Consider the following 72,089-nt stretch of genomic DNA (forward strand, 5'->3'; position numbering starts at 1 on the left):
AGACGAGACATACTCAGATAAAGGTTTGGGGCAGCCACCTGTATAATCTGGTATCCTGGCTGCAAAAGTCATTTTTATGTAAATAAACAGCACTGGTGTGCATACAATTGAGTCCAAGACAAGACTGAGGAATTAGGACAAAGGGCAGGGTTTTAAAGGGGAAGACAGGAAGTGAGGTCATAAGGATCAGGGACGTGTTCGTTCTCCATTGGTTCAGGCCCGGACGTGACGTCAGAGGGGCGGGAGCCAGTAAGGTCTCCTTCCATTGGCTCGGTCCCAGAAATGATGTCACGAGAGCCAGGTAGAATCTCCCAGGAATGGTCTGCAGGCAAGAAAGAAAAAGACTCAGTCCACCTCCCGGCATATCTCAGAACTGCCGTCACTCAAGCCCTTTAGCTGCCTCCCATGCGCACGTGTGTGACACAGTACAAATGCATAATATGTTGCAGATACCAGTGAAGATGGTTATTGTACTATAACATATCTTCTCTTTATTAACGAAAACAAATGTATTGGAAAACATGTTCCAAAATGTATTTGCTAATACTTCAAAAACGTTAAAAATGGATTGCATCTAGAAGAAACTTTGAACCAGGAGACATTTTTATGAGAGTCAACAATACTGCACAATGCAACTCTTGGGTCTCTTGGGTCAAGACATCAAGACAATTCCAGACATAAATGGTGCAGGAAGAAAATTTTCTGTGCAGACAAAAAACAGCACTGACAGACCTGTGAATAAAGTATGTCTGCTATAAGAAACAACAAATAATTGAAAGGATAAACATTTCTTTGTGTTTTTATGACTGAACCTGTATCTGTATTACAGTTTATAAATAATTTCTGGCTCTTATTACGTAAAGTGTAGTAATTGTCTGTGATCCCTGCATAAACAATTAAGGTCCGGAAATGTAAGAGACAAATCCCTTAAGTTAATCTTAGTGGTAAATTTAGTTTTGTTTTTGCTTAAATTAAGTAACTTTCACATAGATAATGGAAGATTCTGCTTACCCCGTAAGCTAATAAATTAATGGAATGTTCTTAATGTTTAGCCCTATTTCTGTATTTAGTTAATGGAATGCTCTCAGATTTAAGTTGGACAGCCAGAAAGAAACACAAACTGTTAGACAGAAAGGCATTAAATGCATATAGATTTCTGACCGCATGTACTTATGTGTGTATCTCAAACGTAGGTCTTAGTGGACATAACAAGATTTAGAATCTTGAACAAATATACCTAGACACTTAAGCCTTAAATGGAACATCATAGACAAGAACATTTTTTCTTTTTTTGTGTATTATCAGCTTTATTCTTATTTTTGTGTAAACTGTATGCTTTGAATTCCACTAAATCTTTTAAAATGAAGACACTTGGACTATGGAGTTTTTTTTGTATAATGAGTCATACTACCTTTCAGGTAACTTTGGAACCATTTGGAAATCTTTCAACAAACGCACTACACTCAATAACAATAACAGGAAGCAGACAAGAGAGTTCATTGCCACTGAGTGTTTTTTGCAAGCTGTCCCTAAGTCTCTCTTTGGTTCAGCAGAATACTTGTAAAATCTTGTAAGAGTTAATCAAACCAGTGTTCAAGCATCATTGAATATTAGGGGGTCAGAAGTTGGAAGGGGATGTCTCAGATCACTAAGATGACAAGAATTTTTAGTGAAAGAAATCAGAGCCACGCTCACACTCTATGGAGCAGTTGAGTTTTGTAGATCCTTTGGATGGATCTGAGGACTAGTGGAGTGACTATACCTTCTCTTCTCCCCCTCCATCCTCTCATAGGTTTTTTTCTTTCCCTCTCCCTTCTAAAAAGTTAGTCTGCTTTCTTTATGCTGAATTACACAAAGCATCCTTAAGATACATTCCTTTAAGATATATTTGGCAACAAGACTTTTCTCCTAATTCGACCATATCAGGGAATACCATTTTAAAAAATATTCATAAAAATCCAAATTATCAACATACACAATTTCAAATTGTATCTAAACAATATATCACACCAGGCAAGCACTTTGCCATGGGTCTTTCTCCTAATCCTTTCTGTAAGGTTTGCACAATTAAAGTCTCTGATACATTTCTCAGTATTTTCTGGAGCCGCTATTCCAATTCTCAATACTGGTCTCATGTTTTGTCTTCTCTCTGCTCAATTTTGGCCAAAAATATTCTTTTCTTCCCTGATATGTATCTCTTACTGGACCTCCTTTACTCTCTCTCTCACTTTTCTTCAGCAGTAAATCTTTTCTTTCACCACTTTAGCTGCCAAATGTGCCCTTGCATTTCACTAACTCCACGAATCTATGGAATTCCTCCTTTTATAAATTTTTGCTTCTCGAACTATCAGCTGTAAGAATTAAGGAATCCTCAAAATAAAATATATTCAGAGCTGTGATATCTAATATTAGGAATAAGATGACCTTAGAGAATCATCTAGATCTCAATCTTGCTGCACCCACAGGATTTCGAGGGGTGGGGTCTTTTGGTTTGGTTTCAAGATCCTTTCTTCTAATTTTTTTCTGTTAATCTTTTCCAACATAGTTTCCTTCTTTTATATTAAAGATAAAAAACAGTTTTTTGTAAATTTTTTGCTGGTAAATATTTTACTTTTTCATTGTTTTTATTAAAATATGACCACAAAAACAAAATCAACTGAAATCAATAATACAACACATTTGGAACTTTTATCAGACATTGCATATGGTTTCTGACATATTGTTTTGAATGCTCATCCTAAATGACTACTTGTTTGTATATATTGGATTCAGGATAAGCATTGGTATTTTGTATAGAACGGCAGGTGATCATTGAGTGAGGATTAAGTGTTAGTGCACTGTAATATTCTGATATACTGTATTTCCTTATCCTTATATTATTGTTATAATATGGGCTCACCACCTGTAGGAGGGGCCAAGGAGGTTGGGTGCAGTGTGAGTTGGGTGGTGGCCGAAGGCGGGGACCTTGGCAGTCCGATCCTCGGCTACAGAAGCTGGCTCTTGGGACGTGGAATGTCACCTCTCTGAAGGTGAAGGAGCCTGAGCTAGTGCGCGAGGTCGAGATCGAGAGGTTCTGGCTAGATATAGTCGGGCTCACCTCGATGCGCAGCGTGGATTCTGGAACCAGTCTCCTTGAGAGGGGCTGAACTCTCTACCACTCTGGAGGTGCCCCCGGTGAGAGGCGCCGAGCAGGTTTGGGCATACTTATTGCCCCCCGACTTGGAACCTGTTCATTGGGGTTCATCCCTGTAGACGAGAGGGTAGCCTCCCTCCGCCTTCAGGTGGGGGGACGGTCCTAACTGTTGTTTGTGCGTATGTGCCGAACTACAGTCTTGAGTACCCACCCTTTTTGGAGTCCCGGGATGGGGTGCTAGAGGGCATACCTTCTGGGGACTCCCTCGTTCTGCTGGGATACTTCAATGCTCACGTGGGCAATAACAGTGAGACCTGGAAGGGCGTGATTGGGAGGAATGGCCCATCTGATCTGAACCTGAGTGGTGTTTTGTTATTGGACTTCTGTGCTCGTCACGGATTGTCCATAACGAACACCATGTTCAAGCATAGGGGTGTCCATATGTACCCCTGGCACCAGGACACCCTAGGCCTCAGTTCGATGATCGACTACATGGTTGTGTTGTCAGACTTGCAGCCACATCTCTTGGACACTCGGGTGAAGAGAGGGGCGGAGCTGTCAACTGATCACCACCTGGTGGTGAGTTGGCTTCAATGGTGAGGACGGAAGCCGGTCAGGCCTGGTAGGCCAAAACATATTGTAAGGGTCTGCTGGGAACGTCTGGCAGAGTCCCCTGTCAGAAGTAGCTTCAACTCCCACCTCTGGCAGAACTTTGACCACGTCCTGAGGGAGGTGGGGGACATTGAGTCAGAATGGGCCATGTTGAGGCGGCTGACCGGAGCTGTGGCCATAAGGTGGCTGGTGCCTGTCCCCAATCCCGTTGGTGGACACCAGTGGTGAGGGATGCTGTCAAGCTGAAGAAGGAGTCATACTGGACCTTTTTGTCCTGTGGGACTCCATAGGCAGCTAATAGGTACCTGCAGGCCAAGCAGAATGTGGTTTCGGTGGCTGCTGAGGCAAAAACTCGGGTTTGGGAGGAGTTTGAGGAGGCCATGGAGAACGAATTCCGGACGGCTTCGAGGAGATTCTGGTCCACCATCCAGCGTCTCAGGAGAGGGAAGCAGTGCAGCATCAACACTGTACAGTGGAACCTTGGGTCACGACCGTAATTCGTTCCAAAACTCTGGTCATAACCCAATTTGGTTGTGACCCAAAGTAATTTCCCCATAGGATTGTATGTAAACACAATGAATCCGTTCCAGACCGTACGAAATGTATGTAAATATTTTTTTTTAAAGATTTTTAAGCACAAATATACAGTAGTTAATTATACCATAGAATGCACAGCGTAATAGTAAACTAAATGTAAAAACATTGAATAACACTGAGAAAACCTTGAACAACAGAGAAACTAACATTGCAAGAGTTCGCTCTATAGTGCTACGAACCGCTCGTTAAAACCTTTTTTTTAACCAGTTTTAAGCACAGTGAAAAAAATGAACATTGAAAAATCCGTAATTTAATAAACAATCAAGAAAAGTAACATTGCAACAATGCACGCTACAAACCGATCGCTGTAAACAGAAGTGAAGTGGAGGTTAAAATCCAATAGAAAAAAGTCTTCATTAAATACAACGAGGTTAAAACAATGCTCGAATCAGTCTCTTTAAAAACAAGCCAGGTGCATTCTTTAACTGCCTTCTCAGCCTTATGTGGCCAGCCATCTCTCTCGCGCGCGTGTGTATGTGTCTCTCTCGCGCCTGTGTCTCTCTCTCTCACGTGCGCATGCGTGTGTGTGTGTGTGTATCTGTCTCTCTCTCTCTCTCTCTCTCTCACTCGCTGCACAGGGAATGCACAGGGAGAGATTGAAGACATGTGGAAATCATCAGCGCGCACAAACCGAAAGGGAAACAGGCTTGTTCATATACTGAGTGTGGTCGTGAACAGATGCAAAAGTTTGGCGAACTTTTTGCTCGTAACCCAATTTGTATGTATTCAGAGACGTTCATGAACCGAGGTTCCACTGTATATGGTGGGAATGGTGTGCTGCTGACCTCGACTTGGGACGTTGTGGGTTGGTGGGGGGAGTATTTCGAAGACCTCCTCAATCCCACTAACATGCCTTCCAATGAGGAAGCAGAGCCTGGGGACTCGGAGGTGGGCTCTCCCATCTCTGGGACTGAGGTCACTGAGGTGGTCAAAAAACTCCTTGGTGGGAGGGCCCCAGGGGTGGATGACATACGCCCGGAGTTCCTCAAGGCTCTGGATGTTGTAGGACTGTCTTGGTTGACATGCCTCTGCAACATCGCATGGACATCAGGGACAGTGCCTCTGGATGGGCAGACCGGGGTGGTGGCCCCCCTCTTTAAGAAAGGGGACTGGAGGGTGTGTTCCAACTACATAGGGATCACACTCCTCAGCCTCCCTGGAAAAGCCTATTCGGGGTTCCTGGAGAGGAGGGTCCATCAGATAGTCGAACCTCAGATTCAGAAGGAACAGTGTGGTTTTCGTCCTAGTCACGGAACAGTGGACCAGCTCTACACCCTTGGCAGGGTCATGAAGGGTGCATGGGAGTTTGCCCAACCAGTCTACGTGTGTTTTGTGGACTTGGAAAAGGCATTCGACCGTGTCCCTCGGGGAATCCTGTGGGGGGTGCTCGGGGAGTATGGAGTACTGGACCCCCTAATAAGGGCTGTTTGGTCCCTGTACGATCGGTGTCAAAGCTTGGTCCGCATTGCAGTAAGTTGAACCTGTTTCTGGTGAGAGTTGGACTCCGCCAGGGCTGCCCTTTGTCACCGATTCTGTTCATAACTTTTATGGACAGAATTTCTAGGTGCAGCCAGGGCGTTGAGGGGGTCCGGTTTGATGGGCTCAGGATTGGGTCACTGCTTTTTGCAGATGATGTTGTCCTGTTTGCTTCATCAGGCCGTGATCTTCAGCTCTCCCTGGATCGATTCGCAGCTGAGTATGAAGCGACTGGGATAGAAATCAGCACCACAAAATCTGAGACCATGGTTCTCAGTCGGAAAAGGGTTGAGTGTCCTCTCAGGGTTGGGAGCGAGATCCTGCCCCAAGTGGAAGAGTTCAAGTATCTCTGGGTTTTATTCACGAGTGAGGGAAGAATGGAGTGGGAAATCGACAGGCAGATCGGTGCGGCGTCAGCAGTGATGTGGGCTCTGCATCGGTCTGTCGTGGTGAAAAAGGAGCTGAGCCGTAAGGCAAAGCTCTCAGTTTACCAGTCGATCTACGTTCCTACCCTCGCCTATGGTCATGAGCTGTGGGTAGTGACCGAAATAATGAGATCGCGAATACAAGCGGCTGAAATGAGTTTCCTCCACAGGGTGTCTGGGCTTTCCCTTAAAGATAGGGTGAGAAGCTCAGTCATCCGGGAGGAGCTCAGAGTAGAGTCACTGCTCCTCCGCATTGAGAAGAGTCAGATGAGGTGGCTCGGGCATCTGATCAGGATGCCTCCTGGATGCCTCCCTGGTGAGGGAAGACACAGTACATGCTGGAGGGACTATGTCTCTCGGCTGGCCTGGGAACACCTCGGGATTCCCCCGGAAGAGCTCGTAGAAGTGGCCGGGGAGAGGGAAGTCTGGGCATCTCTGCTCAAGTTGCTGCCCCCGCAACCCAATCTCGGATAAACAGATGAGGATGGATGGATGGATGGATTGTTAATTATGTTGACAAAAAGCTATATATCTTTTTGGCTTATTTAATGGTTCCTGCTATAACTATATTTACTTGAATTGGGGTGGGAAGGAGTCAAAGACTGGTACAGGTTGGTGTTCATTAACCTTGTCCAACCCCCTATCAGTTGGTGATATATGTTCATCATAGTCCTACTGTTATACATTTTGAGAAGATAGTCATCAACTACATTATCTATGATAGTGTGACATGAAGATGTGACCAGGTGATGAGGTCTTATTTAAAATATTCTAACAGATTTCTAAAGTAGGGCAGCACGGTGGCGCAGTGGTAGCGCTGCTGCCTCGCAGTTAGGAGACCCGGGTTCGCTTCCCGGGTCCTCCCTGCGTGGAGTTTGCATGTTCTCCCCGTGTCTGTGTGGGTTTCCTCCCACAGTCCAAAGACATGCAGGTTAGGTGGACTGGTGATTCTAAATTGGCCCTAGTGTGTGCTTGGTGTGTGGGTGTGTTTGTGTGTGTCCTGCGGAGGGTTGGCACCCTGCCCGGGATTGGTACCTGCCTTGTGCCCTGTGTTGGCTGGGATTGGCTCCAGCAGTCCCCCGTGACCCTGTGTTCAGATTCAGCGGGTTGGAAAATGGATGGATGGATGGATTTCTAAAGTAGTATTGCTTTGGTAAAGAACTTCAAATTATTCTGTAATCATGATTTTTATCTATGTAGACTGCTGTGAAAAATGATCAAATTTAAGATCATGTGCAAGAAAAATTATAAAAATAATAATACTTGTACTTATTCAAGTTAATCTCATAATATGAATCTCTATAGAACTTGAATAATACTTTTAGCACATATGGAAGTGAGAATAAATCAGTATTATAAACCAACAAGCAAAATACACGAGCTTCGCAACAGAGAAGTAGTGTGTTAAAGAAGTTATGAAAAACAAAAGGAAACATTTTAAAAACAAAGTAACATGATTGTCAATGTAATTGTTGTAGGCTTATTTTAGTACTGAGACTGAATTTGATGATTGTAAAGAGTTTAATTTATGATTGTAAATGTTGTGTATGAGAAATGCACATTTTTAGGATGTAAGGATCTCTTTGTAAATGACATGAAAAGGCAGGAGTCACCAGCAGGAAGACATGAAGCAAGGCGAACAGTAACAGGCTTGAAGCGGTGAAGTAAAGAAGAAGGGAGCAGTGAGCATGACAAACAGCTGAGGAAAGTAAGGAAGCGAGTGAGGAGGCACATGAGTGCTGGATGTCATTAATGTATATAGGCAGGGAGCCAACCACGTGGTAGGTGCGCAGACAGCGTCTCTGCCGTGAAATAAATTGTCTGTTAACGGAAAAAAGAAATGAAACCGCCAAAAGGAGAGGTCAGTTCCAAAAGTTCCTTACAGCATAATGGTGAGAACTGCCAAAAAGAAGATGTTATTTTCAAAAGTTCGTTGCGGGGCACGACGTGAAATGAAACATATTTAACATTTGTAAGTACAGTGTAAAGGATGAGCACGGGAAATTTGGGATTCCTACATATACTCGAAGTCCTGTATGTGTATGTGTCTCTCTCGCGCCTGTGTCTCTCTCTCTCACGTGCGCATGCGTGTGTGTGTGTGTATCTGTCTCTCTCTCTCTCTCTCTGTCTCTCACTCGCTGCACAGGGAATGCACAGGGAGAGATTGAAGACATGTGGAAATCATCAGCGCGCACAAACCGAAAGGGAAACAGGCTTGTTCATATACTGAGTGTGGTCGTGAACAGATGCAAAAGTTTGGCGAACTTTTTGCTCGTAACCCAATTTGTATGTATTCAGAGACGTTCATGAACCGAGGTTCCACTGTATATGGTGGGAATGGTGTGCTGCTGACCTCGACTTGGGAAGTTGTGGGTTGGTAGGGGGAGTATTTCGAAGACCTCCTCAATCCCACTAACATGCCTTCCAATGAGGAAGCAGAGCCTGGGGACTCGGAGGTGGGCTCTCCCATCTCTGGGACTGAGGTCACCGAGGTGGTCAAAAAACTCCTTGGTGGGAGGGCCCCAGGGGTGGATGACATACGCCCGGAGTTCCTCAAGGCTCTGGATGTTGTAGGACTGTCTTGGTTGACATGCCTCTGCAACATCGCATGGACATCAGGGACAGTGCCTCTGGACGGGCAGACCGGGGTGGTGGCCCCCCTCTTTAAGAAAGGGGACTGGAGGGTGTGTTCCAACTACATAGGGATCACACTCCTCAGCCTCCCTGGAAAAGTCTATTCGGGGTTCCTGGAGAGGAGGGTCCATCAGATAGTCGAACCTCAGATTCAGAAGGAACAGTGTGGTTTTCGTCCTAGTCACGGAACAGTGGACCAGCTCTACACCCTTGGCAGGGTCATGAAGGGTGCATGGGAGTTTGCCCAACCAGTCTACGTGTGTTTTGTGGACTTGGAAAAGGCATTCGACCGTGTCCCTCGGGGAATCCTGTGGGGGGTGCTCGGGGAGTATGGAGTACTGGACCCCCTAATAAGGGCTGTTTGGTCCCTGTACGATCGGTGTCAAAGCTTGGTCCGCATTGCAGTAAGTTGAACCTGTTTCTGGTGAGAGTTGGACTCCGCCAGGGCTGCCCTTTGTCACCGATTCTGTTCATAACTTTTATGGACAGAATTTCTAGGTGCAGCCAGGGCGTTGAGGGGGTCCGGTTTGATGGGCTCAGGATTGGGTCACTGCTTTTTGCAGATGATGTTGTCCTGTTTGCTTCATCAGGCCGTGATCTTCAGCTCTCCCTGGATCGATTCGCAGCTGAGTATGAAGCGACTGGGATAGAAATCAGCACCACAAAATCTGAGACCATGGTTCTCAGTCGGAAAAGGGTTGAGTGTCCTCTCAGGGTTGGGAGCGAGATCCTGCCCCAAGTGGAAGAGTTCAAGTATCTCTGGGTTTTATTCACGAGTGAGGGAAGAATGGAGTGGGAAATCGACAGGCAGATCGGTGCGGCGTCAGCAGTGATGTGGGCTCTGCATCGGTCTGTCGTGGTGAAAAAGGAGCTGAGCCGTAAGGCAAAGCTCTCAGTTTACCAGTCGATCTACGTTCCTACCCTCGCCTATGGTCATGAGCTGTGGGTAGTGACCGAAATAATGAGATCGCGAATACAAGCGGCTGAAATGAGTTTCCTCCACAGGGTGTCTGGGCTTTCCCTTAAAGATAGGGTGAGAAGCTCAGTCATCCGGGAGGAGCTCAGAGTAGAGTCACTGCTCCTCCGCATTGAGAAGAGTCAGATGAGGTGGCTCGGGCATCTGATCAGGATGCCTCCTGGATGCCTCCCTGGTGAGGGAAGACACAGTACATGCTGGAGGGACTATGTCTCTCGGCTGGCCTGGGAACACCTCGGGATTCCCCCGGAAGAGCTCGTAGAAGTGGCCGGGGAGAGGGAAGTCTGGGCATCTCTGCTCAAGTTGCTGCCCCCGCAACCCAATCTCGGATAAACAGATGAGGATGGATGGATGGATGGATTGTTAATTATGTTGACAAAAAGCTATATATCTTTTTGGCTTATTTAATGGTTCCTGCTATAACTATATTTACTTGAATTGGGGTGGGAAGGAGTCAAAGACTGGTACAGGTTGGTGTTCATTAACCTTGTCCAACCCCCTATCAGTTGGTGATATATGTTCATCATAGTCCTACTGTTATACATTTTGAGAAGATAGTCATCAACTACATTATCTATGATAGTGTGACATGAAGATGTGACCAGGTGATGAGGTCTTATTTAAAATATTCTAACAGATTTCTAAAGTAGGGCAGCACGGTGGCGCAGTGGTAGCGCTGCTGCCTCGCAGTTAGGAGACCCGGGTTCGCTTCCCGGGTCCTCCCTGCGTGGAGTTTGCATGTTCTCCCCGTGTCTGTGTGGGTTTCCTCCCACAGTCCAAAGACATGCAGGTTAGGTGGACTGGTGATTCTAAATTGGCCCTAGTGTGTGCTTGGTGTGTGGGTGTGTTTGTGTGTGTCCTGCGGAGGGTTGGCACCCTGCCCGGGATTGGTACCTGCCTTGTGCCCTGTGTTGGCTGGGATTGGCTCCAGCAGTCCCCCGTGACCCTGTGTTCAGATTCAGCGGGTTGGAAAATGGATGGATGGATGGATTTCTAAAGTAGTATTGCTTTGGTAAAGAACTTCAAATTATTCTGTAATCATGATTTTTATCTATGTAGACTGCTGTGAAAAATGATCAAATTTAAGATCATGTGCAAGAAAAATTATAAAAATAATAATACTTGTACTTATTCAAGTTAATCTCATAATATGAATCTCTATAGAACTTGAATAATACTTTTAGCACATATGGAAGTGAGAATAAATCAGTATTATAAACCAACAAGCAAAATACACGAGCTTCGCAACAGAGAAGTAGTGTGTTAAAGAAGTTATGAAAAACAAAAGGAAACATTTTAAAAACAAAGTAACATGATTGTCAATGTAATTGTTGTAGGCTTATTTTAGTACTGAGACTGAATTTGATGATTGTAAAGAGTTTAATTTATGACTGTAAATGTTGTGTATGAGAAATGCACATTTTTAGGATGTAAGGATCTCTTTGTAAATGACATGAAAAGGCAGGAGTCACCAGCAGGAAGACATGAAGCAAGGCGAACAGTAACAGGCTTGAAGCGGTGAAGTAAAGAAGAAGGGAGCAGTGAGCATGACAAACAGCTGAGGAAAGTAAGGAAGCGAGTGAGGAGGCACATGAGTGCTGGATGTCATTAATGTATATAGGCAGGGAGCCAACCACGTGGTAGGTGCGCAGACAGCGTCTCTGCCGTGAAATAAATTGTCTGTTAACGGAAAAAAGAAATGAAACCGCCAAAAGGAGAGGTCAGTTCCAAAAGTTCCTTACAGCATAATGGTGAGAACTGCCAAAAAGAAGATGTTATTTTCAAAAGTTCGTTGCGGGGCACGACGTGAAATGAAACATATTTAACATTTGTAAGTACAGTGTAAAGGATGAGCACGGGAAATTTGGGATTCCTACATATACTCGAAGTCCTGTATGTGTATGTGTCTCTCTCGCGCCTGTGTCTCTCTCTCTCACGTGCGCATGCGTGTGTGTGTGTGTATCTGTCTCTCTCTCTCTCTCTCTGTCTCTCACTCGCTGCACAGGGAATGCACAGGGAGAGATTGAAGACATGTGGAAATCATCAGCGCGCACAAACCGAAAGGGAAACAGGCTTGTTCATATACTGAGTGTGGTCGTGAACAGATGCAAAAGTTTGGCGAACTTTTTGCTCGTAACCCAATTTGTATGTATTCAGAGACGTTCATGAACCGAGGTTCCACTGTATATGGTGGGAATGGTGTGCTGCTGACCTCGACTTGGGAAGTTGTGGGTTGGTAGGGGGAGTATTTCGAAGACCTCCTCAATCCCACTAACATGCCTTCCAATGAGGAAGCAGAGCCTGGGGACTCGGAGGTGGGCTCTCCCATCTCTGGGACTGAGGTCACCGAGGTGGTCAAAAAACTCCTTGGTGGGAGGGCCCCAGGGGTGGATGACATACGCCCGGAGTTCCTCAAGGCTCTGGATGTTGTAGGACTGTCTTGGTTGACATGCCTCTGCAACATCGCATGGACATCAGGGACAGTGCCTCTGGACGGGCAGACCGGGGTGGTGGCCCCCCTCTTTAAGAAAGGGGACTGGAGGGTGTGTTCCAACTACATAGGGATCACACTCCTCAGCCTCCCTGGAAAAGTCTATTCGGGGTTCCTGGAGAGGAGGGTCCATCAGATAGTCGAACCTCAGATTCAGAAGGAACAGTGTGGTTTTCGTCCTAGTCACGGAACAGTGGACCAGCTCTACACCCTTGGCAGGGTCATGAAGGGTGCATGGGAGTTTGCCCAACCAGTCTACGTGTGTTTTGTGGACTTGGAAAAGGCATTCGACCGTGTCCCTCGGGGAATCCTGTGGGGGGTGCTCGGGGAGTATGGAGTACTGGACCCCCTAATAAGGGCTGTTTGGTCCCTGTACGATCGGTGTCAAAGCTTGGTCCGCATTGCAGTAAGTTGAACCTGTTTCTGGTGAGAGTTGGACTCCGCCAGGGCTGCCCTTTGTCACCGATTCTGTTCATAACTTTTATGGACAGAATTTCTAGGTGCAGCCAGGGCGTTGAGGGGGTCCGGTTTGATGGGCTCAGGATTGGGTCACTGCTTTTTGCAGATGATGTTGTCCTGTTTGCTTCATCAGGCCGTGATCTTCAGCTCTCCCTGGATCGATTCGCAGCTGAGTATGAAGCGACTGGGATAGAAATCAGCACCACAAAATCTGAGACCATGGTTCTCAGTCGGAAAAGGGTTGAGTGTCCTCTCAGGGTTGGGAGCGAGATCCTGCCCCAAGTGGAAGAGTTCAAGTATCTCTGGGTTTTATTCACGAGTGAGGGAAGAATGGAGTGGGAAATCGACAGGCAGATCGGTGCGGCGTCAGCAGTGATGTGGGCTCTGCATCGGTCTGTCGTGGTGAAAAAGGAGCTGAGCCGTAAGGCAAAGCTCTCAGTTTACCAGTCGATCTACGTTCCTACCCTCGCCTATGGTCATGAGCTGTGGGTAGTGACCGAAATAATGAGATCGCGAATACAAGCGGCTGAAATGAGTTTCCTCCACAGGGTGTCTGGGCTTTCCCTTAAAGATAGGGTGAGAAGCTCAGTCATCCGGGAGGAGCTCAGAGTAGAGTCACTGCTCCTCCGCATTGAGAAGAGTCAGATGAGGTGGCTCGGGCATCTGATCAGGATGCCTCCTGGATGCCTCCCTGGTGAGGGAAGACACAGTACATGCTGGAGGGACTATGTCTCTCGGCTGGCCTGGGAACACCTCGGGATTCCCCCGGAAGAGCTCGTAGAAGTGGCCGGGGAGAGGGAAGTCTGGGCATCTCTGCTCAAGTTGCTGCCCCCCGCAACCCAATCTCGGATAAACAGATGAGGATGGATGGATGGATGGATTGTTAATTATGTTGACAAAAAGCTATATATCTTTTTGGCTTATTTAATGGTTCCTGCTATAACTATATTTACTTGAATTGGGGTGGGAAGGAGTCAAAGACTGGTACAGGTTGGTGTTCATTAACCTTGTCCAACCCCCTATCAGTTGGTGATATATGTTCATCATAGTCCTACTGTTATACATTTTGAGAAGATAGTCATCAACTACATTATCTATGATAGTGTGACATGAAGATGTGACCAGGTGATGAGGTCTTATTTAAAATATTCTAACAGATTTCTAAAGTAGGGCAGCACGGTGGCGCAGTGGTAGCGCTGCTGCCTCGCAGTTAGGAGACCCGGGTTCGCTTCCCGGGTCCTCCCTGCGTGGAGTTTGCATGTTCTCCCCGTGTCTGTGTGGGTTTCCTCCCACAGTCCAAAGACATGCAGGTTAGGTGGACTGGTGATTCTAAATTGGCCCTAGTGTGTGCTTGGTGTGTGGGTGTGTTTGTGTGTGTCCTGCGGAGGGTTGGCACCCTGCCCGGGATTGGTACCTGCCTTGTGCCCTGTGTTGGCTGGGATTGGCTCCAGCAGTCCCCCGTGACCCTGTGTTCAGATTCAGCGGGTTGGAAAATGGATGGATGGATGGATTTCTAAAGTAGTATTGCTTTGGTAAAGAACTTCAAATTATTCTGTAATCATGATTTTTATCTATGTAGACTGCTGTGAAAAATGATCAAATTTAAGATCATGTGCAAGAAAAATTATAAAAATAATAATACTTGTACTTATTCAAGTTAATCTCATAATATGAATCTCTATAGAACTTGAATAATACTTTTAGCACATATGGAAGTGAGAATAAATCAGTATTATAAACCAACAAGCAAAATACACGAGCTTCGCAACAGAGAAGTAGTGTGTTAAAGAAGTTATGAAAAACAAAAGGAAACATTTTAAAAACAAAGTAACATGATTGTCAATGTAATTGTTGTAGGCTTATTTTAGTACTGAGACTGAATTTGATGATTGTAAAGAGTTTAATTTATGATTGTAAATGTTGTGTATGAGAAATGCACATTTTTAGGATGTAAGGATCTCTTTGTAAATGACATGAAAAGGCAGGAGTCACCAGCAGGAAGACATGAAGCAAGGCGAACAGTAACAGGCTTGAAGCGGTGAAGTAAAGAAGAAGGGAGCAGTGAGCATGACAAACAGCTGAGGAAAGTAAGGAAGCGAGTGAGGAGGCACATGAGTGCTGGATGTCATTAATGTATATAGGCAGGGAGCCAACCACGTGGTAGGTGCGCAGACAGCGTCTCTGCCGTGAAATAAATTGTCTGTTAACGGAAAAAAGAAATGAAACCGCCAAAAGGAGAGGTCAGTTCCAAAAGTTCCTTACAGCATAATGGTGAGAACTGCCAAAAAGAAGATGTTATTTTCAAAAGTTCGTTGCGGGGCACGACGTGAAATGAAACATATTTAACATTTGTAAGTACAGTGTAAAGGATGAGCACGGGAAATTTGGGATTCCTACATATACTCGAAGTCCTGTATGTGTATGTGTCTCTCTCGCGCCTGTGTCTCTCTCTCTCACGTGCGCATGCGTGTGTGTGTGTGTATCTGTCTCTCTCTCTCTCTCTCTGTCTCTCACTCGCTGCACAGGGAATGCACAGGGAGAGATTGAAGACATGTGGAAATCATCAGCGCGCACAAACCGAAAGGGAAACAGGCTTGTTCATATACTGAGTGTGGTCGTGAACAGATGCAAAAGTTTGGCGAACTTTTTGCTCGTAACCCAATTTGTATGTATTCAGAGACGTTCATGAACCGAGGTTCCACTGTATATGGTGGGAATGGTGTGCTGCTGACCTCGACTTGGGAAGTTGTGGGTTGGTAGGGGGAGTATTTCGAAGACCTCCTCAATCCCACTAACATGCCTTCCAATGAGGAAGCAGAGCCTGGGGACTCGGAGGTGGGCTCTCCCATCTCTGGGACTGAGGTCACCGAGGTGGTCAAAAAACTCCTTGGTGGGAGGGCCCCAGGGGTGGATGACATACGCCCGGAGTTCCTCAAGGCTCTGGATGTTGTAGGACTGTCTTGGTTGACATGCCTCTGCAACATCGCATGGACATCAGGGACAGTGCCTCTGGACGGGCAGACCGGGGTGGTGGCCCCCCTCTTTAAGAAAGGGGACTGGAGGGTGTGTTCCAACTACATAGGGATCACACTCCTCAGCCTCCCTGGAAAAGTCTATTCGGGGTTCCTGGAGAGGAGGGTCCATCAGATAGTCGAACCTCAGATTCAGAAGGAACAGTGTGGTTTTCGTCCTAGTCACGGAACAGTGGACCAGCTCTACACCCTTGGCAGGGTCATGAAGGGTGCATGGGAGTTTGCCCAACCAGTCTACGTGTGTTTTGTGGACTTGGAAAAGGCATTCGACCGTGTCCCTCGGGGAATCCTGTGGGGGGTGCTCGGGGAGTATGGAGTACTGGACCCCCTAATAAGGGCTGTTTGGTCCCTGTACGATCGGTGTCAAAGCTTGGTCCGCATTGCAGTAAGTTGAACCTGTTTCTGGTGAGAGTTGGACTCCGCCAGGGCTGCCCTTTGTCACCGATTCTGTTCATAACTTTTATGGACAGAATTTCTAGGTGCAGCCAGGGCGTTGAGGGGGTCCGGTTTGATGGGCTCAGGATTGGGTCACTGCTTTTTGCAGATGATGTTGTCCTGTTTGCTTCATCAGGCCGTGATCTTCAGCTCTCCCTGGATCGATTCGCAGCTGAGTATGAAGCGACTGGGATAGAAATCAGCACCACAAAATCTGAGACCATGGTTCTCAGTCGGAAAAGGGTTGAGTGTCCTCTCAGGGTTGGGAGCGAGATCCTGCCCCAAGTGGAAGAGTTCAAGTATCTCTGGGTTTTATTCACGAGTGAGGGAAGAATGGAGTGGGAAATCGACAGGCAGATCGGTGCGGCGTCAGCAGTGATGTGGGCTCTGCATCGGTCTGTCGTGGTGAAAAAGGAGCTGAGCCGTAAGGCAAAGCTCTCAGTTTACCAGTCGATCTACGTTCCTACCCTCGCCTATGGTCATGAGCTGTGGGTAGTGACCGAAATAATGAGATCGCGAATACAAGCGGCTGAAATGAGTTTCCTCCACAGGGTGTCTGGGCTTTCCCTTAAAGATAGGGTGAGAAGCTCAGTCATCCGGGAGGAGCTCAGAGTAGAGTCACTGCTCCTCCGCATTGAGAAGAGTCAGATGAGGTGGCTCGGGCATCTGATCAGGATGCCTCCTGGATGCCTCCCTGGTGAGGGAAGACACAGTACATGCTGGAGGGACTATGTCTCTCGGCTGGCCTGGGAACACCTCGGGATTCCCCCGGAAGAGCTCGTAGAAGTGGCCGGGGAGAGGGAAGTCTGGGCATCTCTGCTCAAGTTGCTGCCCCCCGCAACCCAATCTCGGATAAGCAGATGAGGATGGATGGATGGATGGATTGTTAATTATGTTGACAAAAAGCTATATATCTTTTTGGCTTATTTAATGGTTCCTGCTATAACTATATTTACTTGAATTGGGGTGGGAAGGAGTCAAAGACTGGTACAGGTTGGTGTTCATTAACCTTGTCCAACCCCCTATCAGTTGGTGATATATGTTCATCATAGTCCTACTGTTATACATTTTGAGAAGATAGTCATCAACTACATTATCTATGATAGTGTGACATGAAGATGTGACCAGGTGATGAGGTCTTATTTAAAATATTCTAACAGATTTCTAAAGTAGGGCAGCACGGTGGCGCAGTGGTAGCGCTGCTGCCTCGCAGTTAGGAGACCCGGGTTCGCTTCCCGGGTCCTCCCTGCGTGGAGTTTGCATGTTCTCCCCGTGTCTGTGTGGGTTTCCTCCCACAGTCCAAAGACATGCAGGTTAGGTGGACTGGTGATTCTAAATTGGCCCTAGTGTGTGCTTGGTGTGTGGGTGTGTTTGTGTGTGTCCTGCGGAGGGTTGGCACCCTGCCCGGGATTGGTACCTGCCTTGTGCCCTGTGTTGGCTGGGATTGGCTCCAGCAGTCCCCCGTGACCCTGTGTTCAGATTCAGCGGGTTGGAAAATGGATGGATGGATGGATTTCTAAAGTAGTATTGCTTTGGTAAAGAACTTCAAATTATTCTGTAATCATGATTTTTATCTATGTAGACTGCTGTGAAAAATGATCAAATTTAAGATCATGTGCAAGAAAAATTATAAAAATAATAATACTTGTACTTATTCAAGTTAATCTCATAATATGAATCTCTATAGAACTTGAATAATACTTTTAGCACATATGGAAGTGAGAATAAATCAGTATTATAAACCAACAAGCAAAATACACGAGCTTCGCAACAGAGAAGTAGTGTGTTAAAGAAGTTATGAAAAACAAAAGGAAACATTTTAAAAACAAAGTAACATGATTGTCAATGTAATTGTTGTAGGCTTATTTTAGTACTGAGACTGAATTTGATGATTGTAAAGAGTTTAATTTATGACTGTAAATGTTGTGTATGAGAAATGCACATTTTTAGGATGTAAGGATCTCTTTGTAAATGACATGAAAAGGCAGGAGTCACCAGCAGGAAGACATGAAGCAAGGCGAACAGTAACAGGCTTGAAGCGGTGAAGTAAAGAAGAAGGGAGCAGTGAGCATGACAAACAGCTGAGGAAAGTAAGGAAGCGAGTGAGGAGGCACATGAGTGCTGGATGTCATTAATGTATATAGGCAGGGAGCCAACCACGTGGTAGGTGCGCAGACAGCGTCTCTGCCGTGAAATAAATTGTCTGTTAACGGAAAAAAGAAATGAAACCGCCAAAAGGAGAGGTCAGTTCCAAAAGTTCCTTACAGCATAATGGTGAGAACTGCCAAAAAGAAGATGTTATTTTCAAAAGTTCGTTGCGGGGCACGACGTGAAATGAAACATATTTAACATTTGTAAGTACAGTGTAAAGGATGAGCACGGGAAATTTGGGATTCCTACATATACTCGAAGTCCTGTATGTGTATGTGTCTCTCTCGCGCCTGTGTCTCTCTCTCTCACGTGCGCATGCGTGTGTGTGTGTGTATCTGTCTCTCTCTCTCTCTCTCTGTCTCTCACTCGCTGCACAGGGAATGCACAGGGAGAGATTGAAGACATGTGGAAATCATCAGCGCGCACAAACCGAAAGGGAAACAGGCTTGTTCATATACTGAGTGTGGTCGTGAACAGATGCAAAAGTTTGGCGAACTTTTTGCTCGTAACCCAATTTGTATGTATTCAGAGACGTTCATGAACCGAGGTTCCACTGTATATGGTGGGAATGGTGTGCTGCTGACCTCGACTTGGGAAGTTGTGGGTTGGTAGGGGGAGTATTTCGAAGACCTCCTCAATCCCACTAACATGCCTTCCAATGAGGAAGCAGAGCCTGGGGACTCGGAGGTGGGCTCTCCCATCTCTGGGACTGAGGTCACCGAGGTGGTCAAAAAACTCCTTGGTGGGAGGGCCCCAGGGATGGATGACATACGCCCGGAGTTCCTCAAGGCTCTGGATGTTGTAGGACTGTCTTGGTTGACAAGCCTCTGCAACATCGCATGGACATCAGGGACAGTGCCTCTGGACGGGCAGACCGGGGTGGTGGCCCCCCTCTTTAAGAAAGGGGACTGGAGGGTGTGTTCCAACTACATAGGGATCACACTCCTCAGCCTCCCTGGAAAAGTCTATTCGGGGTTCCTGGAGAGGAGGGTCCATCAGATAGTCGAACCTCAGATTCAGAAGGAACAGTGTGGTTTTCGTCCTAGTCACGGAACAGTGGACCAGCTCTACACCCTTGGCAGGGTCATGAAGGGTGCATGGGAGTTTGCCCAACCAGTCTACGTGTGTTTTGTGGACTTGGAAAAGGCATTCGACCGTGTCCCTCGGGGAATCCTGTGGGGGGTGCTCGGGGAGTATGGAGTACTGGACCCCCTAATAAGGGCTGTTTGGTCCCTGTACAATCGGTGTCAAAGCTTGGTCCGCATTGCAGTAAGTTGAACCTGTTTCTGGTGAGAGTTGGACTCCGCCAGGGCTGCCCTTTGTCACCGATTCTGTTCATAACTTTTATGGACAGAATTTCTAGGTGCAGCCAGGGCGTTGAGGGAGTCCGGTTTGATGGGCTCAGGATTGGGTCACTGCTTTTTGCAGATGATGTTGTCCTGTTTGCTTCATCAGGCCGTGATCTTCAGCTCTCCCTGGATCGATTCACAGCTGAGTATGAAGCGACTGGGATAGAAATCAGCACCACAAAATCTGAGACCATGGTTCTCAGTCGGAAAAGGGTTGAGTGTCCTCTCAGGGTTGGGAGCGAGATCCTGCCCCAAGTGGAAGAGTTCAAGTATCTCTGGGTTTTATTCACGAGTGAGGGAAGAATGGAGTGGGAAATCGACAGGCAGATCGGTGCGGCGTCAGCAGTGATGTGGGCTCTGCATCGGTCTGTCGTGGTGAAAAAGGAGCTGAGCCGTAAGGCAAAGCTCTCAGTTTACCAGTCGATCTACGTTCCTACCCTCGCCTATGGTCATGAGCTGTGGGTAGTGACCGAAATAATGAGATCGCGAATACAAGCGGCTGAAATGAGTTTCCTCCACAGGGTGTCTGGGCTTTCCCTTAAAGATAGGGTGAGAAGCTCAGTCATCCGGGAGGAGCTCAGAGTAGAGTCACTGCTCCTCCGCATTGAGAAGAGTCAGATGAGGTGGCTCGGGCATCTGATCAGGATGCCTCCTGGATGCCTCCCTGGTGAGGGAAGACACAGTACATGCTGGAGGGACTATGTCTCTCGGCTGGCCTGGGAACACCTCGGGATTCCCCCGGAAGAGCTCGTAGAAGTGGCCGGGGAGAGGGAAGTCTGGGCATCTCTGCTCAAGTTGCTGCCCCCGCAACCCAATCTCGGATAAGCAGATGAGGATGGATGGATGGATGGATTGTTAATTATGTTGACAAAAAGCTATATATCTTTTTGGCTTATTTAATGGTTCCTGCTATAACTATATTTACTTGAATTGGGGTGGGAAGGAGTCAAAGACTGGTACAGGTTGGTGTTCATTAACCTTGTCCAACCCCCTATCAGTTGGTGATATATGTTCATCATAGTCCTACTGTTATACATTTTGAGAAGATAGTCATCAACTACATTATCTATGATAGTGTGACATGAAGATGTGACCAGGTGATGAGGTCTTATTTAAAATATTCTAACAGATTTCTAAAGTAGGGCAGCACGGTGGCGCAGTGGTAGCGCTGCTGCCTCGCAGTTAGGAGACCCGGGTTCGCTTCCCGGGTCCTCCCTGCGTGGAGTTTGCATGTTCTCCCCGTGTCTGTGTGGGTTTCCTCCCACAGTCCAAAGACATGCAGGTTAGGTGGACTGGTGATTCTAAATTGGCCCTAGTGTGTGCTTGGTGTGTGGGTGTGTTTGTGTGTGTCCTGCGGAGGGTTGGCACCCTGCCCGGGATTGGTACCTGCCTTGTGCCCTGTGTTGGCTGGGATTGGCTCCAGCAGTCCCCCGTGACCCTGTGTTCAGATTCAGCGGGTTGGAAAATGGATGGATTGATGGATTTCTAAAGTAGTATTGCTTTTGTAAAGAACTTTAAATTATTCTGTAATCATGATTTTTATCTATGTAGACTGCTGTGAAAAATGATCAAATTTAAGATCATGTGCAAGAAAAATTATAAAAATAATAATACTTGTACTTATTCAAGTTAATCTCATAATATGAATCTCTATAGAACTTGAATAATACTTTTAGCACATATGGAAGTGAGAATAAATCAGTATTATAAACCAACAAGCAAAATACACGAGCTTCGCAACAGAGAAGTAGTGTGTTAAAGAAGTTATGAAAAACAAAAGGAAACATTTTAAAAACAAAGTAACATGATTGTCAATGTAATTGTTGTAGGCTTATTTTAGTATTGAGACTGAATTTGATGATTGTAAAGAGTTTAATTTATGATTGTAAATGTTGTGTATGAGAAATGCACATTTTTAGGATGTAAGGATCTCTTTGTAAATGACATGAAAAGGCAGGAGTCACCAGCAGGAAGACATGAAGCAAGGCGAACAGTAACAGGCTTGAAGCAGTGAAGTAAAGAAGAAGGGAGCAGTGAGCATGACAAACAGCTGAGGAAAGTAAGGAAGCGAGTGAGGAGGCACATGAGTGCTGGATGTCATTAATGTATATAGGCAGGGAGCCAACCACGTGGTAGGTGCGCAGACAGCGTCTCTGCCGTGAAATAAATTGTCTGTTAACGGAAATAAGAAATGAAACCGCCAAAAGGAGAGGTCAGTTCCAAAAGTTCCTTACAGCATAATGGTGAGAACTGCCAAAAAGAAGATGTTATTTTCAAAAGTTCGTTGCGGGGCACGACGTGAAATGAAACATATTTAACTTTTGTAAGTACAGTGTAAAGGATGAGCACGGGAAATTTGGGATTCCTACATATACTCGAAGTCCTAGAAATAGTGAGGAGGGGTTTCCCCTATCTATGTATACAGTTTAGGGGGAATACCTGTTTCCCCCCTTGGGTGTTGCAATAGGACATGAAACATACCTAACTTTTGTAAGTACACTGCAAGGAATGAGTATGCGAAATTTCAGCTTCCCACCTATATGGAAAGTGGGAGAACTAGTGATGAGTCAGTGAGGGCTTTGCCTTTTATATGTATAGATATTCAGTCTTCATAAAGAAATAGTATGTGTGTTCAAGTTCTCTCCTTATATTTCCTAAAATCTCCGGTCATTTATGACATCACATAGCAAGAGATGAATGACAAAGGCAAATTGACAGAGGACACCCACATCCTAACACAAAATAATCATAATTAACACTAATTACACAAGTTGAAACCCCTGGGTCAAAGAGAAGTGGTTTAATTCATGCACATGTATTGTGGCCAATTTTGTCTAATGAAGTTAAAAAGTAATCACATTGAACTCTGTCAAACGTTTTTGCTGCATCGAAATACCACAGACCTTAGGAAGCTTTGCTGCTTCTGGTATACATATTGTACTGAATATTGGTTGGAAATTTGATAGTAACTGTCTGCTTTTAACAAATCAGATTTGATCTTAAGAAATAATAGAACGAGACGTACTGTGATCTACTTGCTAAACTTTGGCCACAGCCTTGATATCACTGTTTAAGTGAGAAACTGACCTGCAGGATGCACGCTCCAAAACTGTTTTGGGAGAGAAAACAAGAAACAAATGCCAAACAATGCTTTACGTGAGGATCGATCTTGTTTAGCTTCCACTGACATAGCTAATTACTAATACCCAATAACTAATTTAACAGTTCATTATTTTATTATTATTCTGCTACATAGCAATCTGGGTCTGTAGATTTTCAATATTGCAAAAATTTAATAAGGTGCAAGATCTCCTCATAGATTATTAAAGCTGTATCCAAATATTAAATCCATAGCTATGACATTTCTGTTTTTATTAAAAACTAGGGGGTGTTGCCCCCTGCTCACTTCGCTTGAGGCTAGCGCTACTTGACAGCCACTTTGCGTCTCTTCTGCTCACGTTGTGAAGAGGGGTGCTGAACACACCTCAAAGAGATGCGCTCGCTCCTCCAAAACCCCCTCTTAAATGGTGATACTTTGGGATACAAATACCTTTTTATTTTTTTTTAACCTCCTCTTTGCAAGAATCAGCTGCTGGCTTGCTGCTGCCTTGTTGTGTTTTCTGCATGTGCTTCTCTTTCTCCTTTGCTTAGTCGTTGTTGTGTCATCCAGAAAGTATTTATAAGAGCTGAGAGCATAGGACGTGTGTCTAATAAAAGCCTTTACACGACTGAGAGTTTAGATGTCCGTGATCTTACTTAAAGTTGTCTGTAAGTAGGGTGTGACATGAAAGATTCTCATGTTAAAAGTCCTCGCGAGACATCAAAGTGTCTTTCCGAGAAAAACACATCTCATCCCAAGATTTCCTTTTATAATAGAGAGATATATTTGATTAAAACATCTTTTTTATTACAATGCACAGAGTAAAGCATCTTAGATGTCAAGCTGTCCAGCTCCATGCCAACAATAGAGCCTGCCTTCCTCACCAGTTTGTCCAGGCGTGAGGCGTCCTTCCTCTTAATGCTGCCTCCCCAGCACACCACCGCGTAGAAGAGGGCGCTCGCCACAACCGTCTGATAGAACATCTGCAGCATCTTATTCTACTTCTAAGGAAGTATCAGTATGCTGCTGCTGGAGTATATGAATTTCCCCTTGGGATTAATAAAGTATCTATCTATCTATCTATCTATCTATCTATCTATCTATCTATCTATCTATCTATCTATCTATCTATCTATCTATCTATCTATCTATCTATCTATCTATCTATCTATCTATCTATCTATCTATCTATCTATCTATCTATCTATCTATTGCATTCTTTTAACATGTTACTTATTTCTATCTGTTCAGTAACTTTGGTTTCAAATGCATTGTTGATTTTTGCAAAACATTCTAGACCTCTTTCTTATATATTTGATGAGCCCCACCAGCTAATAACTTTTTCTCAAAGTTCATAATACAAATAAAGTGATTTAATAGTGCTCCTTTTACCTTGTATATAGAACACATTGTATACTGAAAACAGTTTGCAAAGCCAGTTTTTTTGTAGCACTCAGCAGTGGGTGATCTCATGTTCTCCAGATTGGTATTCGAGATTTGAGTGATTAATGCTTTTGCCATTCTGTTTTGCAGCCTATCTTTGTATGGATTATAAAATTATTTGGCCTCTCAGACATGCTTTAAGATGTGCCCCCCACCCAGTATTTTTAAGACAAAACATAAGAAGTATTTTTCCGACAATGAAACATTGAAAACAGAACTCTTTATTATATCAAGACAGAAAAGAGGTTGATGATCCTGGCTGACATAGTATCAACACAGAGAAAAGAGACTACATAATTATAAGATTAACATGACATTCTCAAACTTGCTAAATCCAAATAAAAAATTACAGAGGGCAGGATCTTATCCTGGCAAAATTAGGGACAAGACAGGAAACCAGAGAGTGACAAGGGTCTTCAAATTAACAAATCTTCATGAGGAAATATTACAGTCCCCTATTAACCTAACCTGCATATTTTCGAGAGTTTGTGAGAAAATCCACAACACTGATTTCTGGAAAAGTTTACATTGGCAATGACCAAATGTTGATTTTTAACTAAGGACACTGGATCTATGAGGCAGCAGAAAAGGAACAAGCACAGCTTATTTCTGTCTTACCATTCAATCTACAAATACAGTCTAAAAGATGAGTTTTCAACGCCTTCTCAGTTTCCTAGTGTGTGTTAAACATGTGTGTCTGGATTCAGATCATCACTCTCAGTGTAGCTGGATGTCATTGTAAGATGAGTTTGTTCCTGGTATCTGTAATAAGAATGTAAGTTTAATGTCACTGTGCTCTGTACGAGAAATTATTTTATAAATCCATTCACATGTACAGGCCAGGCCAAAAGGGGCTCTCAGCATTTAGAAGTGCTTAGCCAAGCATAGGACAAGATGGACTGAGACAGCTTGAGGAATGTGTAGTCAGCCTAAAGACAGGTGTATGCTATTTTGTCCTCTGTTGGAAGTGAGCTCGGGATCTTTTTTCCTTGTTTGGAAATGGACTATTTGCCAACGTGAGGGCCTGCACGTGGAGGAACCAATATAAAAGGCTTGGACAGCAGTCAAACACTTTGAAGCCGATGGACAGATGGGTGATATCGTCATTCGTCCTGAAAAGCCTTCCAGCGCAGCGACGAAAGATGGCAGACTGTATAGATCAAGATCCCACCTTGGTATTGTCTTTGCCATAGGCTTCCTGTCTGTAATGCCACGTAAATTGTCAGTAAAGAAAGTTAAGTTATTTTCTCTTATGTGATTTTTACCGCCGTATCACTATGGGAGGGATATCGCTTTTTAATATCATATCTATATAGTTTTCAGTTACTTAAAATGCTGCAATTACAAAAGAATTTATTCCAACTAGGGAGCTATATCGCCCCCTAAAGAAACAGTATCTCATTGCTAAAATCAGTGAAAATACTATTCTGACTTTCTTTGAGCAAAAGCATGAATTTTTTCTGTTCTTTACCTCAAATTTTAAGGAATTTAACAACAGATCTCTTGACAGATGTCCCAGATAAAACATTTGGTTTTCCAATTACTAGGTTATCCTTATTAATGTTTTTAAGAACTCTGGTAAAAAATCCTACATGAATTTACCCAAATTTCCTATTTTCCAGATAAGCCCCGGATAAGTGTCAGATTCTTGATATGATTCCAGTTTATGAAATTTGTTATTTTTCTGGGCATAGCCTTGCTATTTAATTCTAAAGATGACCCTGTCACTTGTCACAGTTGCTGTGTGTTGATCACCATGTGTGTTCATTTTACATTTATGTTATTCATGATCATTCCATGCAGCTGATCATACACTTACTGTCTTGTCTCAGTCTAACCATTGAGTCTTACATTTCCTTATCGTATCCTGTATTATCTTTTATATTATTTTCTGGTGGTATATTTTTCCCAGTCAGTGGTTGATAATGAGGATGAGAGATGAAAGAGATGAATTACTGTTATTGAACACAGAGGTTGCTGGAGTCACTTGGGTCTTGTGCTGCTTGATGCCTGCATCAGGAACTATGTCAGCTTTCTCAGGATCCTCTTTGTTAGTGGCCAGACTGAACCCCTCCATATTTAGGTTTATGGTGATCTTTTTAAAGAGTAATTATAAGCCATGTTCCATGAGAAGCCTTTCTAGAAGTATTAAATGCAGAATATCTGACAGAAACGAGATATATTTTTGTAGGATAGGTTGCTTTATGTATCAATGCCTGAAATTAGGATCAGACTTATTTTTAGAAATTGAAATTAACTGTATCTGAGTAACAAAAACAATAAGTTTTACAATGTTTAGTACTAATGCAAATCCTAATTACTATTGCAATGCAATTAACACTATAAATATATTGTCACGCTTGGGTCACAGAGTTGCACAGATACACACAGGAGATTCTTGAGACAGAAACTTTATTCAAACACTTCAAACAAATGTAAGTCTCTTTCAGGAGTGAATTGAGCTCCATTTGTAGTCAGAGGGGACAGTTCTGTCTCTCAATTAAAAGAACAGAAAATCTTCTTCTTCATATGGGTGTGCCTTAGGAGCGGGACCCCAAATGGAGGAGAACATGTCAGGGGGAAAAGAAAGACAAGGCAGTGAGACAAAAAGACAGTTGCTGTCTTGGTTTTTAAACATTTGAAATGCAGAGTGAGATGCAGATCACATGGCACGGCAGCAGCAGTAGAAATCCAGTAGCTGATTGAGCAAAGAGGAGGTAAAAAACTGTATTTGTTTCCCATTGTATCACTGTTTAAGAGGGTGTTTTGGAGGAGTAACTGCGTCTCTGTGGGGTGCGTTCAGCCCCCCCTCTTCACAATATGCTCCAAAGAAAAAACGTTTGGTCAGCAAATATTAAATAACTTTGTCATTGTTTCAATTGTCTGTCATCCTTCTTGAAATCCCTCACAAACTTTTCTGCACTAGTGCTGGATTGAATCCTCTCACTAAACTTATGACTAAAGCATTGACCTGCCTAACTTTACTTAAATGGAAGAATCCATTTCCACATTAATTTTTATGCTAGTTTAAGAATATGTATGCATCACTATACTAAATTAGAAAAGTATTAAAATCAAGACTGAATTTTATTATTTTTCAGTTTTGTATCAGTTTTTTATGTCATTTTAAGTTTATGATTGGGTTGTGGTCTTTCTTTATTTTAATTTTTGTGAGGAAATCATGATGCTTCCACCAGTTTGGTGCAGTCACTTTTCATTTTTACAGCCATATATGATGTGGCTTGATTGATCGTTTTTGAGCATGTGACCCCGACCTTGTGATGTGTGACATCATCAGTACTAGCATGTATAGAGACAGCAGCATAGCTTCTGGATGTCTTAGTTTTTGGATTTTCAAAGCAAAACTTTTCTGTGTGTGCTTGAGTTTGCTTGGGTTAGTAATTTATTCCAGGTTAGAATTGATTTTTTTCTTTTCCCCAAAAACTACTTGGTTTACTGATGTTGTTAGCTTCACTGGTTTGACATCTGCCTGTCCTTGATTTTTAGTTTGTTTCTCCTGCTGTTTATCAACAGTGATCTTGGCAGTGACCCTGACTGTTCCTATCAAAAACAACCTGATAATTTAGCAAAAAAAAAAATGCTGCTTTTCGCAGGTAAATCCCTTCAGCTCATTCTTGCTGCCGATGGAAAAGGTTCTATGTAAGTAAAATGTATTATTATTATTATAACTTTATGACATTGTTTTTTGTATGACATGTCTTTTGTATTGTCATTTCAGAAATTTCTACCACTGTACATGCTTTATTTTCCACAGAAAACCAGGAAAATAGAACAGAATCCATTAATACCTCTTCATCCTCAGCTCTTTCTTCTGGTTGTTTTCTAATGATTAGGCTAAAATATGACCAGCACTCACAGATGCAAATGGTACTGAGTTCTCTGATTAGCTATTAGCTATCTTTTTATTTGCAACCTACTGTTAATTGGGTCCTGGTTAAATGAAATCAAAAGAAATTACAGCTCCGTATCTCAACTAAGTGGCCTATAATTAAGCAATGATGTAGAGGACGGATAGACTTCTGTACACAATAACATGTGCAAACAATATGTATATTTCTGAATTTTGCATAGACTTAAAATTTAGATTATTAGTAATTTCTGACAGCAAGTCATCTGAATAACCAAGGTTCTTATTTAAAAGAAGATATTAGAAATTTGTTTAAAAGAGAACCTTATGTGTCTGTGGCAATCCAGGACTGTTGATAAAAGCACATTTAGTCACTGGGCTTCACAAACTAAATGTTCTAAGATAGACAAATATTAGCAGTCATTCTGACTTTCCTTCAATGTGCCGATCAACTCTTTCAAGAGGATAAACAGGTTGGCCAGAAAATTGTTTGACCTTCTGTTTCATAACTAAAGTTGAGAGCTTGTTGTCAAGAAATGAGACATGGATTCATCATTTTGAAAAGTAGAACAGAATCTGGACAACGAAATGGTATCATTACCACTGTTTTGTGGGATGAAAAAGATTATTTTGGTAGACATTATGTCAAATTGGCAAGAAAGTATCTTAGATGTTGTAGTAAGAAGGTTAGTTAGTGGCAATATAATTTGTGAAATTTATTTCAAAGATTTGTAATTCAGCTGAAAGAGAGGGGGACTGCCAAAGGATGGACAAATGACATCTATAAGTCAGGTTAGGGAGATGGGCAGAAAACATGTGAAGGACATACAAGCAGGTTATTTTAAAAAGTGTTGATGTCTGCTTGACCAATATAGTTAAAGAAAACAGAATCTGTGATAAATAATGAGAGCAGGTGAAGGTATTAATAACCAGTCAGGTCTTCTGGTAGTCGCCCTTATCTGACACGAATTCTATGAATATGTAATTATGCAAGTGCATATAATGAATAGAATCCAGCACAATGTCAGAAATGTCTCACTGCTCTTGACATTCCTTGCTGGATGGAACATCTGTGTGTCAGCATTCTCCCATTTGGCTGTGATGTCCCTTTGCTTCTCTCCAGCCTGAATATGTATGTATACAGGATTATGCATTATATTCTGGGAATTAATGTTATCTTTAAAGCAATTTAAATACATATATCTCTTTCAGTACCATATTTCTCTGTTGTAATTATTTTCCACCATGGGTACAAAAGGGATGGCATTGGTTCTAGTCAGTTCTGCATCAAGAAACACATTCCAGGTGAGAACAATGTGGACATTCTGGCTTTTAAAAAATTGCAGAATGGTTTAGGAAGAGGTGATCTCATAAGAATGTTGATAAATTCTTTCTCAAACACAAACAGAGAAATACTATAAACAAAACAGAGATGCAATCATAAAACTAAGTTGTACTGTTCTTCTCTATCCACACTACTATATTTTTAGATTTCCACTTCCTTGGGCCCCTAAAGATTCCATCCATAGGAAAATGTTTGGAAGTGATGACATGATTATTTGAAGATGTGAAGAATTGGTTGTAAATATAAGATTCAGACTGGTATAAGATGACACAAGAGGCTGGTGTATTATTTTAAAGTGCAACCCTGCGTGAAGGTGCTTCTCATTTGCACATTACTTTCACTTTTCAGAAGTAAAATGCCATGTAAAAAAATGCAGTTGACTGCCATGTTTCCCACTGCTGGAAGACCCATTGGATAGTATACTTTGACACACCTGCAAAGTCAGTAACTTTCTATACACTATGCCCTTTGGTGTGGCCTGAACGCTATACCTTTGTAATAAAAAGCAGACACAAGCATAAAGGTTTGGGGCTTTTTTAGGCCCCGTATATTGTAAAGCAAAATTAGGTTTCGTCAGTGTTTTCTATTCAAATACAACAGACGGGAAAACAAAGGCACGTTGGACAACTTATAATGGAGGACAGGAAGTGATGAAATGATGGGGAGAGCCATGATGGTTGATGGGCAAGTGATGTCATCAGTGAGGGACCAGAGGTAAGAAAGGAACCCAGAAGTGGGTGATATCAAAAGTCTTCCAGGAATGTTTATGGCGGCGGTGCTTTGTTTTTTCTGAAGAAACAAGAAAAGAGAGGTTAGTACCCCGCCCTTGTCGTGGCGTCCGTTGGGTCCTTAAGCCGCTCCCCATGCGCTCGTGCGTGACACCTTATAATGCTATAAAATAAACAGTAATTATGTTGTTAGATTTAAGTGCAGCATTAGGCTAGATTTATACTTCACGCGACACGACACGTGCTCCTGTGAACATTTCTGCTACACAAGTGGTGTACTGTTTATAAAGGGTGGTGCATGAAAATGGGAAATTTTCCATTAACGTTCAATGCACAAATAAACACATTACAAAATACATTAAATGATGAAATGTATTATAGAGGATATGCAATTAATGATGGTAATCAATATTCATTCAAGATTGATTTTATGTTTTGAAGAAACATCATGAAGGTGTTGTCCATTTCTCCGTACACATTCTGACAGCCTGTTGTGGAAATTCTGCATTGCTTGATGTAACATGTCAAGAGGAATGCCAGTGATTTCTTTTCAATGGTTGCAGGACATATGCGGTACACTTGGCTTTTAAGATGTCCCCACAGACAAAAATCACAAATAGTGAGATCTGGGGATCTTGAAGGCCATGGAATGTCAGTGTTGCGTGAAATGATGCCGAAATATGCCTTTGCACAGCAGTCACACTATCACCATTCTTATAAAAGGCTTTTCCAGTGAATACTCGTGGCACACCATTCCACTGCTCCATTATAACTAATGGCAAGGAGTTCTAAATGAGGTTGCATTAGTTCCAAGCAATCGCCGACACCCCAGGGTCATCAACACCTAGTTCCAAAATTTCCCGTTTCCCTGCCTTACCCTGTACTTGCGTGCATACTACATATAAATCTAGACGATTCCACCAGGTGGCAGTGCGAGAGATCATCACAGTGAGAAAACAACATTCAGCTTTGCAGTATTGTGAATTGTCTGAAACATCCATTAAATTCCCAGGACACCTTGCCGCAATATTTCTGAAAAGGATGGATGTTTATTGATTACATCCATCAATCCAGGGCAAACGCCCATTCCAGCAAGCATTGGGTGCAAAGCAGAAAAAATCCCTGTACAGGGCATCAGCTCAGCTCAAGGTTAATACAAGCACACACATACTCTATAGTCATTTTAGCATCACCAAATCCCCAAACTTGCATGTCCTTGGAAGGAAACTGGAGCACACTGTGGAAACCCACCACAAAAACATGCAAACTACAGACAGGGAACACCAGGGACTTGACTCCCTGTGAGGCAGCAGTGCTATCATATTAATTATTTAAATGAAGTTAACGATTTATCTAGAAAATGTTACATACATGCTTTAACATATTTCACCATGAAAGTGATATCAAGTATAAATCTAAGGATTCTAAAAGAGCTAGAATATCATAAATTTAATGTGCTCTGTGTGGCAATCGCTGCTTGCCACTGCACTGGGTTGCAAGAAGCACCTAGCAATTAACAACTAAGTTGGTTTTAAGATGACATTTATGACATTATACTTTAATGACAAATTAAACTACAAGCTTAAAGTTGAAAATTCCAATTTTAATCATGAAATAGACCTTTTTGTTCATCATAGTGTTCCCAATTTTTTTTTCTCTGTGGCTCAAATACGCTTTGGTACACTTCTGATGCTGCTGTGAAGGTGAAAAAAAAAGGCAGCACAGAAGATGGTATGTCAAAACTTTAAAATGTATCATGTCATTACTATTGGGAATATCTGATGCTTGCATTGCCTATGCAAGAAATAAATGAAGAGAAGCACCATAAATTTGTACAGTATGTCAGAATTTAAGTTTGATAATTTGCTTTATCATATCGAACCATTCATCAAACATTGAACAACGGACATTGATCCTTTAGAAAAGGGGTCCTCAATCACGGTCCTGGAGGCCCGCAGTGGTTGCAGCTTTTTGCTCCAACCCAATTGCTTAATAAGAAGCATTTATTGCTCAAGTAACACTTCCGCTTCGCTTTAGTTGTCTCACTCATTACGATTTTGAACCCTTATTGCTTATTTTTGTCTTAAACAGCTGTATTCTTGATTTTTAATGGCTCCTAATTAGCAATAACATGCAAATGACAAAAGAGAGCAGCATTTCTCCATTTAGCTTGTCACCATTTACACCTGTGTGTATTTATCATGCACTATTGGGATTAATTAAATACTTGGAAAGAAAGTGAAGAGAAAAAGTGAAGGACTGAGAATTACTCATCTGTTTTAGACTTCAAATCATTTGGATGATATCCTTAGAAAGGGGAAGAAAAAAATCTAGGATATGAGTTTTACCTGACATAGCAGAGTTAAAGCACTGACAAACCATGAAATAAAATTATTGGCAAGAAATGCTTCCTAATTAAGCAACTGGGTTAGAACAAAAACCTGCAGCCACTGCAGCCCTCCAGGACTGTGATTGAGGACCCCTGCTTTAGAATCTGCAAAGTGGCTTGCTGTCACATGTTGATAGTAAACTCTGATGTCATGTTCCAGCTTGAACACACTGTGCCCCCCAATTTTTTGCTGGTACTGCAACTCGCATACACGTCACATTAATGTCTGAGGATGTGCTCAGTGGACGCAAATGAATACTGGGAATGCGTGGCAGCCGTGATGCATGCACATACATGTGCTGAGCGTGAAGTATAAACCAGCCCTTAGACACCACTCACCACTCTTTTCTGTTACATTGGCTGAAAAATTATATTGGGCTATCAGGTGCCATCCTAGCATACTTTAGTTCATATTTATCAAATCAATTTCAGTTAAATATGGTACACCACAAGGCTCAGTACTCAGAACTTTACTGTTTTCACTTTACATGCTTCCATTGGAAACTATCATGAGAAAGCATAACATTCATTTTCATTCACGTACACATGACACTCAGCTATAACTAACTTTTAGATAAATGTTTCTCCAATACTTTTGTAATTAATGTGGATTATAACTACTAGTCTCTGAATACAGAAAAACAAACATACAAAAAAACTATTTATTGGAAGGTATGATGCAGACCGTAACTATATTCTGTTTCTTTTTAACTTCGATGGTCTAAACATTAGTTTTACTGAATCAGCAAATTACTTAGAGTTTAAATTTGAAACCACTAAGTCTTTTAAAACACTCATTACAAAAGTATCTAAAAACAGATTTTTTTAAGATTAAAAATATTTGAAAATTAATTCAATATTCAGGATATTGAGAAATTCATTCATGCATTTACTTCTTGTAGCATTGCATACTGCTATGTGTTATTCAATGATTATTAAAACCATTTGTTTTCAGTTAATTCAAATTGCTGCTGCAAGAGTCATTACAAGAACTATAAGTATGACCACATAACTCAAGTTTTTAAGTTGCTACAATGGTTTCCAATAAAGTTTCTCACATATAAAGTTTTAAATTGCCAAGGCCCTGCTTACTTATCTGAACGTTTTATTACTTATGAACCAGAGTACACATTAGGATCTCAAGGTACCAGCCTACTAAAGATTCCACTGAAGTCCTCAGAGGTTTCATTGTCATGAAACAATGGGAGAAAAGGTCAATGAAGATTAAACTTCCTTGTCCAACTACACAGATTTCAAAATGCTACAAACTTTTCTCTAAACTGTTATCAACTCTCCTTGATTCTGTTTCATTTTACCTGTAACTTGTTACAGAGCTGTAAACCTTCACTTATTGTTGAGTGTCACAGAAAAAAATTGAATTGAATTAAGTTACAGTAAGTGGGTTTGACAATGTTTGCATCTATGTTCAACCAATTTTATAGTAATTTAATAGCAGTTATACAAAACCTTCATGAGAAAGAATTCAGTTGGTGTTATCAGTTTTCTCAGTACCCCTTGCTTTGCAGTTTTAGGGCTTGACAAGGGCCGAACATAACTATGGGTATTTTAACACCTATTAGTGAAAAGATTTAGTAGTAGTGAAAAGGAGCTTATCCTGGGTAGGTTCTAACACAGCATTCAGTATCAAAAACAATATATATTGTTCATTAATTCCTTTCTTTTTCACTTTTTAATTCTTTACATTTTGGTCGTCTGTTGAAGGTATTTTGAGGTTAGAATGGAATTGATAAAACTATAGCCGGTATGGTTACAACAAGCTAGTGCTGCCAGTACCAGTATATAGTTTAGTCTGACAAGAATAACGATACATTTTTCCCTTTCCTGCCTCCTAAAATTTGTTTAAACAAAGTAATTTTAATGTATCATACAACGACATTCATACTGATAATTACTAATATGTTTATGAAAATGAATATATAATCATTTTTGCGACTGTGGTATATTGCAGAAATTGTTGCCAATTGCCAACAAATATGTAATTACTCTACTGTAGTAAGGTCACTTTACTTCAAGTACAGTACTCTGTCTCATGAGTCTGGAACTGTGCTCATCAAAACCACACCAATGCATTATTTTCTCCTTCATTCAGTTACATTAGGTGACAAGGGAAAAGACTAGATAATTTTCAAGTATATTTTTAAAATTTATATATAATATATTAGCATTACATTTTAACCAGGTTTTTGCCTGGTTTTAATGCAGATAAATGACTTGCTTTAGAATCTGCTGTGTGGAGATTTCAGCCTTCAGTGTGCAGTGTTAATACAGGAACAGCAACCTTTTCTAAAACAGTCATGAAGTGGTCACATAAATTGCAAAATAAATGAGACTAACACAAAACGGTTAACTTCTTTCACTTATTAATGTTTTCAAGGTAAGGGAATGATTAAGTTTTTTTAAAAGAGGGTGATATATTGTTAGAAGGTATATCTGAGACAGCTCAAAGTCCAAGAATGTGCAGTAATTTATCAATTTTGAAAATGATAATTAATTTCTTCCATTCTATAGAAAAGTAAGAACAAAAGCCATTCTTTCCTTGTAGATATAAAGTGAAGGAAAAATAGTGCTTATGAGCATCCTTGGAGTGAAAAGTAATTAACTGCAGTGATAATTACTATCTACTTGTCTGAGTACAGGGGTCAGGATTTTCAGTTTCACAAAAAAAGCTTAATTTGCATCCAGATAAGTATCCATAGCAATATAGACTTGATAATAAAACCACTGCACTAGCAAACCTACCTGGTAGGGCGATTTTTCCATAGACACTGAAATGAAAAGATTATATTGATCCTACAGATTTTGAATGAAAAACATTTTGCTTGTTTCCAGTGATAAAGTATCAAAAATGAAATCAAAATACATTTAATTGAACCTTACAATGCTGTTATGTTATAAATCTGTGAACTCGCCTGAGCTGACATTGACTTAGTATGGTTCGGTAAAGCCAGTTCAATGAAGAGTTAGTAAAACTCTACTTCCTGACAAAGTAGCAAGCTTCTTTTGCTGAGATAGTTACTTTTTAATGTCCAATCCATCAGCACATTCTTTACATTTATTCATTTGGCTGATGTCTTTATACAAGGTGACTTATAACATTTATGAAACAATTGGTTACATTACTTTTGGTTTTCCAATTAGAGTGTAGGGAGGTCAAGTGACTTGCTCATGGTAACACAGTGTCAGTAGTGGGATTTAAACCCACAGCCTCAGGGTTTGAAGCCTTAACCACTGCACCACACTGCCAATATGTCATAAGACTGTGGCTCAAGCCCGGCTGTGGACTGAACTCAAGCCCAACTGGTCATCCTTTTCATGAACAGGGCATACATGTGGCTTTACCGGCCTAACACAATAAAAGCCATCTAGTTAAATGAAAATGGTGGAGTGGGAAAAAACTTAATTGTGCCATGAAAAAGTCACTTTTGTGAGCAGTGTGCCATACAAACTTCCAAAATGATGAATGTTTATAGCATACCCTCTTTGGAAAATCCACAAAATAACAAATAACAGTACAGCACTGAAAATAATAGCACCATCAGTTAGATGTTAATTCATTAGAGTAATTTAACAACTTGTAGTTTGTGTAATTAGGAAAATATAACATGCACTCATATATTCATGATGATTTTAATGGCTGTAACACACTTAATAACTATGTGCAGCCTTGGAGTCAACACAACCAAACAGGTGTTGTTCAGAATAGGATCATTCATATTGTGTCATTGTAGTCATAATCCCCTGAAGTTTCATCTTCAAGATTATTGAGTAGAAATGACACAAGGCCTCCAATCATATGGCTATAATGACATATATGGCATGCAGACATAGTTGAGTGGTTTAGTTATTGTTAGATGTACGGGCATAGAAATATACCATTTGAAGAATAAAATGTTCAAACTCACAATATTGATAATACTGAGCTATGAGTTAAATATATACAATAGGAACTTGAACTGAAAACAAGCTAAAATTTGAATGATGCGAGCTAATACTGATTAAATAAGCCAGCACTCAGGACCACCTGATATTTAACCTTTTGGGACCATAACCTTCTCAAACAAATCACAAAATACAAGACAACATGGAATTTATTTAAACTCTAAAATCTCAAAACAGGGCGGCACGGTGGCGCAGTGGTAGCGCTGCTGCCTCGCAGTTAGGAGACCCGGGTTCGCTTCCCGGGTCCTCCCTGCGTGGAGTTTGCATGTTCTCCCCGTGTCTGCGTGGGTTTCCTCCGGGCGCTCCGGTTTCCTCCCACGGTCCAAAGACATGCAGGTTAGGTGGATTGGCGATTCTAAATTGGCCCTAGTGTGTGCTTGGTGTGTGGGTGTGTTTGTGTGTGTCCTGCGGTGGGTTGGCACCCTGCCCAGGATTGGTTCCCTGCCTTGTGCCCTGTGTTGGCTGGGATTGGCTCCAGCAGACCCCCGTGACCCTGTGTTTGGATTCAGCGGGTTGGAAAATGGATGGATGGATGGAATCTCAAAACATACCTAAATGCTTAAACAACCCATAATTTCTTTTCTTTTGAAATCTTGATTTAATATTTTGTAACTAATTTTAGTGCAGACTTCTAGATATTGACGTCAACAGAATCTTTTTTCGATCTGAATCTTCATCTTTTGCTTAGTTTTTGGGGACTGTGTAAAACAAACTTTATTGTTAGTCAAGGTAATTAGGATCAGAATGGACAATCAGCCTGAGAAACACTAACACTCATTATTTCATCAAGTAATCATTATACATTCAATGTGAAGTGAGGGCTAAGTTTGGAATGCACAGACCACATAAAGAAGAGGAGGAACAACACATCCAAGCAATAAGTCTAAATTTCCAAGAAGATTGGCAAGAAACTCTGAGGACAGAAAAACAATCTGGAGCACCTCAGCACCCAGGCTTGAAATGACTCATCTTCTATCACCTTTATTTTCTGCATAAGTATTGGTTAATAAGATTCTTTTTTAAATACATTTTCTAAACTTTTTAGACTCTTTTCAAATATATTTGCTGTTTTTATTAATTTTGCTTTACAATAATATTGATTTTATACTGTTATATATTATACCTGGTGTGGGTGATTGCCATATTCTGCAGGGGTTAGCAGCTGAGAAGAGATGTCTTTAGCAGAAAGCAGCACGGTGAGCAGACACCTGCTTTGGTTATTGGCACAGTTATGTCTGAAGACAACCATTTGGTCTGCTAGTAAGTCTCTTTGCTTTTCATCATGCTCTTTGCTGTCCACCTGAAAGTAAGGCTGTATATGTGGGGTGCTACAAAGTAGATAAATCTAGCACTCTTACAAACAACATAGTTAACAGTAACTACAGTGTTGGTGAAACAAAATAAAGAACATAGAAATGTCCATGATGATATATTGATGATATAGTGAGTGATAAGAGCACCTGGTGTGGGTGATTGCTGTAAAAAGTAGCATTGTGAGGGTGCACCTGCTTTGGTTATTGGAACAAACCTAGTTTAACCATTTAGTCTGCTGGTGCTGAGCCTGTAAGTTTCTTTGCTTAAAGAAGATAAGGCTGTGCACATGGGATTCTCAAAAGCAACTCTATTAAACTAAATTTCCATAATACATTTGGACAAATATTAAATTGCACAAGAAATGTGATTTAATCAACGTAAACCATGGTGTAACTGCTGGTGCCAGAAGTGGTGATGCCAGCATCTGCAAAACATCTGTCCTCATGGGGTTTTCATATACAAAGGTTTTTAAAGGTTACAAAGAATCATATGATAAAAACAAATTTTCCATTGTTGTTAGGAGACTGGGTTACAATATAGTATGCAAGTTTCATGCCCAGTTATGAAATGCTTCTTACATTTCTACAAGTCTGAATGTATTAGTTTGAGATTTCCTCTGGAACATTGGATGTGGAAATGCCACATTTCAGGTGTCAAAATTCTGGTCACCCAATACATATATACAGAATGAGTTCTTTTTCAAATGTATAGGAAGAATGGATTCAACTGATCCATATCTACTCAATTTATATCATGCACCATAACTCTATTATAATTTGCTTCATAGTGGCAATATTTTCATATATTGTCAATGTTAAAGGCTGGCCAGAACTTGGGAAGACTTCTTCAAAAGATGCACTGCTGGAGGAAATTCTGTCTTTAAACTGAGGCATATGAAGGAGACTCTTGTACATGTTCATCAAGCATGAATGAATCTGTAAAGCTGTTAAGTGTTGGAAACTCAAAGATGCCCCGAACCTTTATCTTTTCTCTGTGTTTCATTTACTATATGTCAATGAGTCAGTCATTTTCCAACACGCTATATCCTAACACAGGGCTACGGGGGTCTGCTGGAGCCAATCCCAGCCAGCACAGGGCGCAAAAGCAGGAACAAACCTGGGCAGGGTGCCACCGCAGGGCACACACACACACCCACACACCAAGCACACACTAGAGACAATTTAGGATCACCAATGCACCTAACTTGCACGTCTTTAGACTGTGGGAGGAAACCGGAGCACCCGGAGGAAACCCACGCAGACATGGGGAGAACATGCAAACTCCACGCATATATACTGTATATGGAGACAAGATAGGCAGAAGAAGGGTTGGAGTATCATGCTTAATATCCTGTCTTTGGTTGGAAAGTAAAAAAAAAAGATCATTTGATGATGTCAACTTGACCAGTTTTTCAGAGAGGTCCTTCCTTATTGTGTTGTTGTGTTGTGTTTATGCCTCTTTTGGAATGTTTATGTAAGGTATTTTGAGAATAAAACTCTTTTACTATACCAAGACTTGTGTCTGTGCAGTTGTGTCTGGGGTTTGGGGTGCTGTGACTTAGTGGTCACAAGTTGCATAAACACAACATAACACAATTTTTCTTTCTCTCTTTCTTCTCCTCTGCACCTCCCAGGCAAGTGTTGTCTGTTCTCCACACCCAACCCGACACCTGTACTTCTGGTGCTAGGGCATAGGGTGCCAGCACAAGTAGTGATGCTCTGGGAGGCTGCCACCTAATGTGTCAGGGGAGTATGTAGTTCAGCCAGGTTGTCTCCACCTGTCTTTCCACTATACTGGCCTCCCATTGGGGCCAGGAATGGCTTTTTTTATCCCTGTCGGGGGGCCAGTCCATCGTCTAGGGCAGGGGTCCCCAACCCCCGGTCCGCGGCCCACTACCGGTCCGCAGCCATCTGACAGCCGGGCCATGAGAGAACTGCGGCAACGGCGACTCACTCAGACTTTTCAGAACGCTTGGCGGGCAGGGCTTTGCAGCGGTGCAGAGAGAGGAGAGAGACCGAGGTGAGAGAGTATTACAACAAAGTATTTTTATGGTCCCGACAGTTTCCCCATATGACATGAGTCTGTAGAAATCACGTTACTACGAAGTACATTCAACAGATGCTTTCATTACAACAAAGTGACCTTGAAATGCTTGAACGAATCATCCACAGAGCAGTTAGATCTGTGGTCGCAGCTCAGTTGTGCACGTTTGCACAACGATCCCCAAACAGAAACATTGTAAAAAAATCTTTCTTCAAACTTTCCTCGTACTGTTTTTTTTTTTTTTTGCTGTTTTTGTTGTCTGTGGTTTTCAGTGATACCTTTTGCTTATTGCTTGTCAACATTTAAAAAACATCCATTGGAATTTAACTCATTGTCACCCTCCTATAGAAATGGCAGACACGAAAAAAAGATTGCAGTGTTAATGTTTGTAATGTGCAATCTGTTGGATTGGCAAATGTAAAGCATATGTCTTTGTTATATGCAAAAAAAGAAGAAAAATCTCAGATTGCAAACGTATGCGAACTGCTTAATAACTTTAATAATAATAATAGAAATGTTATGTAAATTGTGTATAAAACTACCCCCCCAAGCCCCCCCCCAACCGGTCCGTGGAAAAATTTGCATCTAATAAAGTGGTCCTTGCTGTCAAAAAGGTTGAGGACCACTGGTCTAGGGCACTTACAATGTACATGTATAGTCAAGCTACAAACTTGGTTTCAGAAAAATACATGGATGCAATTTCTTATGGAAGAGAAATACAAAGATTTTTTGCTTAATTCACATTCTATGATGGCTATGCCATCTACCACAGATTATGATTTAAAAGTTGTATAATTTCACTAACAATTGAACTAAAATTACTTTACATACATAATAACATTACCAAAGTACATCATTGGGTATTCCAGTTATATTTATGAAACAATTTTCTGTTACAGTGGCTATCAAAAAAAACCTTCAATATGAGCTGTATAGAGGGAATAGTTTCAGCAGCATAGTCAACTGTTGAAAGTTCTTAATGCCAAAGTAGTATTTGTTTTCTTTACCAGATCATGTATCTTTGTTCTGTGCTTTGTTATTCTTTCAAAAATGGAAAAATGCAGGTTTTTATTTGTATTAAACTTAAAGCTGAATAACATTTTATTAAAAACAAAGTAAAAATAAATGTAATAAAAATAAACCACTGATCCAGTGGCACAGATGCATTTCATTTGAAAAGATGAGATGACTCGGTATATTTTCATTAAAACATGAATTAATAAATATATTGTATTTGAGTGCTGATATATGCACACACATATATACAAATATATTTATTTGCAGCTGGAGATCCACAAAGGGAGAAAAAAATGAATCACGTATCATAAAGTAGTTTTTATTCCTGAGCTTTCAACCCCTACCAGGGGTCTTCATCAGAGGATAATGCTTAGACTTACAAGAATCAAAGGCAATATATAGCAACACATTAACTGGGGTTTGGGGGGGAGGTGACTAAGTCAGTATGATCAAGGGGGGGGGGGGGGGTTTGTATAGTTTATTTATTATGTACATGTTCTACTTAAGTTAGCATATGCTGGATTTATGTCCAAGTGTCTGTTGATGGCATTTTCATTTGATAGCCAAGACTCTGGCACTTTTAGTACTGGCCTTAAATTTTACTTTTACATTGTCCCAGTTGAATGTGTGTCCTGTCGATTTAGTATGTGCATAGATCAATGATAGTGCGTCCTTTCTTCTGACGGCGTTGCGATGTTCCTGCACATGTGCCTTTGATTCTTGTAAGTCTAAGCATTATCCTCTGATGAAGACCCCTGGTAGGGGTTGAAAGCTCAGGAATAAAAAGTACTTCTGCGGTGGGTTGGCACCCTGCCCGGGATTGTTTCCTGCCTTGTGCCCTGTGTTGGCTGGGATTGGCTCCAGCAGACCCCCGTGACCCTGTGTTCGGATTCAGCGGGTTGGAAAATGGATGGATGGATGGATAAAAAGTACTTTATGATACGTGATTCATTTTTTTCTCCCTTTGTGGATCTCCAGCTGCAAATATGCAAACCGTATCACAGACCTTCTTTTCCATATATATATATATATATATATATATATACTGTATATATTGTGGCGGACGGCCAGGTCCCATGACTGGCCGGGATGCCCCTTCGACATATGTTCCAGGGGAGCAACCATGGGCTGCTCAATACCTCTCCCGGGACACTTGGTGGCAGCCTCCCTGGCTGACGATGGTACCTCAGCTTCTTGCAGGGCTCCATGGGAGATGGAGTTCTCCACAGCCCTGTTGGAATCTGGTGTGGCCACCAGGGGGTGCTGCATGGGTTCTTGAGCCCAGCTGGATGAGTCTTCAGCCCCACCTGGAAGTGCAACCGGAAACAGGTGATCAAGCACCTAGAGCACTTTCGGGTGGGCTATAAAAGGGGCCAGCAACCACCACTCAGTGGCCAGAGTCGGGAGGAGGAGGACAAAGCTTGACGGGAGGAGTGGTGGTGCCAGAGAGGAGTGTGTTTTTGTGCTTGTGCTATTTTGGACTGTGTATTGCCTGTGGGGTTCACTGGGAAGATGTGCCCCACAGGTGAAGAAAAATAAAGTCTTTGTTTTATTTTTACACATGCCTCCATGTCAGTCTGTGCCGGGTCGGGCGCAATATAGAACTTTATTACTATATATATATATATATATATATACAGGGTATATATATATATATATATATATATATATATATATATATATATAGAAAGAGAGAGAGAGAGAGAGAGCAATGGATGGCAGCCAAGGATGGGCATTAATGTACCTGACTGGATGGCCCAGGTGGAAAATGGACATGAAAAGAGGAAGGAGGTCTACATAAGGATCTGGGCATAGGATACCATATGAGGAATGGGAATGTTGGCATTCTGGCAGGTATCAATGGAGGAACAATACCCACCCAGGAGGCTAGCTTAAAGGGGCGACAAGGGGAGTGGGAGTTATTATGTGTTCCCCCAAACTGCTAGATGGAAGCATCCTTAGGGGCAAGTACACCCAATGACAAGCAAAGGGCAGCACTGCTGATAGTTTTAGTGCTGTAGACCAGCCCTGTGAGGGTCCCTGGGTACCACCAGGGGGTGTAATTAGGAGCTGTGCTCCATGGTCTTTGGATCTATTGACCAACCCAGAAGTGCTACCATCGGGCTATGCCCTAGCACCAGAAGTACTCCCGGATAAAAGGAAACTCCCTACCACATCAAGCCAGAGTCGAGAGGAGGAGGATGAAGCTTACTGGGAGGAGTCAGAGAGAGAAAGAGAGAAGGCAAAATATTGCTGTATGCTATTCATAAATGTGGTTATGCTTGAGAAACTGTTCAGTTTCACACAATAAAATCCTTTTGTATTGGTGACTTGTATAGTTACTGGGGTGGGCTGTGTATTTACCAAGAAGAACTGCACCATAGTTAGAATTTGACAAACTTTTTGTAAAATAACCTCCAGCTTTAACAGATCAATCATAAATAATGGTCTAATTCTAATTCAATTAGAAATATTGGGGTAATCATAACACCCTATGAACTAGAGTAGATACTCAGTCAGACAGAGCCAAGTAAGTATTAAATTTGTCAAAAAATATCAGTGTAAATACCTATGATTATCTCTAAATAAAACACAGCAAGCTGGAAGCATGGTGGGGAGGAAAAACAAGAACGGTTGTCATCTGTGAAAGTAAAGCAAGCATGATATTATTCTAATGTATTGTTTTATTTGTTTAATTTTAAATTACCTTTATACAGGACTATGTTTTCTCCATCTTGGTGTTTATTATTATTATATCATGTCCCAAAAATCACATTTTTTTCCTTAGATCTTTTTCCACATTGTTGGTTTTTTTTTTAAAGTCTTCCTTCAAGTACAAAATTTTAAATATATAATAAATTCTTGGGTAACACAAAGGTTTGTATCCTAAGGGATAACTTTAAAATTGTAACTAAAAACTTGCCATTATATGCACATATATTGTGTTTCTGTCATTGAGTAATTATGATTTTTTTTCTTGGTCCCAGTGTAAGCTTGCTGATGAATCTATTGTTCAATGTCTCTAATTTTCGTTACAGCCATTCATTTTCTAGCATCCCTCTTTACACTTTTACCATGTCTTTGAAAGTATTGTGCTTTACTGATGGCTGGTAAAGTCTAAAACTGTCAGAATGAAAGCTTACATTAATTCACATAGGCACAAATCAGCTTTATTCATTGATTGGCTAACCTGCTTACTTCTATAATATCAAGTGATAGGAAAGGGCCATATGATAATATATATATAATATATATAAAAAGCTAAAGGCGCTTAACCAGAACAAACAGAAGATCAAAAGACAAGAAAATTGGTACGTTTATTAAACATGAAATAAGCGGAGAGGCGATCACATGGTGAAAACAAAGTACAAAATAAAGAACAATTTACAAAATAAAGAATAATGACATAAAGTCTACAACTATCTCCCTCTTTCCTCTGTCAGATTCATATCAATGCATCTGTTTAAAGCCATTCCAAGGCACACCACGTCTCAGCCCTTGTGCTCCTAACCAGCATGAGCTACACTTTTCCAACTGCCAGTTTGACTGTGCCTCTTGCTGGGAGGCTTGCCCTGTGCCATTCTGATGTGGTGCTTGAGACAATTGGCAGCCTTAATCAAAACTCTCCACTGAACATAATCCATATATAATATATTTGGTATATTTATTATAATTCACTTTATTTTTTGATAGTACTCTAATTTTTTCTCTTGTCTCTGACCATAAATTAGTCTGCCTTCTATTTCTATTGGCAACCCACTCATGTCAGTTTATAATGATTTAATACATTAGCAATACATTTTAAATGTTTCAAGGTAAAAGCACAATGTTAGTAGGGAATGAAGATGTCATGAAAAGCAATATGTAGTAGAATGGCTTGTTCTTCTTCCCTACAAGATTTCTCCCTAGGTGAAACTAGGACTTAAAACTCCAAAATGAAGATGCGGCTGAGATGAGGTGGCTATAATATAAGGATAAAATGGTATAGCTGATATGGTTGAACTTGAGCTGCCAGCTCCTGTGAACTTTAGGACATCATAGAAGTCCTTTGGGTAACAAATATACACAATAACCTAGACACCGTTCATAAACCCATAATTCTATTATATGAGAGTGAGTCAAAAATTACCCGTACTCCAGATTTATTTTAGAATGTATTTAAATCAAATCTCAGAAAAGACAACTGTACATAATTTTTCAACATAAATTCCCTGCTTTTCAATACACTTTGTATACCTGTCAACAAGCTTTTGTATTCCTTCATTAAAAATGTTTAAGGCTGAGTTGCGAACAACAAATGCACCACTGTCTTCACTTCTTCATCAGATGTGAATCTTTGTCCTTGTAGGTCTCCTTTCAAAACTCAAATCTGTCGTGGATTATTGCATAGGCAGAGCCATGGCTGATTTGCAAATGATTTGCCACATCATCTATTGTCACTCGTCTATTCAATAGAATCATTTCACGTGCATGCTGAATTTTGTTATCAGTTGTGGACGTGGATGGGTTTCCAGCTCCTTCTCCATGGCTGACACTTGTGCAACCTTCCTTGAACGTCTCTATCCATTCGGCACCAGGCACACCCTCAGATCACAAAAAAACAAATCACTGCACATTGCTTTTCTTTCATGCTGATCACAAGAGAGGCAGTCATTGTTTCTTGCACCGCAGTTACAAATGATCTTACGTAATGTGGTCGAAATTTAACATCTCATTAAAGAAAGAAACATCCTCTAACAGGACAATTCAGTAGTCAGGCAGGAGAAGAAGCTGTTCATTGTATCTTTTAATTACTCCTTGGCAAAATGCCTTGGAGGGAGCATTCAGCAAAAGCAGTCTGCTACAACATGGTCAGAATAACCAGAATAGAGGTTAATTTTATAAACTGTTGAATTTACATATAGTGTCAATCATTGCATACATTTCACTGTGGTTGGTTCATTAGTTTACACCTAAATGATTTATATAAAATAAAATTATCTATTATATTATATTCTCTTTCTTCTTATACCTTTTGAGATAAGCCATCACCCTTGAAATTTCTGTGCATATAACAACTGTCCATTCTCGTTTATAGGACATCTGCCGATTTCTTAGCCATCCCTTAGTCATCCTTCAGTACATTTTGTATATTACATCAACCTTTCTTCTGGTACATTCTTAATTTACTTGACCATCTCAGTATTTTCCTAAACCAATTCTTATATTTCAGTGTACATTTTGTTGCTTTATCTCGTTTCTGACATTTATTAACCCTTGTCACTTGTCTATTCAACAGAATCATTTAACGTGCACCCTGAATTTTGTCATCAGTTGTGGATGTGGATTGGCTTTCAGCTCCTTCTCTATGGCTGACACTTGGATATCTCTATTCATTCATACACACTTCTTCATGACAAAACACTTTCTCCATACTGTGCACAAAGTCTTCGATAAATATCGGCACCAGGCACACCCTCAGACCACAAACAAAGAATCACTGCACATTGCTCTTCTTTCGTGCTGATCACAAGTGAGGCAGCCATTGTTTTTTTCATACCGCAGTTACAAATGATCTTACGTAGCACATTCACACCTGCACAGCAGTGACTGGGGAGACAGGGGCCTCATACGGAAAATGCTGATAAGACAGTGCTGCCAATAGAAGTTTTACTATAAACAGAGTGTGGATAATGTTTGACTCACCCTCGTAATTCCTGGCAGCAGAACGTGTCAATTCATTAGGTTGGCGGTCTCCAACATTTTTTCCACCACGGACTGGTTTCATGGAACACAATTTTCCACGGATCATGTGCATAATAAATCATAATGAAGTGGCTTATCTTTTAATTCAGGGTGCTTGGTCTCTATCTGAAGAAGTAGTTTAGAAGGCTTTGGTGTCATTGGACAGCTGGTCACCACATGTTATACAGAGCAGGCTTGGAGCATGTGAATCAACTGTTGTGATAACCCGTAATTTAAATAGAACTCTTGATATTTTCTTTTAAAAGCAGCTTTCATTTTGTTGCTGGTCTTAGAGACGTCTTCTGTCTCATCCTTCTGTCTTTCCCCTTTTTCAAAGAAGCTCTGCAGAGATGTTTGTTTTTTACTCGTTTTAGGTAGGGTTAGCTTAATTTATCATCAAAACTGTGACAGAGACAATTGTGGGAAAGAGGCACAGACGGAAGTGATGGGGAGATTGTTGAATTACGAGTGGTCACAGTTATTGAAAGTTATCAACAGTTTATTGTACGCCACAAACAAATCAATCTGCATGCAAATCAAAACCTTACTTAATACCATCGCCCCTACTACTTTCTTAACTGCAGTGTCTGTCAAGGTACATAAACAAAACAACATAGTCACTGTTCTACATCCTCCTTATTCAGCTTTGTTCCTTGTTTCAAAATATATGGACAAGTTTTCTTAAATATTTTCTTTAAACACATTTAAACATTATATCAAATTCATATTAAGAAATTTAAATGCTCATGTATGTGCATCTTTGCCTGAATGTGCAGCTGCTATGAAAATATCATATTCTTGTTCCAACACATGCCAATTCTCCATGACATTGCCATCAAACACTAGTGTTTTGCGTCCACAAAATCCTTCTGCCTTGTTGCCAATGTATATTCAATTACCTTTGCTCATTGCACTTCGATGAGACTTAATTACTGACTTCTTCACCATGTTGAATGAGTGATCACAGTTAATGAAAATTCAGTACTTTATTGTACACCAAAAACAAATCAATCCAAACCTTACTTAATACCACCCCTCCTACTTCCTTAACTACAGTGGCTGTCAATGTACATAAATAACAAACAGAAAACAGTCTTTTTTTTTTACATTTTATTGATTTTATTAAAATCAAATAACATTCCATACAAGTAAGTCAAGTTTAACAAAACTAGGTTCTGAACAAATCAACCCCCAACATAGTCACTGTTCTACAGAGATGATCTGGTCATTTTGTAAAATAAAACACCCTGCATAATCCAATAGTCAATTAAATGAAAATAAAATTTAAAAAAAAATTATTATTTCTGTGCAGCCTGGTACTGGTCCACAGCCTGATGGTTGAGGACCATTGTATTAGGTGCAATAGGTGACCACTTGGGGCGCCTGTGGTATAGTGGGTCCACAGCTCTCAAAGGCCAATTTTTTAAATAAATAATCACCGCGCTCGCAGCTTAGCAAGGGGGCGTGGTGGTTGTGGCTGCAGCAGTTCTCAGGGCGATTTGCGATGTGGGCGTTTCTCACCTAAGTGCACAGGTGAGAGACTGCCCGCATCCGTGATTGTTCCTGGGGCTGCTAATTTGCCGCAGCTGCTATGCCCTCTCGATATATAGAAGCACGAGTCAGCTAGAGGGAAAGTAAAAAAAAAGTAAAGGAAAGAAGGAGAACGGGAGGTAGCGAGAGAAGACAGGAAGCAGGTGGAGAGAGCCGGTGTGAGGAAGAAGGAGAGCGAGCAAGAGCAGGCTCGCATGAGAGAAAGCAGGCAGCTGGGAGGTGAGCCCACGAGGGGAGTGTTTGGATGACACTCAGTGGGGCTGAAGGAAGCGGTCGCTCCAACTGAGCGATTTAGGAGTTGGAGTGACCAGTACAGGTGATGACTAACCGTTGACAGGAGCGGGAGTCGAGGAGGCTTTGGGCTGGTTTAGCCCCAGCGTGAGCGCCTTGGCCGCTGGGGAAATAACCAAAGTCTCGGTCCGGTTTGGAGTCCGACTTAGCCAAGGTTCGGAGGGCTACTGGACCAGAGTGAAAGGCAGCTGTTCCTGCAGGTAGGCGACACTCCTGTTGAGTAGCCCAGATGGGTGTAGTAGGGGAGCCGCCATGGTAAAAGAAGACACCGGGCTTTTTGTTTTTAAAGGATTGCTTCCTGTGATATTTTAACCTCGTTGTTTTTAGAAGATTTTTTCTAATGATTTTAACCCCAACGTATCACAACTGTTTTTATTGGATTATTTATTTGAAGACTGTTTTTGAATGCACTGCACTTATTTTGAACACTTGTTTTGTTGATTGTTTTAATAAAAGCACTTTGCACTTTTATACACCATCCCCTTGCTCCATTGTTGTTGCCTCACTGCTTAGCTCATCGGTAGCATTACTGACAGTGACGGGTTCAACGGCTCCTGAACAGCAGATGGGAGCATGGAGTAGAACCCGCATCATCACAGTGCTGTCATCTGTGGAGCACCACTTATGAAGGTTATGGGATGTGCACTCTGAACACCAAAGGGGACCCCCAACCCTTCGACCCAGTTGTTGAACTCTAATGATATTGAGTGGGCACTGTTACCCTGTGGCCGTTGTATATGAAAATAAAAGTGTGCACATTCTGTACACCAACGGGTGCTCAGTCCTTAAAATCCACAATATAGTGGCATATACACAATGGAGAGCTATTTGTGCATCTAAAGAGGCATGCACTCCAGACAAAGAGGACGATCCCAAAGGTCATTTAACTCTGATGATAATGAGTGGGTGCTATTACCCTCTGGGTGCCATTTCTGAAAGTGAAAGTGTGCATGCTTCATACTGTTATAGTGGTAAATACACAAAGGGTATTTGTGCTACTGAAGGCACGTGTACTGTGTTCACCTTGGGGAACACCCACACAGGTCATTGAAGTCTAATAATATAGACTACCCATTATGGACAATGAAGGGTGATGTCCGTGCATGCCACCTAGTTCTCCAAATGGGCTTTGACTGGCACTGCCTGGCAACATTTCTTCCTGTTATTCTCTACCAGGAGAACTACATAATGGATCACTGCCTAACAGTGTGGTATAGCCCTGGGAGTGTTTGTTAGACCATCTTTTCTGTTCGTGGTGAGTTTGATAGAATATAAAAATTGATCAGCTATAGGGAAAGGAAAAGCTGGAGAAAGATTAAATATTAGTCTAGGAAAGTCCTAGCATCCCAATTTATACCGCTGTGACAGGCGGCTGGCGTCCATACCCAGTCGGGACGCCCCTGCACGCTATATTCAGGGGGAGCAGCCCTGGACAATGCTGTACCTCCTCCTGGATGCTAGATGGCCGCCTCCCTGGGGTGGAGCAGTGCCTCGGGTCCCCACAGGGCATCCTGGGAATTGGAGTTGGGTGCAACCCTGTTGGGTCCTGCAGGCACTGACAGGGGGCGCTGTGATTGGGACTCCATAACATATTCATCACACCTGGAAGTACAGCCGGAACTCAGGGATCAAGCACCTGGAGCACTTCTGGGTGAACTATAAAAGGAGCCGGCAACCACCACTCAGGGGCCAGAGTCGGGTGGGAGGAGGACAAAGCTTGGTGAGGAGGAGTGGTGGTAGAAGAAGAAGTGTGTTGTGTGTCTTTGCTTGTGCTTTTGGGACTGTGTTGGGCCTGTGGGACACAGGGAAGACGTGCCCCACGGTTGAAGAGAAAATAAAAAGTCATTCATTTTATACATGCCTCTGTGTCAGTCTGTGCCGGGTTGGGCGCTATATAGCGCCTTTATCACAACATGTTTATAGGAAAAAAAGTAATGTACATATCTAGTAGTTAATTCGCTTTGAAGTTGGAATTCTCAGGAAAGATGCAACTAGCAAATAGCATAAAAATGAAATGGAGACATAGCCATGAAAAATCATTCTGACGTGGTAATGCAAATTGCCCCACACCCATAATGCTAAATTTATATCAGTGTTACTATTCACTATATATGAGAGATAATCATGGGACAAACTTGGTATGTAATCATAATTTTCTGTGGAAATACAAAAACACAGCATCTTTGCTCAGATCTTTGATTAGAAAGACTAGTTTATGTGAAAAATTCACTCAAATAGGAAATGCATATTCATTTTCTAAGTAACAAATTAAAAGTTTTGTCAAGGTACAGCCTTTCAGTATACATTATCACATCAAATTACTGTTTATAAGCATGTCATTCTCCTTTTTGGAAATGAAATATGTTGAAGGATTATATGAATTTTGAAGATCCCTAAATTTGTGTTTTGATAAAAATGGGGAGAGGAAGTCAAATATATGGGAGTAATAATTATTTGCTCAATATGAAGCCACAGTGTATCATTAGACATTTAAAAAGAACACAATTAAAAAGATAAAAGAAAATGCTTGGAGTGGAGGTCCAATTATAGTAATTGTACTTTGCTGACACCTTCTGTAATTTGTTTAATTGAAAAAGAGCAATTTCACATTCTGTTTGGGCTCTGATTATAGAATTTGCAACAATTTAAATGTAAATTGTGACTGCAATCAAGCCTTGTCTCTTTTGACGCTGGACGAGAAAAACATTTTACTGCCTCGGCAGGCAAACTCTTGTCTTATCAGATGGAGTGATCTAGAATTAAAGCAGAAGCACTATCAGCTGCAGGGCGTAATTAATATAGTTTCATGAATATAAAAATAAGGTGATTTACCTAATACAATAACATCCTACTCTTTATTGACGTTGGATAGAAGAAGGAATAATATTCTTTCTTACTGACATGGCATTGCTCGGACAGCATAGAAGTCACCCAATGTGTGCTGAACTAACTAAAGTACAACATTGTTATTGAACTGCATTTTATAATCGACTGTCATATAACATGTTTCACCCCACCCACCATCATCTCCAGGTAAGCACTTGACAAGGGAAGGGCTTCCTGCTTTATGGGTTGTGGACACTTTTTGTGACTGAAGACAGAGAAGAAAATTAAAATTAGTCAAAACCTTTTATTAATACATACCAGGCAAGGGTAAAATGTCAGAGAAACACAGTCCCAGGACACCGCGCTTCATCTGCCTCGAGCGCAGATGTCCTTGTTCTTTTATACCTTTCTAATCTCCTGATCGTTGACCATGTAAGCAAAAAATAGCGTCCTGACTCATTGTACTTTTCCAGTTTTTGTAAAGTCATTACCCTAAAGGTATATTTTCTTGTCACACACATCATCAAAAGAAACTTCCAGAAAGTATACATGCTTTTTGTCACGTACGCAAAACACAAACAAGTTTCATCACTCTGTCCTATTTTCTATACACACATACATTTTGTTCAATTACATCTTTTTATGTTTTCACACTCCTCCCTTTTTGAACAAAAATGATGTGGGCCTATAAATTCTATCTTGAAATGGTTGATGAAGGGGAAGGGGGAGAGAAAATGGAAGAAGCTATATGAGACATGCGCTCATCATGTAGCACATATGCCCTTTCCATAGAGGCGGTAAAGTACTTAGATATTATATAGCGACACAAAGGGATAATACAACAACCAACCAGGAGGAGGAGACAAAATGTCACAACCAAAGAAATGAAAACAGATCTTCTCCATTGTCCCCAGGATCCGAAGGAGGATGCAAACCACTGATCCCAGGGATTTGTAATGCCAGAATTAGTGGAAAGTTCTTTAGAGAGAGCAGTGAGGCCTGCCAATGCACGAGTTATTGATCCATCTGGCGCGGTATTATTTGGAATATATGTACAACAAGCATCACCAAACATAGCACAAACACCTCCCTTTTCGGCAAGTAATATGTCCAAGGCTAGACGATTTTGCCAAGTCATCAGAGAAGTACGATCAAGCTGTTCATGTATACCTTCAATAGCGTCTTTGGTGAAGTTAAGGAAACGTTGTTGGTTATAATTAATCCAGTCTACATTCTTATTAATAGTAATTTGGGGTATGATAGATTCAAAACCGGCTGCGACTTGATTCCTAGCTTTAAATCTGTCTGGGACACCCCTAGGGACTCCAATAGCATCTATGTATACTCCAGGGTCATGTAAGGAGATATTAGTAGGCATATGGAAAAGAGAGCGGGTATGTCGGAAATAAAAAGGAGGTGTGAAATAATATGGGGAGTGAGAGGGAGGTAAGGATAGAAGTCCAAAAGGCATAACTAATTGGATTGGAGCACAGGTACCAGACCAGTTAGGGGGAAGGGTGGCAAATAATTTGGACCTACTGCACATCCACCAAATATCTGATCTAGGAGTGGTTTGGGAGAGAAGAAAGGTAGACAGAACGGTGTTCAGAGAAAAATTAACCTGAAAAGTTTGAGAACAGAAAGAAAATGGTAATTCACCTACCCATGTCGCTCCATTAGATTTGAAACATGTATAATTTCCTTCGTGAGTTAGAAACATAGGGGTATCCATGTGACGGGTGGGGGAAAAAAGAATAGATAGATTAGAACACTTTGAACTAGAGAGGGGTTTCTTGGAAGTAGTGAATAAATACAGAAGGCAGGGCAACCCCACGGGGTCAGAAATGTTAGATAATGGGAAAGGGACTGTAGCTAAATGGGGACGGGCTGCAGCGCACGCATAACAATGAGCCCACTGCAACCATCTATTCTGATCCCCATAACCAGTTTCTACTGAAAAAGTGGATGAAAGGGTAGAAATATTCATAATCCTAACAGGAGAAAAATCTGAACCAAAAGTTGGGGAGATGGGTGTGTGTGCCAGAGAATGAGGGGTGTTAGTAACAGGATCGTCAATCTTAATTAGAAATCTCCCTAAAGGGTCTGTTCCAGATACATATACCCCTAATACATAAATACCTGAGTTACAATGGTTGTCAGCACATACAATGAGAGGCATGTCCTTTTATGATAGAAAACCGATTTTTCAAACCGTATTTTTGGGCCTCAAAAGGTTGATAACCCCAGTCCTCAGTTTCAGTGTTAGCAAAAACCCATTGCCAGTTGTCGCAGTCACTTCCCCTCATACACACGTATTTGTCAGATCCGGTCCACTGAGCTTGTCGACCAGTCCCACAGTTGATAATAGAGCAGAAATCAAACTGCACTGATGTGGTAATTCCCAACGGGAAAGTCAAGGTGACCAGGGCAGTAGACAAGGGAAAAGAAAAACATAGTAGCACAGCAATCAAGGGTGCCATCTCTTGTAATGTGAGGCGTGAATCCAGGCAGGCAATCCTTCAACTTTCACGGCGTGTGGTGTGGATAGAAGAATTTGGAATGATCCTCTCCACCTAGGCTGATGCCAGTGTTTCCTCCGAGTATCTCGAACCAGGATCCAGGTGCCCAAAGGAATTGGTAAATCCTTGGAAAGGGGGCTGGTCCTCCAGGCTTGATCAACCTGCTGGTGGATTTCCTTCAACGAGGTTCGCAAACCTGCAAGACTAGAGAGAAAATCATTGGGAGAAAAGGTTTGTTAGTGTGTTTATGAGTCCAGACTCCATCAGAGAGGGACCCTTCTTTGGACCATTTTCTCCTTTCGATATCCGTGGCTGCATTCTGTAAAGAAATAATTTGATTATCAGGGTCCTGGTCATTTCTCTGTTGGAATAAAGAAATTGGTGTGTTATTATATGCAGCCTCTTTAGCAAAGTGGTCAGCTAAATCATTCCCTTTGCTAGCAGGATCCTGTTTTCCTGTGTGAGCTTGACATTTAACAATCGCTAGCTCCGATGGTTTGGTTATAACTTCTAAAAGGGATTCGATCAATTTCTGATGTTGGATGGGTTTGCCAGTACTGGTCTTAAGTTGTGCTTAAAAGTTATCTATGTAACATACTTAAACGCGTCTTTTCCTTCATGCTTATTATTAACAAGGAAAACATACGTGCTTGAACCTTTATTCGTATCAAGTGTGCTGACCACTGCGTCACCATGCTCTTCCTTTATAGTACCTAAAATACACAACTTCCATTCATATTACAACTAGACACACATTCATATCACAATTAGACACATTCCGCTTATCGCCAAAAAACTTGTCTCCCTTCTCATGTAATATTATTAAAAGAGTATTTTTCCTTCAAACTTGATCAGGGTTTAAAAGGAAAAATACTTTTGTATATTTACAAGCCTTAAACAAAAGTGGAGACATTCATTTGCGCTAAACCAATTACACAAATCGATAATTATCTTTTTCAGTTTTTAGTTAGAGCTCTCCAGGACTGGTCTTAAATTCCCTTAGTTTCCATAGTGTTCCATGATCATGGCAGACTCCAAAAGCATACCTGGAATCTGTATAAATTGTTACGATCTTCCCTTCGGACAGCTGACATGCTTGAGTGAGTGCTACGAGTTCAGCTGTTTTGTGCACTTAGCTTTATGAAATTTGATTTGCTTCCAGCAGGCGGTCCCCTTGGACCACTGCGTAACTGGTTGAGGGCGCTCCATTTTTCAATTGTAGCATTTGACAAAGTACAGAGTACATTCTGATACTCATAGGGATCCCTTTAATACACTCTATAACACACAAAATCACCCAAACCATTTTCAACACACTTCACCCCAGTATTATTCTATATTTACACTATATTTGGAAACAATGCAGCAAAGGAAACAGAAACAAATGGACTCTGAAGAAAAGCAAGTTCAACTCTTCAGGACAAACAAACATAAAACAGCCTCTCATGATGTTAGCTGGTGTTAACACAATCCTGCTCAGCTAAACGGCGCCGGTGTTCCAGATCAAGGAGACTTCGTTGGCGAACTGAGTCAGCGACAACAAGGAAAAAAACTTCCGTGGCGATCCAATTACGACAACAAGGACAAATCCAACTATCGAGAAACCACACGGTACGATACCACAGCAAGACCGCATTCCCAGAAAAAGGCTACAGTCACAGAGAATATTAACTCACAAGAAAAAAGAAAAGGACAGAAGAAATTTCATGAGAACTACATCCGTGCTTGCTAATACAGCTTCTGTTGTTGCAGCCACAGCACGAAGACACGGAGGAAGTGCTGCGGCCACTGGATCCAGTTTTTTTTTTTTTTTTTTTTTTTTTAGAAAAAAAAAAAAAATAAGTCACCGGTCTTTGTTTATCTCCATGTTGTTTCCATGTTGTTGCGTCAGTACTGCATTCATAAATCCCTGCTTTTCGTCCACGAACAAAGTGAATGGACGAGAATAATCAGGCAAACCTAGCGCGGGCGCAGATAAAAGAGTAGCTTTGAGGGTACAGAGAGCCTTCTCAGCCAATTGTTGCAACGGCTGTGCTCTTTCAGTAAAATTTAGAACCCACTGTCTGCAGTAGCCCAGAATACCTAAAACAGACATAACCTGTTGTTTTGTTTAGCTGCAGCTTAACCTTAGAAACTTTATGGCCATTTTCCCACAGAAACAGCAACAATTTCTGGGTGTCTATTGTACAATTTTCTTCCGTCGCGATTTCCATCTACATACTGTTTTCCGGCCAAACGCCGTTTAAATTTACTACTTCCGGCCAGACGCCGTCCAAATTTTTGGGCAAGAGCTTAACCAGAAACACAAAGGGCTTCTCTGTATCCCTGAGGCATGACGGTCCATGTCCATCGGCGGTACCGCGTTTGACGAGATCGGGATGTACGGCGGAGATGCCAGCCTCTGCTTCGGGAGACAAAGGATATTGGGCACGGTGCGGGCGGAAGGAGGATTTCGGGTGGATCACCAGAGGCTCACAGTGGGCTATCCTTTGAAACACTACTTTAGTTATTAAATGGTCAGGAGTATCAAAAATACCTGGAGTAACTTGTAACCAGTCTGTTCTTTCAAGGCATTTTTCCACCCATGGCCCTGTTTTCTCCCATTTAACAGTGTGAGATTTAGCTAAGGAAAAAATATGAGGCACTATGCCGCCAAGATAATATATGTGCTATGAGCATGTAAGATGAACAGAAGCAGCAGCCTTTGTGGATGAAATAAAAACACAAAGGGTTTCGGGGCAAGTACCAGAAGTAAGGAAAGATTTTAGCCAGGTGGTGTCTACTTCTATAGGGAAGTATTGGGCAGTACAGTGTAAAATGTCAGGGGCCTGTAAATTGGGAAAAAGACAAGGGGAAAAAGAGTGTAGGGCTTTGAGGAGAATGATGTGTGGGGAAATATCTAAAGTCCATGCTGCAAAAAAGGGTTTGGGGTAAGGGGTAATTTGACACAACAACTTTAGGGTTGAACAAAGTATGTCCGCCAGGACGTGACTGGACTTGAAGAGGTTTTGATACTTGAAGAAGGTGAGGTTGTCCAGAAGCAGGAAGCACAGTAACAGTTTTCGTTTAAAGCAGGGACCTTTGCCAGCAAGCGAGTGGCACCAGTATCGATTAAGAAAACAGTCTCAGTGCCATCAACGAACAATGTCAGTAAAGGATCAGTCTCTGAATTATGAGTGAGCAAAGGTAGTTGAAAAGAGTGGCTGGAGGTCCCAGCGTTTTCCTATGGCCAGTATTGTTAGTCAAGGGTGTCAGAGGAAACAGGTGGAATAAGGGGAGGTGGGGGTTGTTGCTGTCTGTGAGGGCACTCTCGACGAAAATGTCCAGTTTCACCACAGGCGTAGCAAGAGAAGGAATTAGCATTGGAATTTAAGGGAGAGGGAAATAAAAGGATTCTTAGTGTGGTCAACAGGAGGAGCTCTAAAACCACCTCGTCCTCTTCCTCGTCCTCGTCCCCTTCCTCTAAAGCCATATCCTCGACCTTGGTCAGGAGCATTCCTGGTATAATAGTTCATCTGTGCTGCCAATAATTTGGCATGAGAGTCCGATTCGGCCTGTTCAGCATGTCGTTTGACTTCATCAAACGTGGCACTTTCCCACTCAATACAGGAAATGCGGACTTTGTTTTGTATATCAAGGCGCAAGCCGGAAACAAAAGGTGGAACTGCAGCTCGGGTGCGGTCATCAGCATTTCCCAAGCCCGAGTGATTAGCCATAAGGTCTTGAATCCTATGTGCCCATTCATCAACCGTCTCGTCTTTCTTTTGTTTTGCAGCAGAAATAAGGGACCAGTCCGTTCCTTTTTTATATTTTTCTGCAATATTTTGTCTCAACGCCTCCCATTGTGGGTTAAATTCGCCTTCTCCACCTATCCCCTGTCCTCGAGTTAAAGCTGGGTTCCATACCCATGGAATGTCATTGCGGACACCCCTGCTAACAGTGGCCCATGTGGTCCCAAACTTTCGACGAAGTACCTGGGTCCATTCAGCAGCATTAGGCTTATACATGCTATCTAACTGATCAAGTTGTTCAACAAATTTTAGTCCTCCTACTTCCTTTGGATCTGGAAGTGCATTCACGACATCTTTTAGTTCTTGGATGTCCCAATTCCGATTTATCATAACTGTTGTGGGATTTTGGGGTCCAGCTGGATGGGCAGGGTTATAATGGGGATTGGGAACTTCTATTAAAGGGCAAGTAAGTGAAGGATTAGAGGAGAAAAAAGTTGGAGCTGGTCTGTGAGTGGAGGTTTGACTTCGAGTGCATTTGGAGACGGGGGTTTGTCTAGTACAGGGTGGGTCATCACGATGGGTTGAGGGGTCATAGTGATCTGTGCCTGGGGAATCATCAGGGGAAACTTCTGCTAGTTGTAGTGCAGGGGGGGGGCAATCGGAATGGGGAATAGAGGAGGGGATAATAGAGGTGTCTGAGGTCGGTTCTGAGGAGGGGAAAAAAATAATAGGATAAATCTAAACCTGTCTTCTTTTCTATAAATTTTCTAGGAGACCCATTTTTACGGGGCGTCTGTTGATCCTCCGAAAATAATCCTTCCAGCACTAATGATTTTGATCCCCCTGTGCGGCGATTAACAGGCTTACTGTTATAAGTTCCCATTTTGTTCCCTTGCCCTCCCGGGTTCTGTATTTAATTTTCCAACTATATACTGATTCGCCTAATCCCTTGTACGTATGAATCAGCAAGGCATTAAGTGTGCCACTCACTAAACCTAAACTGTTCCCTTCTTAGTTCCAAGGGGAGACACCTAACTATCAACTGATCCAGTTCCCAGGAGAACACGGTTTTGTTGCTTCTTCCGTATGTAGATTTATTTATTCCTTCCTAACAGCAATCCTGCAATCTGTGCTCTTTTCGGTTTATATTTCCATACCACCCCGTTACTCGTCCCGTTAGCCTGTCCGCTCACATCCCCGGATTCCAGCTCAGGTGACTTCGTGTCCGATTCGGTTCAGCAGAATACTACATCAATACGTCCAGCCGAGTCTAGGATATGGGTGAGGCCAGTATCCTTTCGTCAGACCTTTCGTATGCGTCAAACTGCTTGGGTCAAGTCTCCATCACCTTAAGCAACCCGTTGAGATATGAGTATGACTAGACGGTCAACAGGAAACTCGCCCTCCCGTTATTTAGAAAATAAAAAATATTCGGAAATCCCCCGGTGCTTACCCCAGCCTGGAAGTGTGCAAGCTCTGTCTGGAAATCCGTTCAGTCACCGTGGATGTAGCAAAGAGGAGACCAGGGGCTCCTCACGCAAGAACTATTTCAGGACAGGGCAGTCCTAACTTTTGCCGGAGCTGCATGCTCTGCTGCCGGATATCTCAAGTTAACGGCAGTCCGCTGTTAAGACGGATCACTGAAATGGTCTCGCCGGAGGAGTCGACCGGCCGTCTCTTGCCCCACGTCCGGGCGCCAAAAACTGTGGACACTTTTTGTGACTGAAGACAGAGAAGAAAATTAAAATTAGTCAAAACCTTTTATTAATACATACCAGGCAAGGGTAAAATGTCAGAGAAACACAGTCCCAGGACACCGCGCTTCATCTGCCTCGAGCGCAGATGTCCTTGTTCTTTTATACCTTTCTAATCTCCTGATCGTTGACCATGTAAGCAAAAAATAGCGTCCTGACTCATTGTACTTTTCCAGTTTTTGTAAAGTCATTACCCTAAAGGTATATTTTCTTGTCACACACATCATCAAAAGAAACTTCCAGAAAGTATACATGCTTTTTGTCACGTACGCAAAACACAAACAAGTTTCATCACTCTGTCCTATTTTCTATACACACATACATTTTGTTCAATTACATCTTTTTATGTTTTCACAGGGTCTACTTCAGCTAATTGGCAGGTAGGAGGTCAAAAGTCACTCTTTTTCACCTGGCATCTTGTGAAGACAAAATCAACTAAGAAAACATTCATATTTTCCTCCATTTTCTGAACCCGCTTATGCCTTTTCGAGGTGAAAGGATACTAGAGCTAATTCCAGCGGTATCAGGTGCAGGACAGAAACCAAACTTGGATGTGTTGTTCTTGGCATTTAATTCCTGGATCCATTTGCCAAAATTCAAAAAGAACGTAGCTTCTACTCTTCTGTTCTTTTGTCATCTTTAGCTAAATACTTCTCTTTTAAGTGAATCTAAATCTAGCTTTCCTTTAGCTTTTTGACTCACATGAGTATTGTATATAGCTTTTTTATTCATAACACTTTTATGAGACAGGTATCATGGCCTTGGAATCAATTCACACAAGGCAATCACCAGATACCTGCCATGTAGGACTTGAGTCAAAAAGACCATCTTAACATATTTGACTAGAGTTGCAGATTAAAAAACGTTTGGATCTAGAATAGTATATACAGTGCCTATAAAAAAACATTCACCAACGTAGGAGTTTTCACACAGTAGATCATATTAGATTTTTTTGGCTTTTTTGACACTCATCAGCAATAAATCTCTTTAATGTAAAATTGAAAACAGACCCCTGCAAAGTTATCTAAATCTATTACAAATATAAAACAAAAAATAATGGATTGGCTAAGTATTCACCCTTTCAAGTCAGCATTTGGTAGAAACAATCCCAGCCTTGAATCTGTGTGCGCAGATCTCTCTGTTTTAGCTTTGCACATCTGGACACTGCAGTCTAACCCCATCCAAATTCTTCTTTGCAAAACTGCTCAAGCTCTGTCAGACTGCATGGGGATTAGGAGTGAAAAGCATTTTTACAAGTCTAGTTACAAATTCTAAATTGAATTGAGATCTGGACTCTGAATTGGCTACTCCAGCACATTAACATTGTTATTTTTAAGCCATTCTCATGTGGCTGTATTTTTATGCTTGGAGTCACTGTCTTGCTGAAAAATAAATTTTCTTTCAAGGTGTAGTTTTGATGCATGCTGCATCAGGTCTTCTTTCAGGATTTCCCTTCATTTTGCTGCATTTATGTTACCCTCCACCCTCACAAGCCTTCTAGGGTCTGCTGCAGAGAATCTTCCCCAAAGCAGGCTGTCACCACCATGCTTCACATTAGGGATGGTGTATGTTTGATAATGTGCAGTGTTTGGTTGACATCCAACATGAAGTATAGTCTGACACCTATCACAGACAGCCAGGGTCCTTGCATTGTGGTGTTCTGTTTAGTAGGACTGTGTGTGCATGGGGGAAATGGGGGAAGGTGTTGCCACAGGTGAAGAAAGAAAATCAAAAGATTTGTGTTTTTATCAGTGTGTCTACTGCGTCTGTCAGTGTCACATTGAGTGGCTGCTTCACCCGCTACATTTGTCACACAGCCAAAAATCTTCATTTTGATCTCATCACCAGTCATATAACCTTCTTGCAGCTGACTTCAGAGTCTCCCATGTGGCTTCTGACAAACTCTCTCAAAAGGCTGCGACCAGTGAAGTATCCAGACAACACTTGTTGTATGCACAGTCCTTCCAATCTCAGTCACTGTAGCTTGTAACTCCATCAGAGTTAGTATGTCTCTTGCTGGTCTCCCTCACTAGTCATCTTCTTGCACAATTACTCTTCTTGCACAATTACTCAGTTTTTGTGGACAGCCTGGTCTAAGTCGATTTTGTGCCATACTCTTTCCATTTCTAAATTATTAATTCATGTGGACTCCAAGGAATATTCAGCGACTTGTATATTTTCTCGCACCCATTCTCTGACTTGTGTTTTTCAATCACCTTTTCATTGAGTTGCTTTCATTGTTCTTCTGTCTTCATTGTGTATGTTAGTCCACCATACTGGTTCTTACACTGCAATTAATGGAAACTTTTGTACACAGACAAATCTCCATTGAACTATATATGTGACTTCTAAAACCAAGGATTCTCCCATTTCTTGTCCTTTTCCCTACTCCTTTGTGTAGTAATTAGCCATGTAATTAGTGTGTCTAGGTGGTTACTTTAAACAGATAAAGCTTTGGGGCTGCAAGATCTGAAAAGAAGAATCAATAATAATCTTAGCATAGTTTGAGCGGCCTAAGATGGGGGCCAGGCCAGCATCTGGCAAAAGGGCCAGTAATGTGTTCACCTTTAAATAGTATATCACCATGCAGCTCTGATTTTCCTCCGTACTGAAAGTTGTAGTCCTTTTTAAAAATCAAGGCATTAAATGAAACAAACAAAAAATGAAGCAGACATTTCACATTTTGATCTTTGAGCAATTTACATCTTAAACAATATAATGAAACGGGCATTGGGCACAGGCTGATTTTAATCATGTGTTGACTGACATTATATTTCCTTTTATACTAAGTTACACACATAACTAAAAACATCTCATAATTCCATGGAAAAGAGAATTAAAGTGTTGTCTGGATCTAAATTTGCAACTGTAACAATCAGTTTTCATTATTTTACAAAAAAGCAAATCTTTTCAGAAAATAATGGAACATGCAATTAACAGTATGCATTTTGGTAGTTTTATATGCTATTGCCATACATTTAATAAGAAGAGTGTATTATGCACAGGTCTCAACCTTCCTGCAAGATAGGTTTTTATTTCAAGCCTGATCCTGGCTTATAACACCTACACACAACTCAAACCAGGAGGCAGAGAACAAAACACTCAAGCATTAGAGAAAACTGCCACTTATCTTGAAAATAAATGCTGATTTAACTTCTTGAAACAAGCAGCTGTGACGGAAACATGTCAAGCGAGAGTCTCACCAACAGCAGAAACAAGAGCAGATATTGTCTGAGGCTCAGCATTTGTCTCTCCAGCTGTGTCCAGGTGGCTTGGTTCAGAGAAAAGGCTGGATAGCTCACTGCCTTCAATAGAGACAGCCATTGGATTATAAGACATGAAGCCATTTCATCTTATTGAAATTTTACATTCAACATTTGTCCAGTTTACAATTCATTTCCATTGCACTCTTTTTTCCCCATTGTAACCCAAAATACTACCAATTTATAGACCTGTGGTAGTAATGCTGTTTTCTAGTTTCACTTTGAATATTTATTTTGTACTGTAGCTATTATAGTTCTTCCAGAACAAGTTAAAAGTCTGTAAATAAAATATGAAATTACAGAAAAAGCACGTACATACTGTATTTGCATCACTAACTAAAGCATAAAATAAAGTAAATACTGACTACAATGAATCCAGCTTTTGGTTATTTTTAGCAATGTTTAATGAAAAGAAGGGGAATTTAATTTAGTGTGCAGTTAGTATCAGGAGGCTATTTCTAAAAATGCATATTTTAAAAAGTTAGTTGATTCAGAAAAAAAAAATGTACTCCTGTTATTAAAATGCAGAATGAATAAACTATTGTGTTCATAGTTCAGTGGAAAATAGTAACTGATCTCTACTAAAAGATGCTTACACTCCCTAGTCCTAGAGGCATCATATTTTTTCCGTTACAGTCTGAAGAGTCTTCATTCCTACAAGCACATCATTTATTCCTAAAAAGCAGTGGTTCTTAAACGTTTTTTTCTCGCTACTTGATTTTGTCTTTTTTTGAGTCTTCTTGAATCTTTTCACAAGGCACAAGTTGGCAGTAGTAAGTTGCTAGCCCTAGACAAGCTTGGACCCATTGGGTCTAGTGGCCCAAACCGAGAGGTCATGATCCTGAGCAAGAGCATCAGCGTTGGCCTGGAATGAACTCCGGCGATAAACAACATTAAACTGTTATGGCTGGATGTCCAAAAACCACCATTTGACTTGTGGGTTTGACTCCTTGTTTACCACCATCCACTGCAGAGCGGCATGGTCGCTGACCAGGGTAAACACACAGCCAAGGAGGTAATACCTCAGATGGGTAACTGCCCATTTAATCACCAGAGCTTCTCTTTTCACCACCGCATACCTAGTCTCCCAGTCCAGTGGTTTCCGGCTCAGGACCATGACAGGATCTTCAGCATTGTGAATGCTTTGGCTCAGCACGGCACCTAGTCCTTTGTCAGAAGCATTGGTCTGGAGAATAAAGAGGAGAGAAAAGTCAGGAGATTTCAACACTGGTGATGATGTTAGAGCCTGCTTGAGGTCTCTAAATGCAACATCTGCTTTATCATCCCATGCCACATTATTAGGGGCCCGGTTCTTTGTTCGATCTCTCGGAAAAACAAGGCACAGACCGGCAGTAGTAACTCACTAGTCCCAGAAAGGCTTGGACCTGCTTCTTGGTCTTCGGATGGGACCATTTTAGAATGGCATCAACCTTTGAACATTGTGGTCTGACCATTCCCAAACTCAACAGGTAGCTCAAATATTTGGCCTCAGTTAGATCAAAGAAACATTTCTTTGGATTGATCAAAAATCCAGCTTCACCGAGTGTACTGAGCATGACTTGGAAGTGTATGTTCCTTCCATTGGCTGGAATAGATGACTGCTGTATCCAGGCAGGCAGCCTTTGTCATCCAGGCAGGCAGCACTGTAGTCATTGTGGTGCCATAGCACTTTGTCCACCAGATGCTGAAAAGTGGTGGTGGCCCCATGCAAGCCAAATGGAAGGACATGATAGTGCCAATGTCCAATAGGAGTGCTTAATGCTGTCTTTACTTTTGCAGAGTCCATAAAGGAGATTTGCCAGTACCATTTTGTTATTTTCAGTGTGGTCAAGTATTCTGCCTTGCCGAGCTGCTCAAGGAGGTCATCCACTCTCAACATTTGGTTGGTGTTAAATCTGGAGATTTGATTAAGCCAATGGAAGTCATTACAAGACTTTTAACTGGCATCCGGCTCTGAGACCAAGATGATAGGCCTGGACCAGGGGCTTTGACTCTCCTCAATATCACCCAGTTCCAGCATTTTTTTGATCTCAAGCTCCACTTCATCTCACTTTGCCCCTGGGAATCAGTATGGGTGTTCCCAATGGACCACTCTGGGTTCCATCACAATGTCATGTGCAACCAGCGAGATCTGGAATCGGGATCCCTCTCCTTCCATGTTTTCAGCAAGTTCACACTGTACACCCATTCGCTCAACCTACAATTGGGCTGTTTCACCAAATAGTTGACGAGCCCCTTCCTCTCCTTAATCTCGTAAGGACTTTTCCAATGCACCAACAATTTGGAATATGATGTGGAAACGAGAACCAAGACATGGTCCCCGGATGGAAATCCTGGAGAGTCATGCAACAGTCAGGCGGCCTGCACTGCTTGTGCCTTATCCTTGTGTTCCTTAAAGATGGTCTGGATTCTGTCAAATCGATTGTGCAACTACAAGATGTATTCTAATGTGTTAGTATAAGGATGTCTAATATGGCCCAGGGTTGTTGCCCATAGAGGAGTTCAAATGCCCTATGGAGGCTTGGGGGACCTCCAGATAGGCAAAGAGTATGAGGGGAAGTAACTGGTCCTAGTTCTTTCCATCCTCACTGACCACCTTACACAGCATTTATTTTAGGGTCTGGTTGAGTCTCTCAACTAGACAGTCGGTGTAAGGGTGGTACAAGGAGGTTTTTAAACATTTTATCCTGAATAACTTGGCCACCTCACTGAACGTTTCAGAAGTAAAATTAATTTCCTGGTCCATTGCGTAAAGACCTTCACCAATTCCTGTGCGATTTTGTATTAGCTGTGCATAAAGGACCAGCTTCCGGATACCGGGTAGCATAATCGACAAGGACAAAGATGTAATTGTGCAATCTAGCCGCGGGTTCTAGGCATCCTACGAGGTCCACCCCAATTCTCTCAAATGGAATATCAATGAGAGGAATAGGAACAAGAGGAGTATGGTCCCTCCTAGGAATCTGGCGCAATTGATACTCTGGGCAGGGGCTACAAAAGTGATGCACCTCCTCATTTATTCCAGGCCAATAAAAGCAGAGCTTGATATGCTCTACTGTAGTGTCTTCTCGGCATCCAGGAGGGCTCCCAAGAGGTTGGTGTGTGCTAGGTTACAGATCTGCTGCCAGAAGGTCCGTACTTCCCCCTGTTTTGGGCTACTCGATAAAGGAGATTGTTGTTTATCATAAAGTGGGGAGCTTGTGGCATGGCATACTACATATGTTGGCCGTTTACTAGCACTACTACATTTTTTGTGAGTTTAAGGGAATTGTCATTCCACTGCTCCATTTTAAAGGAGCCCGGTGTCTGAGTGAATTGAAAGTACAAAGTAGAAAGAGGGTCAGGGCCGACTTCAATGGGTGTGGTTGCCTGCCGCTGCATCACTTCATCTCCTAATGACATTTCTGCCTGCGACATCGCAGCATCAACCATATCACACTGGATGGCCATGTGACTCCTCAAAGCTGTTTGTAAACAGGAGGCAGTCTGGGATGAATCCTCACTGTCCATTAAAAGGCTAACTTATGAACAGGAGTGGAGAGTGCTGTACCTCTTTTCCTATCAGACCAGTCTCCTCCTGGATCACTGGATAAGGTGGATTGGTGGTGAGGCTACTGTTAGCTTTTTTAGAGTGCCTTCAAAGTTGATCATGCATGAAGTGGACCTGTACCAGCACATCTTGCCATGAATGAAGGTCAGACTGGTCTTTCCTTTTAGCCAGTGTCACGGTAGCTCTAAACGGTAAGCAACAATTGAAATGTTACTACTAGAGTCTTTTGAGCTCCACTGCTATGTTTGGTAGGACTATGTTCAGGCTCTTCTGACATCCTGGAAGCAAATATTACTGACTATGCCGTTGTAATGAGAAAACAGAGAGCCAAAAAAGGGTTTGGAAAAGAATTGAGAGAGCTGAAAACAAATTTTGCACTAAGAACCATGTAGTCTGTCTAGTGGAGTCTGAGGGGGAGACAGAAGTGACTGGAATACTAAGCTGGTGTTCCTCAAGCCCATATATATATATATATATATATATATATATATATATATATATATATATATATACACACACACACTAGAAGGCTGTGCCCTGTACTTGCTTCGCTCGTCCACCCCACAAACCCCATCCCTGGGGGCGGGCTTCACACTAGCCACTTCGTGTCTCTGCCGCTCGCGTTGTGAAGGGGGGAGCTGAACGCAGGCTAAGAAGATGCGAACGGATCAGCTGCTGCTACTGAGCTGTGTGATCTGCATGTCGAGCTGTACATCGATCATTTAAAAGCCTGTACAGCAGCTGCTGCTGCCATGCTGTATGATTTGCATATCACGTTGCGTGTCGGTCATTTAAAAGCCTGTATGGCAGCTGTCCTTTTGTCTCACTTCCTTGTCTCACGGGACATTAAAGTGTCTCTGAGAAATTGTTTGTAAGTAGTGCGTGACGTGCAAGAAGTCTCTGGGACTTCAAAGTGTCTCTCCAAGATGATCATGTCTCGACCCAAGATTTTTTTATATAATAGATATATATATTTTATATTACTTTTCTAGAGGATTTTCCCTTTCCCTTTTTGCACATTTTCTGGTCTTGAGTAATGCAATTTCGGCTGGAATGCCAAATAAACTTGAACTATATCTGTTTGTGCATTTTATTGCTCTGATAGCACATCCCAGTTATGCAGGCATTGGGCATCTCACCACTGCCATTTCTCTCCCTCACGTTTAGCAGATGAGAAGGGACCAATTTCAACAGTGACCAACACAGTAAGGAGTAACATACTATTGGTAAATGGCAATAAATAGGGTGCATCAGACTCTGGTGTCTGGGGGAAATCTATCTGATCTGCTCAGGCCAGCAGGTGAGTCTTTGTCTTGGGTACTGAGGAGTGATAGGCTATGCTGGCATCACTGATAACCAGTGGTGAAGTGTATGTAGATATTTAGCTTAGGGTGCATGAATGTAGGCCAATCCATGGTGAGCCCTGCTCTTCTTATTTTGATAAAGGAGTGTAGCCAAAATGTCAGAAATGTAATGATACAAACAGAAAAGGTGTGAGGTCTTCAAGAGTCATACTGCTAAACTATTATACAAGATATATCAGGTGGCAGAGGGGAGGATGAAGGATGTCTCGAACTCAGAAATGTCCAAGCTATTGCCATTCTTTTCTAAACAATCACCAAAGAAATTAAACAAAAATCTACTTTCAGGTGCACTAGCTATAATCACCACCATATTCTTCTGAAAGATATAAAAGTTTTTTTAACATTTGTAAAGATTTCTAAAGAGATTTTGCTAATACCATTTGAGTGGTTCTCTGTTTATCTTTTTTCTTTTGTACCTCACGTATGATGGTGATTTCAAATTAAAGATGTTTGTTACATTCTCTGCTGCTGAAAGAGGATAAAAAGTCAAGGACACAGAAAAACAATTGAGTAGTTTTTTTCAGTAATGCTGAGAATGATGCTTCTTCATCTGCTTTTAAGAACTTTTACTATAAAGACGGACAACTGCTTTCATAAACACAGAGAGCATATTCATGTAACAACAAAAGGAGACTTTTATGGAAGGCATAAACAATTAAGCACTTACTGATACTTTCATGATGTTAACCTTGCTCCTTTTAAATAAGCAGCCACTTTTATCCATTCATCCTTTTTTATTACAGACTAATAGGGAGGAACCTTCCCAGCATAAGTGTACACTCACACTAGGCCAATATGGACCCATAAATGTGCCCAATATGCCAACTGTTGGGATCCTAGGAGAAAATTAACAGACATGTAAACTCTGTGTGAGAGAAGAAGAATGGATTCACTGATATTAATCAGTCCATTTATTAGGTTTGCATATGGCAATTCAAACAGTCAATGAGGTGCTTGTGGTTTCTAGACATTTATCAACATAATTGAAGCACACTTGTTCAGAAACAGTATAATATAATTAATTGATAAAAAACAAAACTGATATAAATGTGACAAATCCTTAAATATTTGCATAAAAGATGGATTGCAAGACAGAAAAGACAAACAAATAGGCTATCTGTACAAATAGCAGAGCAAAACAACAGGAGATTTCTAACATTATCAGTGACTGTTTTTTAATAGAGTATGCCTACACTCCATTGGGGGTGGGGAGTTCATTGGGTGAGTGTCTTGATTTAGCATTCTATAACAATCAGGGAATAGATTTAACTGAACAATTTGGATCACAGTGTTTAGGGAGAGTGCATACTCAAGAACAAAAACTGTTAAGTTTAGGAGGGCCATTTTCAAGTAGATGTGGCAAAGCCTATAGAAGATAAATTGGGAAAGGCTTTTAAGTACTGTATGTCATCAGTTAAGAAGATGTGGGTCGGGTTTAAAAATGTTGTATAAGTAATGCAGGAAACTTTATCCCAAAAATAGAAAGCATAGAGAAATGAAGAAAAGTCTGCAGTGGATACATCAGGAGCTAAAAAGAAGTAGCAAAGGAAATACAGCTGTATAAGGCATATAATATAAACAACTCTAATACTAACTACTGGGTAAATGAAGCACAAAAGCAATCATTAAAAAGGACATTTAAAAGACAGTTGAAAGGACATATTGCGGTAAAGTGAAAAAATGACCCAAAGAGATTGGTCAAGGAGGAGGTGAAGTGTATTAGAAACAGTAACAGCAAACTAAAATATACAGACAGTGAAATAGGGAATGCTATGAACATACATTTGTCTGAGGTTTAAATGTGTGCAAAAGTTAATAACCTTCCAGCAGTAAGAGGGACTGCCAAGTAGGTACTCAGTGATTTGGAAATTGTAGAGGGAGAAGTACTGCTTAAATTAAATAGAGTGAAACATAACAAACCACCAGGACCAGACCAGATAATATTTATCCTCAAGTACTTAAGAGGTTAGTCACTACATATATTGTACAAATCTTTGACAAATACTTTTCAAAGATCTCTGCAAACCTGGGAAGTTCATAAAGACTGGAAGGTATGAAATTTTATCTCATTGTATAAAAATTATGATCAGGTCGATCCAAGTAGCTATAGGCCAGTGAGTTAATATGCACCACAGGTAAAATGATGGAAGCAATTAGCAAGGAAAAGACTGAGCATAATATGTCAAGAACAGGTGTATTAGCACCTAGTCAGCATGAGTGCAGACTGGGAGGGTTGTGTTTGCTTCACTAATATGCTGGAAATCTATGAGGAAGCAACAAAACCATAAAATCAGAGAGGTGCGTATGATATTATTTACCTTGATTTTCAGAAGGCTTCTGATAAGGTCTTACGGAAGAGAAGAGACAATACAATGTAAACGGGTTAGGGTCACCCAGAGAACTCAGTTTAATAGCAAAGATGCTATGAAATAATAGAGAAGGGAAATTAAATTGTTTTAGCTAAACAGTTTATCGCTAGGCTTCTATGAGCTAATGTGGCTCAGACAGGTGTGGCTCTGATAATGAATGCTGACTTCTCTATGGCCCTGTTCTTTTATTTGTTCGAGACCTGTAGAGATGAGACTTCCAAAACACACCAGAAGTATGGTCACTCATCTTCTGTTGACTCTTCCTCCAATCTAGGATGAAAGGAGGAACAGAGGCTGGGGACTATCTTACCCAAACCTATCCCCCAATCCTACATGAGAGGTTAGGAACAAACTTTAGTAAGTGAGAATTCCAGGCACAGTGTGTAGGTTATTACACAATTGACTTAAACACAAGTGGCATAAGGGGAAAGGAACCTTTTCAGAATTAGGTGATGTTAAAAGTAGTGTCGGCCAAGGATCAGTGTCGGGGCTACTGCTCTTGTTAATGTACAGGGACAATCTGGACAAAAATATAAACAACAAACTGGCCCAGGTTGCAGATATCACAGTGGAAGGAAGGACAAACAATTTAGAATTAGCTGAATCATTACAGTGAGATTTGAACAACGTACTGAACAACGTAGTATTATTACAAATAAGAAGTAAAAATGTTAAATTTGAATATGTAATGGAGCTTGTACACCTCATGAGGTGACCCTAGTAGTCATAAGTGGACTCATCATTTTTTACACCCAGACAGTGCAAAGGAGCATTCAAGAAGTCTAATAGATATTAAGTTATATATCATGAAATGTACAGAACAATTCAAAGGAGGTTAAGGTTACGATGGAGTGACTTCGTAGTAAAAGAGAGTGGGTACTAGACTGGTCTGCCTGCAGTCCAGACCCGTCTCCCATTGAAAATGTGTGTGTGGCGCATTATGAAGCGCAAAATACGACAATGGAAACCCGGGACTGTTGAGCAACTGAAGTTGTACATGAAGCAAAAATGGGAAAGAATTCCACCTACGCAGCTTCAACAATTGAGTGTTGTTAAAAGGAAAGGTGATATAACACAGTGGTAAACATGCCCCTGTCCCAGCTTTTTTGGAACGTGTTGCAGGCATCAAATTTAAAATGAGTGAAGATTTGCAAAACAACAATAAAGTTTATCAGTTTGAACATTTGATATCTTGTCTTTGTAGTGTATTCAATTGAATAAAGGTTGAAAAGGATTTGCAAATCATTGTATTCTGTTTTTATTTACATTTTACACAACGTCCCAACTTCATTGGAATTGGGGTTGTATAACTAAAAAGTGAGGCCTCTGTTGGAGTACAGTTTTGACCTCCATTTTAAAAAAAGATATAGCATTGCTAGAGAAAGTCCAGAGAAAAGTGATTAGGCTGATTCTGGTCCTGAGAGGTACAAATTATGAGTTAAGCCTTTTTAGCTTAAGCAAACAGATATTAGGCAGTTACACGATTGAAGTGTTTCAAATTATGAAGTTAATCAGTACAATGCATACAAGCTGTTACTTGAAAATAAATTCTTTATGAAGAACACTGGAATCTTAAGAGCAAATTTCTTTCTTCACACAATGAACCATAAACACATGGAATAAATAGTAGTGTGGTAGAGAGTGAGACTTTTAAATCTTGACTTGATGTTACTCATTATTCATTAAGAGGTCTGGAGTTTATTGAGTTCAAGCCTTTTTCATTTAATGTTTCACTTTTGAAATTTTAACACAATATCACACTCAACTGTTGATAAACTGCTATGGTACAGCCCAACACATTTGTCTGCAAATTTTATCTAAGCTTGTAAAAAGCTGAACATTTACAGACACAGTTAATCATGAGTTTATGACACTGTAGCAATTCAACACAAGAAATCTATTCCTAAGGTGGTGGTTTACTTGTTAATTTGTGTTTTGATTTTTCAGGGTTCATTTAAGCAGTAAAAAAAAAAAATAAAGATGATTTACAGTGCTTTATTAATTTGTGTGTTGTTGCTTCAGGTTTGAGGAATGAACTTTGCTTGTGGAGTCCACATGGTCCATGTCCGTAGTGATGAGCTTTTTTCCTTAACTCCCTGTTAGGATTTTTGTCATATCTTCTACAGTTCTGTAGGAAACATCTGATGAAAGATTTTAAGCACTGAAATTC

The sequence above is a fragment of the Erpetoichthys calabaricus genome, chromosome 1 (genome assembly GCF_900747795.2).
Source record: "Erpetoichthys calabaricus chromosome 1, fErpCal1.3, whole genome shotgun sequence".
Taxonomy (NCBI): domain Eukaryota; kingdom Metazoa; phylum Chordata; class Cladistia; order Polypteriformes; family Polypteridae; genus Erpetoichthys; species Erpetoichthys calabaricus.